The 58,989-nt window shown below is 51.9% G+C and overlaps 8 protein-coding genes across 13 annotated transcripts; 4 read left to right on the forward strand and 4 right to left on the reverse strand.

Annotated features, from left to right (window-relative positions):
- Positions 1 to 939: 939 nt before the first annotated feature.
- TLX2 (T cell leukemia homeobox 2) lies at positions 940 to 2,986 on the reverse strand. The gene is made up of 3 exons (XM_077766236.1): positions 2,587 to 2,986; positions 1,959 to 2,196; positions 940 to 1,809 (listed from the first exon to the last, which is right to left on the reverse strand). Exons 1-3 carry the CDS (start codon positions 2,984 to 2,986, stop codon positions 1,593 to 1,595), a joined length of 855 nt encoding a protein of 284 aa, XP_077622362.1. The 3' UTR covers positions 940 to 1,592.
- Positions 2,987 to 8,762: 5,776 nt separating this feature from the next.
- PCGF1 (polycomb group ring finger 1) lies at positions 8,763 to 11,096 on the forward strand. Its single transcript, XM_077766237.1, has 9 exons — positions 8,763 to 8,913; positions 9,341 to 9,446; positions 9,594 to 9,746; positions 9,918 to 9,989; positions 10,112 to 10,217; positions 10,417 to 10,450; positions 10,542 to 10,628; positions 10,765 to 10,845; positions 10,949 to 11,096. The coding sequence occupies exons 1-9, from the start codon at positions 8,821 to 8,823 to the stop codon at positions 10,994 to 10,996; spliced, it is 780 nt and encodes a 259-aa protein (XP_077622363.1). The 5' UTR covers positions 8,763 to 8,820; the 3' UTR covers positions 10,997 to 11,096.
- A 9,502-nt stretch (positions 11,097 to 20,598) lies between these two features.
- Positions 20,599 to 28,522, reverse strand: TTC31 (tetratricopeptide repeat domain 31). Of its 2 annotated transcripts, none has more exons than XM_077766244.1 (13): positions 28,386 to 28,522; positions 28,135 to 28,223; positions 25,025 to 25,127; positions 24,671 to 24,909; positions 24,415 to 24,498; positions 23,870 to 23,926; positions 23,689 to 23,769; positions 23,381 to 23,575; positions 23,073 to 23,124; positions 22,893 to 22,983; positions 22,661 to 22,802; positions 22,345 to 22,446; positions 20,599 to 22,161 (listed from the first exon to the last, which is right to left on the reverse strand). In XM_077766244.1, exons 1-13 carry the CDS (start codon positions 28,423 to 28,425, stop codon positions 21,865 to 21,867), a joined length of 1,572 nt encoding a protein of 523 aa, XP_077622370.1. In that variant the 5' UTR covers positions 28,426 to 28,522; the 3' UTR covers positions 20,599 to 21,864. The 2 variants fall into 2 exon arrangements, with proteins under 2 accessions (XP_077622370.1, XP_077622369.1); XM_077766243.1 differs by having other exon boundaries at positions 20,599 to 22,164.
- A 154-nt stretch (positions 28,523 to 28,676) lies between these two features.
- On the forward strand, positions 28,677 to 35,842 carry CCDC142 (coiled-coil domain containing 142). Of its 4 annotated transcripts, none has more exons than XM_077766239.1 (9): positions 28,677 to 29,760; positions 30,056 to 30,142; positions 30,220 to 30,369; positions 30,481 to 30,611; positions 30,684 to 30,797; positions 33,827 to 33,941; positions 34,151 to 34,328; positions 34,445 to 34,644; positions 34,801 to 35,842. In XM_077766239.1, exons 1-9 carry the CDS (start codon positions 28,686 to 28,688, stop codon positions 35,055 to 35,057), a joined length of 2,307 nt encoding a protein of 768 aa, XP_077622365.1. In that variant the 5' UTR covers positions 28,677 to 28,685; the 3' UTR covers positions 35,058 to 35,842. The 4 variants fall into 4 exon arrangements, with proteins under 4 accessions (XP_077622365.1, XP_077622368.1, XP_077622366.1 ...); XM_077766242.1 differs by having other exon boundaries at positions 34,452 to 34,644; positions 34,801 to 35,006; XM_077766240.1 differs by lacking the exon at positions 30,056 to 30,142.
- A 141-nt stretch (positions 35,843 to 35,983) lies between these two features.
- Positions 35,984 to 37,400, forward strand: MRPL53 (mitochondrial ribosomal protein L53). The gene is made up of 3 exons (XM_077766245.1): positions 35,984 to 36,161; positions 36,271 to 36,383; positions 36,493 to 37,400. The coding sequence occupies exons 1-3, from the start codon at positions 36,070 to 36,072 to the stop codon at positions 36,624 to 36,626; spliced, it is 339 nt and encodes a 112-aa protein (XP_077622371.1). The 5' UTR covers positions 35,984 to 36,069; the 3' UTR covers positions 36,627 to 37,400.
- A 2,689-nt stretch (positions 37,401 to 40,089) lies between these two features.
- MOGS (mannosyl-oligosaccharide glucosidase) lies at positions 40,090 to 43,840 on the forward strand. Its single transcript, XM_077766246.1, has 4 exons — positions 40,090 to 40,575; positions 40,767 to 40,993; positions 41,456 to 41,652; positions 41,890 to 43,840. Exons 1-4 carry the CDS (start codon positions 40,233 to 40,235, stop codon positions 43,631 to 43,633), a joined length of 2,511 nt encoding a protein of 836 aa, XP_077622372.1. The 5' UTR covers positions 40,090 to 40,232; the 3' UTR covers positions 43,634 to 43,840.
- Positions 43,841 to 44,014: 174 nt separating this feature from the next.
- On the reverse strand, positions 44,015 to 46,841 carry WBP1 (WW domain binding protein 1). Of its 2 annotated transcripts, XM_077766248.1 has the most exons (5): positions 46,217 to 46,841; positions 45,787 to 45,888; positions 45,152 to 45,254; positions 44,851 to 45,027; positions 44,015 to 44,680 (listed from the first exon to the last, which is right to left on the reverse strand). In XM_077766248.1, exons 1-5 carry the CDS (start codon positions 46,283 to 46,285, stop codon positions 44,226 to 44,228), a joined length of 906 nt encoding a protein of 301 aa, XP_077622374.1. In that variant the 5' UTR covers positions 46,286 to 46,841; the 3' UTR covers positions 44,015 to 44,225. The 2 variants fall into 2 exon arrangements, with proteins under 2 accessions (XP_077622374.1, XP_077622376.1); XM_077766250.1 differs by lacking the exon at positions 45,787 to 45,888.
- Positions 46,842 to 46,936: 95 nt separating this feature from the next.
- On the reverse strand, positions 46,937 to 49,818 carry INO80B (INO80 complex subunit B). The gene is made up of 5 exons (XM_077766247.1): positions 49,622 to 49,818; positions 49,198 to 49,390; positions 48,864 to 48,982; positions 48,525 to 48,694; positions 46,937 to 47,557 (listed from the first exon to the last, which is right to left on the reverse strand). Exons 1-5 carry the CDS (start codon positions 49,677 to 49,679, stop codon positions 47,027 to 47,029), a joined length of 1,071 nt encoding a protein of 356 aa, XP_077622373.1. The 5' UTR covers positions 49,680 to 49,818; the 3' UTR covers positions 46,937 to 47,026.
- Positions 49,819 to 58,989: the final 9,171 nt, after the last annotated feature.

The raw sequence follows: 58,989 nt of genomic DNA on the forward strand, positions 1-58,989 counted from the left end.
TCATGCTGTGACTGACCGAGCTGTCACTACCCCAGAACATGAGCAGTTTGACTACAGCTGGTCTCTGACCTTGCCCAAAGCTCATTTCCCTCTGTCTTGTTCCTGCCTCTAGGGGAGGAAGAATGAGAGTGCTATAAGAAATCAAAAATCTTCCTTTTTCCACATACAACATAGATCCTTTTCCTTCTTAAACCTCATGACTATTGCAACCATCCCTAAACCCTCAACTTTCCATCAACAAGCTTTCCAGAAGCCTCTGGGTCACCCACAAACTAAAGTTTTTCTAACAACTTCAGGGACATCATGCTTTCCTTTCTTTCCAGCTGGGTGCCCATTCCCTTTTCTCCCTTTGAACTATTAACTTTGATATTCTCCATCATTTTTCACATTGTAAATGTGTTTGTAGAAATTGGTGGAAAGAAAGATTTAATCCTTACAACTCTGCTTTTCTCCTCAGAGTGTCCCTCCCTTAGAGACTCTATTTGTTCTCATCATTCTGTCTCCACGTCTATGTGGATGTCAACCAACCTCCCCCAAAAGCACTTTTCCAGAATGTATTGTCTTTAGGTCTAGCATTTAGTTCTGCCTAGAGTTATCTGGCTCCAATCTTTCCATTCCCCTTCATTATCCACAACACCATTGATCTGCTGATTCTCTACATTTCCAACCTTGGAATTATCTTTGACTCTTCTCAGATATTCCTACTAATTTGCCAAATTTTGCTCACCCTAACTCCACAGGGCCGGTTAATTTTATCCACTGCTTCTTCCCCCTTTCCCCTCTGTCCCCACAGGACACCAGAGGCAGATTAGTGTTCTTAGATTGTCTCTTTCATGGGGTGTATAAGTATCCCTCTTGCCTGCCACCCAGGCGCGTTGTGAGGCTCAAGGAGAAGGACGGAGTCAGCAGGTTGAACACACACGACAACATGGGGTTCAAAGTCAGGAAGGTATCCTTAGCGATTATTTTACAGTTGAAGAATGAGATGCCCAGTGTGGATAACCCTCTGGTTCCTGTCACAATCAGACTCTCACCCTCCCGCACCTCCTCCGTTATTCCACTGTCATTGGTGTCTTCTTCCCTTCCATCACACCTTTGGTATAGACCCAGGCAGTGCGTGCGAGCTGCCGCGGTCCCATCCCAGCACCACCTTTAGCTTGCTCTTTGGGTCCAAAACCCCAGGACTAACCTACCCTCGGAAGAATCCATAGTCCTACGAAGGGCAGCTCCGGTTGGCCAGCCCGCCCCCCTCCCCTCACCTCATTGGCTCCCATACTGCAGGTCCCGCCTTCTTGGCTCCTCGGGTGCAACCACAGTTGAGTGGGAAATGGCGGGAAAGACCACGTCTAAGCACGGTGCTACCGCGCAACGGTAGCCTGGGAGCCCGCAGTGGTCCGGGAGCCCACAGCGGCCCGGGAGCCCACAGCGGCCCAGGAGCCCTCGACGATAGCCTCAAAGGCGGCCCTTCCTCACAAGCTCCGCTACCACAGAACGACGGCGTGGTCAGCTTTTCGCTCCACGGTCCTGGGGCCGGCGCTCCAAGCGGCGTCTCGGTCCGGAAAAGAGCGCTCGGCGGGTTGGGCAGGCGTCGCTCACACCACCGAGGCGAGCCCGGACACGGAAGCCACCTTGTTATCCTCGGCCCAGGGCTGTAGGTTCTGCAGCGCAAAGAGCGACGAGTTGTGCAGGCAGAGAGGGTCCGGGGGCAGCGGCGGCCGCAGAGGCCGCGGCAGGGCGTCCTGCTGCAGGTGCAGGAGCAGCCGGCCCGCGCGGTGCCGCTCCGCCTCGCGTTCCTCCGCCGTCTGGCGCCTGTGAGAGTCGAGTCGCGGTGTCAGCTAAGCCAGCCCTCGCCCACCCCGCGCCTCATCGTCACCGCGGGGCCCGAGGTCCCTCGCCCGCCCCGCGCCTCGCGGCCACCTTGACGCCAACCGCCAGCCGTCGCGCGCCCCGCGCCTCACCGCCACTTGGTGCGCCGGTTCTGGAACCAAGTCTTGACCTGTGCGTCGGTCATGCGCAGGGCCTTGGCCAGCGCTGCCCTCTCGGCCGAGGCCAAGTACTTCTGGCGCAGGAAGCGCCGCTCCAGCTCCAGCACCTGCGAACGCGAGAAGGACGTGCGCGGCTTCTTCCGCTTCGGAGGGGTCCGGTTTTGGTAGGGGTGGCCTATGCGGCGCGTCCCGGAGAAGGGCGACAGTGCGGCTACAGGGAGGAAGAAAGAGCAAGGCAGGGTTTTCAGGGCCGCCCTTCCAGGTGCCCCAGGCTCGGCCTCTCATCAGCAAAGGCCTCCAGACAAGAAAGGGCCTCGGAAGAAATGGCCCTCCCCCTCTGGTAAGAGACGGCCCCCGGAACTTCATCCTTCCCTCCCCTCGGTGTGGACTGTGGCCTGCGAAGGAGGGCGCGGGCATCGACGGCAGCTCCTTCCCCATCGCCTCTCTAAAGCAGCGCGACCGCGAGACATAAATTGGGGGAGGATCGCCTGGGCTGATCCGGGCAGGGAGCATTCGGGGAACTTGAGTTGGAGCAGAACGCCCAAAGATGAGGAAAGGGGGTCAGTGTGGGGCAAGAGGCTGGAGGGTCGGGCAACCTCACCCGTGAGCCGGTCCTTAGCAAAGCGGCGGCCGCTGTCCATCCAAGGGAAGGTAAGTCCCGCTAGGCCCCCGGCTCCGCCCAAGCCAGAGGGTCCAGGCACCGCAGGGGCACCTCCCGCGGGCGGCGGCACTGGCAGCGGACGATGTGCGGGGACGCGGATCACTCCACCTGGGCCCATGCCGGAGCTGCCAGGTAGCGGGGCCAGCGAACCGGCGGGGCCGTAGCTTGAGGCTCCGTGAAATCCACCCGAGAACGCCGCACTCTCCCCATGGCCCTGGCCCGCGCGACCGGGGCCTAGGCTGCTCCCGGGGGGTTCCGGGCAGCTCAGGATCTGATCGATGCCAAAGCTGATTGGCTCGTGGTGCGGGAGGTTGTGCGGGGCCAGGACCGCCGGCTCCATGGGTCTGGGTCAAGGAGGACCGCAGGAGGTTTTGGCGGTTGGGGAGGGCGCCCCAGGCAACTCTGGGAGCCCAGCTGCGGAGCGCTCGGGGCGACGGCCTCAAGGGCCCGCGGAGCTGGCCGCGGCGGGTCCCCGGGACCCCCGGGACAGCTTCATCGCTGTGCACGGGGAGTAGCCGCGCCCGTGCCGGCCTCTGCCGGGCGTCGGCGCAGGGACTCGCATCCCGGGGGAGCGCGACCGGCGGGGGGGCCAGGAGTGCCCTTGATGTCTCTGAAGCGCAGATGGACGCTAGGCTGCCGGGGCCTCTGCCCGAGTTCAGGGTGGAGAGGGTTGGCCGACTGGGGCTGGGGCAGTGACTGACAGATCAGCACTGGGTGGGCAGTGGGGGCTGGGGGTAGGGCAGGGGCGGGGCCGGACCCGTTAAAGGGAAAGAGACGCCTGTTTGTGTGAAACGCGGGGAAGAGTGGCGAGCGGGTGTGGTGGGGGGAAGGGGGGAGGTGGCAAGGGTGTTAGGGACCAGGCTCAGCACGGGAGGGGCCAGAGCATGGACCACTGCGCGCTGAGTCAGCCGAGATGCGCACAGCAGCTCCATCCTCGCCGGCCTCTGCCTTGGGCTTCCTCGCAGGTGCCTCTTCCCACAGCCCCCACTCTTCGCCTCGCGATGGGTCCTGCCTGCCGACTCTCGGATTCGTTGTGGCCCCCGCCTCAGTGCCCTCGAAGACCCAATCTCGTTGTGGCTTCCTGGCTGCGATGGGAAGCGGTTGGGGAACGGCGCCGACGAGTTGGAGGCCCGGGAAGAGGACAGGTGTGGGCAGGGAGTGGCAGGGCGCGTCTGGTGGGCTAGGGCAGGAAACAACCTCTCTGGGCCAGCTATCCTGGTGCACCTCCCGGCCTCTGCCGTAGGGCCCCTACCTCCTTCCGGGAGCACCAGCAATTGGTGCCCTGTGTTTCTTGAGAGTGTCGATTTTCTGAAATCGATGTAGAGCGGACCATTGAGCCAAGCCCGGCCAACTCCGGCCGATGAGAGCTTGGGGCTGGCGTTCCGCCCCCGGCAGGGGACCACCTATGCGGGACTCTGCCTCTCCACTCTGCGCGGAGAAACTCTCCTCTCACACACTCCCCCCACCCCCAAAGGTAGGAGGACAAAATCGCCACAGGCCACACGCGAGTCCTCACCGAAGCCTTCGGGGGGGATTCAGCCGCCTCATTTCTCACAGACGCTACACCCCACCCAAGCCCCAGAAACTGTGCCTGGAGTGTGTCAGAGAAGGGAGGTGGGGAAAGACTGAAGCCTCTCGGTGACCTTGTGACCTCTGGCTGCGGACCCAGGAGCTGGGAGTGTGTGAACTCTGCGTCCTTCCCGGGATGGGACCCGGCCCGGCGGGCCCCTGCGTCGTAGACCCGCCCCCGCCGCCGCCCGGCCCGGTGCAGGCCGCCATAATCGGGTTAGCTGGGTCGGAATTACATTACCTTCCCCGGCCCGCCCCGGCCCCGGGGGGGCCCTGGCGCCTCCGAGCCGGTGAGACTGGGCGCAGGGAGGGGGATGTTCCTATCATTCCGAGGCGGGTGGGCACTGATGAGCCGCTCGGCCTGTCTTGGACACGTGGTGGCCTAAGGACCCCGCCCTGCTGAGCCAGCCCTAGCCCCTAGACTCCAGCCCGCTTGGATGCTCCGCTCCAGGCTCCAGGCTGCCTGTTACCCGTGTACGCCGAAATGCCTTCTAAGTCTCGTAAATGAGCCTCCCTAAGAGCACAGATCTTCCAGTTGATTCTCCAGAATCTCCCGGTAAAAGACTCTGTCCCTCCTTTTCCCCCAGCAGATGGGCTGCAGCCCGGCGCCTGAGGCAGGATGAGGGGTCTTTTCTCTCCAGGGAACATGGTATTTGGGCATCTGGGCAGGAAGATAAAGAAGAGGAAAAAAAAAGGGAGTGGATTTTCCCCCACTGAAGCCACCAGGCCCTCAGTGTTCTCAGAAGCCTCAGTCGGAAGGGAGTGGACCATGGAGGAGGCCGGCATTAATTATATGTGACATCCTCCCCCAATTTCTTGTCCACTTCCACTATCCAATTTCTCCAGTCCTTTCCCCACCCTGCCAACAGCCCCTTCTGAATGGGGGGGGGGGGGCAGAGAATCCTGCCAATTTGGCAGCTGTGTTATTATCTTGGTGGAAAAGACAACCATTATCACCTCCCCTAGCCCTTCACAGAAGCCGAAGCACCTTTTCTCAGCAGTAGAGAGGTGGGGCCGCGAGGGAGCATGAGACTTCAGCTATCCAGGGAAAACCTCGGAGACAGCTTGGACTGGATCCCCTGAACGAAAACAGAGAGCCTAGGGAGCCAGGGAGCCAGCAACATAAATAAAGACTTTGAAAGGAACTGGCCTGCAGGTTAGGAATCTGCCAGTCCCTTTACCCACTCTAGCGGGTGGGCCTCTGAGTAAAGGGTAGGCACTAGTGTGTCTCCAATCAAGGTGAATAAATCCTTTTTGAATGAATCAATCAGAGAGGAAGAGGTAACGTCGTGCAGACCTGTATACCTGCTGAGTGTTCATCCTGCCTTTTAAGGTCAGCACAGATGGCACTGCCTCCCAGAGATTGCCCAACTGATCCTTGGGCAGGAGAATGGTCTCAAACCCAGTAATCTACACATGTCTTCTGGGGAGTTACAGAAAAAATTACTGCCTCATTTAAAAAACAATGTATTCAATTCTGTCAGTCACAGTCCTAGGAATTTCTTTGCTTGTCTCCACATCTCTGATCCCAATTCTCAGGAAAAAGTGGTTTCTTTGAGTTTATATCTAAGATGGAGGCCCTGAGGTCAGAACCCCCACCTCCCCTACACACTGCTTTGCATCTGTCGTCTCCCCATATCCTACATGCATTCCGGTGGTCCCCAATTCTTTAAGTTGTCAGGCCTTCAAGCTTGTAGCTTCACAGGAAGAGGCACGTTCCCAGCCTGTGCCTTTCCTTCCTTCCTGCTTTTTGTGCAGTGTCTTTCCCAGGAGATGGTCCCCACTCCTGTGTCACGATTTCTGTCATTAGCTTAGGCCTTCCTCCCCCCAGCTGTCTTAGGTCTCTTTTATCTGTACAAGAGAGATTTTTATCTCCAAGAGAGATTCTGTTTTTCTTTTCCCCAGTACCACCTTCCCCCCCCTCACAGCACACACACACACCCACTGCCTCCACTTCCTCATCGTTTCTTTTTATTTAATTTTTAGTTATTTTCAAACTAATCTCTGCACCCAATGTGGCGCTTGAACTTAGAACCCCAATACCAAGAGTCACATATTCTACCACCAACTGACCCAGCCAGGCACCCCCTCATCATTTATTCTTTTATACGACAACCTGGTTTCACTACACTCTTTTTTAAAGAGCTCCAGTGTCCATATTGAGGACTTCTCTGACATGTTTTACTTTCTGGATCACCAGCTATTTCTTGAAATGTCCCTTTTGGTTTATGTAATATTGTCTTAATCTACTTCTTTAGATTTTCATAGTTAATGCTTATGGTTTTTCTCCACTGACTTTGCTTTTTCCACTGAAGACCGACTGAGTATTCTTAGATCTCAGACTTCAGCTTTCCCTCTCTCTACATCTGCTCAGATTTCACTCATTCTAATAGCCCCATCTATTATATCCACCCATAAAACTCCGAAACCGTGTTGGCTCTAACACTTGTTGTGTTTCAGCCTCTCTGTCCTGACCTTCTGGCCAGCTCTGCTTGCCTCTGCTGCAGCCACCTTACAATCCACCAGACTGGAGGACATGCTCCCTTGCAAGCTCCCTGTCCACTCCCTCCTATAATGCTTTCTTTGGAAATGTTTCAGATACGGTCCTTCCTTTCCATTTCCACTGATAATCTAGGCCATCACCACCACCACCTACATTCATTCATTTGTTCATCCAGAAAATTTTGATTGAATACCTACCATGCACCAGGCACTGGATATATAGCTGCAGACATAACAGGAAAAAAAAAAATCCTGCCCCTACAAAGCTCATGTTCTAATGGGGGAGGCAGGTAAAACAACAGACCATATATATTGAATAATAATACATGCTAAGAAGGGAAAAAAAGCACAAAAAAAAAAAAAAAGGAGGGGGAGAAGTGAAAGGGTAGGGGTTGTGATTTCTCTAAGGTGATCACAGAAGGCCTCACAGAGTGAGGATCTGGAAGAAGAAAGGAGCCATTTGAACATCTGAGCATTTCAAGTTGGGGACAATGCAAGTATATTTTGGTGTTATCTGTGCAATGAACAGTGAGGGGTCCAGCATGGCTGGAGAGACTGAGTGATTTGAGAGACCACGCAAAGCCTTGAAGCATTGTAATGACTTGGGCTTTTATGCTGAAAAAGAAAGCTATTGAAATGTTAAGGAAAAGACACCTGATTTTTTTATTTTTAACAGGCTTCTTAGGGTAAAACATACAATAAAGTGTACAAAAGCGTATGTATACATACATGAAACCACCACAGATAATAAACATAGCCAGCAATTCAAAAACTTATATCCTTTTTTATTCATATGGAAACGTTAAAGCAAGGAAAGGCAAGAAGCCACTTCAATCAATCATCCAGAGGACAGACAATGATATCTTGGGCTAGGGAGGTAAGCAGTGGATGTAGTGAGAAGGGGGTGATTTAAAAATCACTAATCTCATTACTTCTTGCTGCTTATCCACTCCAATTTACTAGAAGATAAATGAGCAAAATGTTTCTTTCATAGAGTAATTCCCTCCCTTCAAAAAATGGTCTGCTCACTCCCTACTGCCCTCAGGCTAAAGTCCCAGCTCCATTAGGCCCGCTTGTATCACTACTCTCACATTCACACCTCTGCCTCTTCCCATCCTTCCCTCTGGTCGATCCCCTCGACTCTGCCTTTCTTTTCTATTTCCACCACACGTCTTATTCACCCACTCCATTCCCATTCTCTGAACTGTGACCACCCAAAGTCTCACTTCTTCCAGAAAGCTTTTGGTGGTCTCCTTTGGAGTCTCTCCCTTGAATCTGCCACTGCACTTGATGCTAATACTTCATAGTAAACTTATCCTTGGTTTTTAATCCCTGACCTGGGACTGGAAGCACCTAAGGATGGCAGCGGACACGGTCTAGAGCTCCTGCGTCCTCTCCAAGTTCGGGGCTGGGCCTATGCTACTGCAGGCGCTCGCTGCTTCAGCGTGTCTGTGTGCGGTAGTGTCCTAGTCCTCCTCCCCTCCTCCTTCGGCATCTGCTCTGCATTAGTCTGTCCCAGGCCTCCGCAGGCGCCGATGATTGAATCATCATCATTAACCAGACTCTGCCNCCCTCCCTCCCTGCCACCCTCTCCGAGACTCCGCAAAGCCGCGAGAAACTCCCGCCGTGGAGCCGGAGAAGGCCTGCCATCCGGATGAAGCTCCGTAACGCGGACGCGTCAGCCGACGAGGGCAACTTTACTAGGAGAAGACCCCGGAGGGGCTTCTTTAGCAGGGTCGTGGTCACAGAAGATCGACGACCCTAAGTGGCGGCTGCCAGAGACCGCAGGGCCCTTTGGGGTAGATGGGAGCAGTCTTTTCGGGCTCCAAAAGTTAGTCCCGCGGTCGGGTAGGGTCTATTATGATGATTACTACAAGAGGTCAATGAGATAGGACCCCCTTCCCACGCCCCCCCACTCCCTAATTACGGATTGAGGAGGGGGAGGGGCCAGTGGGGCTCAGGTGAGCACACGGGGAGAAAGGGACATGGGCGGGGCCTTACAGAGGGTCAGCGAATCCGAAAAGACCTAAGCCCTCGTTGCTGGGCGACAAGTCCCGCCCTGCAGGCGGCACCGGAAGTGGCAGGCCGGGATCAGCCTTTAAGATGGCGTCTCCTCAGGGGGGCCAGATTGCGATCGCGATGAGGCTTCGGAACCAGCTCCAGTCAGTGTACAAGATGGACCCGCTACGGAACGAGGTGCAGGGGCGGCGGGGTTACTGCTGTGGTCGGCTAGCGGTGCGAACTGGGGCCGGCTAGGGGACGGGCGGTGGCTGGCCCGGCGCCCAGTGCGCTTGCGCAGAGACTGGGTGCCCAGCGCGCCTGCGCGATTGCGATCGGGTTGCCAAACTTCGAGCTAGGACGCTTGCGCATTGTGCCGCCCACGTCGTGTAGTCTCCCCTGGGAAAGGAAGGTCGGACGAGTCCACGGGAAAGGAGCCCCTGCTGTGCGCGGAGCCCCCTGCTGGGCGGAGGGGGAGTGTCAGCTCCCGGGAGCGAATCCTCTGCGGATCGCGCAGGGTGCGAGGCTTGGCCGTGGGGTGTGATGAAGGAAGCATCTTTGCAGCTGGGAAGGCGTATGATTTGGGGCTGGAGGGTATGGTCGTTGACGGGCAGTGTGTCCGCAGGAGGAGGTCCGAGTAAAGATCAAAGACCTGAATGAGCACATCGTCTGCTGTCTGTGCGCCGGCTACTTCGTGGATGCTACCACCATCACAGAGTGTCTTCATACTTGTGAGTGCCCTGGACTCTGGCTGGTTCTTCAGGCCCTAGTCCCCACCAAGCTGGTTGCCAGACTGTTGGCTGCCTGACCCTACCACCAAGACACCCTATCCGGACCATGAACCCCATTCCCAGAGAGCCTGTTTTTTTCCCCTGCAGTCTGCAAGAGTTGTATTGTGAAATATCTCCAAACCAGTAAGTACTGCCCCATGTGCAACATCAAGATCCACGAGACACAGCCCTTGCTCAACCTCAAACTGGACCGGGTCATGCAGGACATCGTATACAAGCTAGTGCCTGGCTTACAAGACAGTGAGTGACCAACCTCACTTTGAGGGGTCTCTAGAGGACTGATGGTGGGGGGCAGCTTGAGATGACAAAGGTTTTGGTGGGAATCCTGTAGGTAAAGAGGTTGACATCCAGAGAGGGACAAAGTATGACGGAGAGCTAATATTTACTTCGCACACCCTCCCTCCCTTCTAGGTGAAGAGAAACGGATTCGAGAATTCTACCAGTCCCGAGGCTTGGACCGGGTCACCCAGCCCAGTGGGGAAGGTATGTCCCTTGGCAGCAGGAGGGTGAGGTAAAGCCCCCAGAGCATTCCTCCTGCCCAGTTTTGCTCTCTGGGGAAAAAGGAGTATGGAATCTGTGCCACTCTCCTCACTACTCTTTCTTAGAGCCAGCCCTGAGCAACCTCGGCCTCCCTTTCAGCAGCTTCGACCATTCTAAAGCCCACTACTATCGATATGATGAGCAGCTGAGTCTCTGCCTGGAGCGGCTGAGGTAAGTGTCAGGTCATGAATTGTCTGCCGTGACAATGTCAGTGACCCAAAACCTGGGAGGGGCTTGGTGAGAGGGTGAGCAATGAGGGGGAGTCTCACTTCGAGTCTTCGAAGTCTGTTTCCTCGAAGAGAGTATTTCATGGCTCTGGGTGAGGGATGGGAAAGATAGGGCTCCTAACCTGTGTCTGTTTCCCCCCTAGTTCTGGCAAGGACAAGAATAAAAGCATCCTGCAGGTGAGAGGGGCTGAGGGGAGGGCCTCTCTGAGGAGACTCACCTCCCCATGGCCCCTCCCTCACACACCTTGCCTTCTGTCCGTATCCCCAGAACAAATATGTTAGATGTTCTGTTAGAGCTGAAGTTCGTCATCTCCGGAGGGTCCTATGTCACCGCTTAATGTTAAATCCCCAGCACGTGAGTATTCCCACAGTCGGTTTTTTGGAGGAAGGGAGAGGCTCAAAGGGAGTTGGAAGAGTCCGTAGTGGCCCAGGGTAGTTCTTGACCTGCAGGAGAGAGGAGTTCCTAAAACTGCCCCCTATCTCCCTTCTAGGTACAGCTCCTTTTTGACAATGAAGTTCTCCCAGATCACATGACCATGAAGCAGATATGGCTCTCCCGCTGGTTCGGCAAGGTGAGCCAGGGCCAAGGCAGTCCTCAGGGCAGGAATGTGCTGAGGGGTCCTTTTGGGGAAGACTGCTCCCACTGACTGCTGCCTCTGCTTGTTCTCTCCTTAGCCATCCCCTTTGCTTTTACAATACAGTGTGAAAGAGAAGAGGAGGTAGGGGCCAAGCCCCCACCACATCCCTGTCCCCTTCCCTCCCCAGATATTTATGTGAAATTAACTGCGGCTATATTTTTTGAAATAAAAACTTTTAAAAAGCATCTTTTTTCTTCTTTCCACGTATTCATGCTTTGTTCTGTGTCCTGCTTCCCTTAGAAATCCTCTGTTTCATCATGAAAGAGGGTCTCTCTATGTCCGTGGCCCCTCAGTGAATTGCCAAAAGGAGAAGGGTAGAGGACCCTATACATGTAAAACTCAGAAGGTGAGTTAAGTGGAAACAGGCTACCCATACCAGCTTGTGTGTGTGCGCATGTGTGTGTGTGTGTGTGTGCGTGCCCGCGCACGAAGAGGGAAGGGGAAGGCTTCCTGGAGGGGAGCTCTCACCCTACTTGAATGTTGGAGCCTATGCTGTAGGCTTGAGTGGAGGTGTTCTGATTCAAGAGTGGTGAGAGTAGGGCTAGGGTTGGACAGTGGCCACTGAAGGACTGAAAAAGAGTGCTATTTTAAAGAAAAAAAAAATCCAAGAATTGCACTATGGAAGGAATAAGAAAAATTCAGGGTGGGACACAGAACAAGGGTGTTGAGTTGGAGACATGATTGTCCTTCAGGTACCTGGACTAGGTGAAGCAAGGATGAGGTGAGGAAATTAGTGTCCAAGAGCAAAGGCCCCTTCAGGTAACAAAGGGAAGCAGCAAGGCTGTTAACTCCCTTGATTAATTCAGCAAACATTCCTTTTTATATGAGCCCAGCCATGAGCCTTGGGCTCTGGAAATAAACTAAGCTAGTCTTCCTTTTCTGTGGCCTCTCAGGAAGGTAGTCAGAAACTTGCCTGACTGGGACTATAACAGATGGAGGAGGAAGCAAGTTCCTGAAGGAAGCTAACAGGCTGTGGCTGAATCTGGGACAGGTGGGATGGAACAGGCAGCATAAGTGTGGCCAGAACTCAAGTTTATTTTATTTTTTAAAATGTTTTATTTATTTTTGAGAGAGAGAATAGAGACAGCATGAGCAGGGAAGGGTCAGAGAGAGAGGGAGACACAGAATCTGAAGCAGATTCCAGGCTCGGAGCAGTCAGCACAGAGCCCGATGCGGGGTTCGAACCCACGAAGCGTGAGATCATGACCTGAGCCGAAGTCGGGCACTTAACCAGCTGAGCCACCCAGGCGCCCTCAGAACTCAAGTTTAAAGTCTAAATCTTACACTGGCCAAGTCTGACTCTCATGAATTCAAAGGGGTCATTGTGCCTCGCTGGTGAGGACTGAAGGCACAGAGCTTCCAGTGTTCGAGATGGGGTGGCAGAAGACCTGGAGGAGGCGTACAGTGAAGGAGGTCCAAACTGGCTGAGAGCCGGAGACTGGGGCCGGGGTTAAAGGGACTGAGCATAGCAACCAGTGCACAGCGGACCTGGGCTTCCCTCCACACAGATGAAGCTTTTAGACCATGAACAAGCACAATGTGGGAGGCTGCAGAAAGCAAGAGCCCACAGCTGTGAGAGGCAGACAACAAGCACCGGGGTGGGGGGCATTGCAGAACCACCACCCTGACAGAGTCTCCAGGATTCCCCAAGCCTCCCATGTTTCGAGCCTCATGGCTGGAATGCCTGTCCCCCACACCTATACTCCACTGTCTTTTCAAGGTCCAAGTGTCCCTTCCTCCAGAAAACTCACTCGCTGCCAGGACCAGGGCTTTTTCCACTCCTTTGCGCCTACCTCTACACCAACATATATCTAGAGGTTTGGGATGAATTATATCTATCTCAGGGCTCCCCCCACTCCCATCTCTTCTGGGGACTCCATGCCCACTCAAGCATGCCACACTGAGGCTGTTCTCAAGGAGTTTGTCCGTGAAAGGGCATTTTCTTTTCTTTTTTTTTTTTGTTTATTTATTTTGAGAGAGAAAGAAAGAGCATTTACAAAACTTGAGGAGGGGCGGAGAGAGAGGTGAAGAGAATCCCAAGCAGGCGCTGTAGCTGACAGTGAGGAGACCCAAGTAAAGAGCACCAACACCTGAGCCGAAATCAAGAGTCGGAGGCTTAACCAACTGAGCTACCCAGGGCCCCTCCCCTTTAAGGGCCTTTTCAAGGAGTGACTCACCAGGGAGAGGTTTGAACTGGGGGGAAGGAGACAGAAACATTCCTGGGGACTTTTCAGGTCCTAAGTGCCTGCAGGAGTTGGGAGTAGTCTGACTGGGGTTTGGCGGGAGCTTGGTGTCAAGAAGGCCCAGTCAGTAAATAAGGTTGACCTACGGATGAAGCCTCAGGATGAGGCATTTGACAAGGCAAGGTTTGAGGCCAAGGAGCAGTAGAAGGTGCTCAGGCCAGGATCTGGGATGCAGTGGCGGCCTCGCCCAGGGCCCAGCAGAACCTTCTTTTTGTCTGTCAGCGGTGGTGGCAGAGGCAGCTGTGGTGCATTTCCTGAGGGCTGATGCAGGCCAGCTGTGGGGTCTGCATGGCACAGACCCAGACCCCCTCAGGTCATGATCTGCACCGCCTGGGGGTGAGGGGTGAGGGTAGGGTTCTTTTGGGCTGTGTGACCCAGAACGTGCTCGTTGGCATACAAAGAGGCTGCCACGGGGTAGTCCCAGCATGCAGCCGGCCCCCTCCTGGGTGCCCTTGACCTCGCTGTGCTTCCAGGGGGAAGCATCAGTCCTCACCTGCAGGGCGTAGCCAGCTCAGCCCCTGATGCTTCCATTTCCACATCCACACTCACCTGGAGGAAGGGAGCACCGAGATTTGCCCCTGTCCTTGGCACAGGAGACAACAGGTCCCTCTTAGCTGGGCCAGTCTGTCCCAGAGCCGGGAGTAGGTGGAAAAAGAGGGAAAAGGGACTTCACTGATAGTGGAGCAAGTCTTGATGTGTGTGTTTGTGTCAGAGATATGTGTGTGTCAAGGATAGGCTTCTGCGTATCCCAGCACTCCCCCAGCCCAGCTTGCACACCCTCAGAGCTCTTTGTGAGCCAGCAGAAAGGGCCAGAAAGGGCTCACGGATCGAGCGAGGCCCTAGAAGAAATGAAACTAAAATGGAAGTGTCTGAGTTGATTCAATTCACTCAACAACGATTTCGGAAAGAAAAAACAACCCTTGAAGTGTGCAAGACGGCTGCTGCCCCGCCCCTTGCCCCTAGGCCCCGAGTTTCCTCCCTTAAGGCCCACCCTCCTCTCATTGACTAACGGACTTCCCTAAGGGTGGGAAGGGATGGGCAGGCATCTCTCTGGGACTGGCCCTCATCCCTGAGGGGGTTATTCGTTTTTCGGAGGATCTCCAATCACAGAATTCAAAGGAATGCGTGGGGAGACTAAAGGTGTTTATTGAACAGATCTCTGTGCCAAGAGAGGAATCATTCTGGGGGTGGAGGGCTGGGTAAAAGAACCGCTAGAGAGGAGGCTGATATGGGCAAGGTGGGTGAGAGGTGCAGTGTCCAGGAATGAGAGATAAGGTGGGGACAATGAGGAAAGTGAAATCTGAAAGGAGTTGATGAGTAGAGGTGTGAAAGCATCCTTAAAGGGAATGGAGGCCCCTTCCTGAGGGAGTGGAAGTCCCTCCGAATGTGGGGATCTCTACAAGGAGAAGGAGCAGAGGACTCTAAATGTCTGAAAGGACAATGAAGGGAATCTAAGGAAGTAGGAGACATGAGGGGCTGCTAGAGAATGCTGAAAGAGGAAAACCATCAGAATGGGGGAGGGGGGGCGGGGGGAGGTGCCTGTCTGTGGATCACTCTGTGAAGGCCCAGGATAGGAAGGGTTGGACCTTGCCGGTGAAAGGTATGAGTAGGTGAAGCCTATAAGACAATGGAGTGCAGCACCCCCCTCCCATCCAGCCCAGAACCCAGATTTAATCTCTTAATCTCCCTCATTAATCATTCACTCTCCTCCTACCCCCCAACGGGGATCTGGTTTCTCCCCAGCTCAGGTTCCAGAGGCTGGGAGAAGTCCCCTCCTGTGGCCCCATCGTTGTCTGGACTAGGCCCTGGCTGCTGGGACGGCCTTAGCAGGCTCTGCTGTCAGCGGCCTCCTCCCTTTACTCGTCTCTCCTTCCCTTTCATCCCCCAAATGGGGATTACCCAACCTCCATTGTCAAACCCCATTATCTGACCCTGGTTGCAGTTTGCAGGGGGGTGGGTGGGGGGAGATAGGCGGAAAGGATGGAAAGGGAGAGAGGATGGCAAAGGCCCTTCGGGAGAGAGGGCACTCCCCACAAACACGCTAGTAATTGAAAGCAGAGGAAGAGATGAAAAAAGCTACATAAAGGAAGGTTGTAGCATCTGGTGACAGGCCTCGGACATGAGCTAGGCAGTTCCTGCAGCTTCCTGGGACCCTCTTTAAAAGATTAAGTCGGGGCGCCTGGGTGGCTTAGTCGGTTAAGTGTCTGACTTTCGCTTAGGTCATGATCTCGCGGTACGCGGGTTTGAGCCCCGCGTCGGGCTCTGTGCTGACTGCCAGCTCAGAGCCTGGAGCCTATTTCAGAGTCTGTATCTCCCTCTCTCTCTGACCCTCCCCTGCTCACGCTGTCTCTCTCTCTCCTAGAAATAAAAATATTTTAAAAATAAATAAATAAATAAAAGAAGCAGATTGAGTCGAACCACCAGAATGGTTCAGAGGACTCTGGCTTCCAGCCAGGAGGATCTCTCTTGGCCCTCCCTCCTCTTCCTACCATTAATAACCAATTAACAAGATCCTGAGGCATCTCAGTGTTCTGCTGTGGCCTCCTGGCTCTGTTCTCAGACACAGCAGTGGCCCATTGGGCAGAGTGTGTTGCTCAGGCTGCCATGAGGGTACTATGCAAGTACCTGTGTGTGTTTGGGGGATGGGAGGGGTCACTGGAGGGAACTCATTACCGAGAAGACCCTGTGTTTCTCCATCTTTCGGAGGCCAGGTTAGTGCCTCCCGCCAGGTGAGGTTTCCTCACCCCCAATATCTCTGGCCCCAGTGCCTTAGATCTCCCAAGCTCTGTTTAGGGGACCTCAATTGCGGGCTCCGCTTGCCCCAGGGAATAGGCACAGAGGATCATTGCACAGATGGTGGGAGGTGCAGAGGTCTACAGAAAAGGTGACATAATGGACAGTCCAGGAAGGACTTCTTGGCACTGTTGGAAAAAAAGCTAGAAGCATCCCTTAGAAGCAAGTTCCTTAGGAATGGTGAGCTCCTCGGGAGAGGTGGGGCTTCTCTGCCTCTGGGCTGTGAATCCCCTAGCTACTTGGGGTGTTTATGTGAACAAAACTCTTGTGTGGCTGGTCCTCCGCTGGTGGAGCAGCACTGTCCCAGAGCTCCCTTCTTCCTACAAAGGACAGCTGTAGGGTGCTCACTCAGGTGTGAGCCCAGGACTGGAATAGGTGTGGGAGGAAAGAGAGGAAGATAGGACACAAAATAGGAATGAATATCCCAGACCTTAGGATTTGTCTCTGAGTTGGCAGGGGTTTCTGTCCCAGGATCTGGTTAGGTCTATGAAGTCTGACCTGCAAGTCACTTTTCTGTGGGGAGTGCTGCTCCTACAGGGTGGTTTCTGGGCTTTAGAGGCTGGGGAACCCTCATTTGAACTACAGGAGCTTAATGTGGAGGCAAAGACACAGATCGACTGATAGGCCTCGGTGGAGGCCAGTCTTCCCTGGCCAAAACCCCTCCCAGGAGAGTAGCGCTAGCTCGGGATTTGCTGTGTCTTCTCTCCTGAGCCCTGGTCTCTTCCACTTTGTGTTTTAATTTTCTCAGGGTCTCTAAGCCTGGGTCCAGCGGGAGAGCTGGCGGAATCCACTCACCTGCTTTTGCTTACACATCGCATCCCCACTACTCCGGGTTGTGGACAATCTGCCAGGCCAGGTCCTTCCAAGTCTCGAGTTCCCCAGCCCCTCACGCCACTCTAATAACTTCCAGCCGCCAACCTCTTCAAGAGCGTCCGCAGGGGGTGGGGCGGGACGAGGGGACTAGGTCAGGAGACTAAGGTCCTTCTGAGGAGGGATCAGAGATCCTAGAACGGTCAGCTCTGATCTCCCTCCTTGGAATTTTGCAAATCCCCATCAGCTGGGGCCAGGGGAAGCAATTTTATTGCCGACTAGTTTATGAGCCAGAGCAGCAGCTAGGCGGGGAGTCGGTGACACAGAGAATCTGCGGGCCGTCTAGGAAGGGTCCGTCCAGGAAGGGTCCGTCCAGAGCGTGCAGCGGGCCATGCCCTGCAGCGCAGAGCAGCTCGGCGGCTCGGTATAGCAGGTTGTTCCGGGTCTTCCCTCTGCGCCTCCCCACCTTGTAGAAATACAGCTTCGGGGACATCTCCCAGCTCCAGACCCACCGCGGCCCCGGGTTGGGGGTTGGGGGCGCAGGAGGAGGGGCACACGGGGCTTGGGCCCAGCGCGGGGGGCGGGTCCGAAGCTGGGGGCCTAGATCGGGAGCCGCGCTCTGGGGCCCAGGCAGCTGCGGAGCCGAGCGCAGCCAGCGGCAGGACCGCCACACCCCGGCCGGCCATGAGCTCGGGACCAGAGCCCCGGACACCCCGGACATCATTCAGCATCGCAGACATCTTAGGCCCGCGCATGATCCCTCGGGGACCCTCTACGTCCCAGCTTCCAGAGTCGAGTCCTGGTCCCACGTCGCCTCTGTGCGCGCTGGAGGAGCTGACTAGTAAAACTTTCCGCGGATTTGACTGGCACGCTCCGGAGCCCTCTGAAGGTATAGCGCAGGCGAGGTGGCGCACTTTGACTTGGCCTTCTCCCCATCTCTCCCCTCCAGGTCCCGGTTTCGACCCTGCGTTCACAATGGCCCCCACCCTAATCTGCCCTCTGTCCTCAGCCCGCGCGCTGGGACTTTCATCTCCCAACCCTCACCTGCCCTCCGTGAGTTCCCAGGCTCCGCGGCCGCTCCTGGAGCCCGCCAGCGCCGCGGGGAAGGGCCGGTCTGTCGAGAACTGAGTGACCCGTTGGTCCGTTCGCTGTAGGCGGGGCAATCGCGACACCGAAAGACCGGTGAGAAGGAGACAAAAGGCCTGAGCCAGAGGCTGTAAACGAGTGAGCTAGGGCAAGGGCGCTGCAGAACGTGCTGGGAGGCGACGCTCCGTCTCTCCGGGTGATCTAGCTCCGCGCCGTGGGGGGACTACGGACTTCGCCTCTCCTTACACTTTGAATCCCCACTACCTCCTTTCGGGCTCGAGGAGGAGGTTCCCTGTCATTAAAAACTCTCAAACCGAGAGTGCCCATCATGACTCGAGAGTCTTTTGAAGGGCATGCTCCGCGTCCTATTCCGCTCATCACACCGGGCTGCCCGGGCTCTCCCTATTTTGACCATGGCCGGGCCAGACTCGGGTGCCGGCCGCAACCTACAAGCCCACTTATCCTGGGGGTCCGGAAGACCTCAAAGATCCCGCCCCAGATGGCCTGACACAGTGCCAGGTCTCCTTTGGCCAGTCCCTCCCTCCTCCCACTCCCTCGCCTCCTCAAGATACCCTCAGCCTGCTGCCTCCCATAGCCAAGTGGTCCGTTCCACTTTATGCTCCCCACTCCCAATTCGGCCCGAACCCCAGTTCAGTAAGGGACCACATCTCTGGCTCCCGTCCGCCTTCTCGCTCCGCTTCCCCCGACCCCCCCCCCCCCCCACTCCCCTCNCTCCAGGCTCTGAGCTGTCAGCACAGAGGCTCAAGCTCACGAGCCACAAGATCATGACCTGAGCTGAAGTCAGATGCTTAACCAGCTGAGCCACCCAGGTGCCCCAGATTTTAATTTCACTTTAAGTGTAAGGAGACTGAATCACAGAAGCCCAAGAAGATGTGGTAATGTCATGAAGCTTGTGAGTCGTGGGGCTGACACTAACCTGCTTGTTTGTCTGACTCAGGGGCTCATGCTTTTGGCCACTACTGTTCTGTCCCTGTAACTGTGACTGGGCCTAATTGAAAGAACAAAATGGTTTACAAAGAAAGCAGGGGAGAAAGGGCCAAAGGTAGGAATTTAGGCATTGTACTGTAGATAGAACATGGTCCTTGGAAGTTTCAGAGGAGAGACATGACAGCAGTGGTAGAGCAGGCTAATCTGGCTGCAAGTGTAGGGTGGACCAGTAACTGGGAGGAACCTGAGAAAGGAGCGTATCTCTGGCCACTGCAGAAGGTAAGAGTCGGGAGACTTCAGGGCCAGATTTGGTGGGAGTGAGGGGGAGCTGTAATGAAAAAGGAATCTGTTTCATTAACCCAGTGACCAAAGATTGCATGAATCCGTGACAACCTCACAAGCCTGGGCAACTGAAAGAAAAACAGCATCATGGGCAGAAATAATGACTACTGGTGTGGAGCTAAGAATCTGTCCGCCATTATGTACAAAAAGGGTCCTTTGCACCTGTGTTGCCCTTTCAGTACACATGTACCCCCCCCCCCTCCACACACACACACATAACTTCCCTGGTTCCTGTTCAGGGCTTCATCCTCTTCCTAAGGCTGCCTCTCTGGAACCTTTAGAGAGACCAACTTATTCCTGTTTGCCCAGGACTTTCCCAGTTTCTGCACTTAAAGTCCCACACTCCAGGAAATCGTTCAGTCCCTGGAAAACCAGGATGCTTGGTCACTGTGCTTTCCAACCCTAGGGACTCAGAACTCAGACCGCTGGGTTGAAACCCTACCAGTGAGCAGTGTGTGGGGGGCAAAATGGGACAAGGTGTCAGGAGTCCTGTGGCTCTTAGATAAGATTCAAGTCTAGGATAGGTCAAGAGATACTGGGGAGGGGACTTTTCTTTTTTCTTTTTTAAATTTTTTTTAATGTTTTATTTATTTCTAGGAGAGAGAGACAGTATGAGCAGGGGAGGGTCAGAGAGAGAGGGAGTCACAGACTGAAACAGGCTCCAGGCTCCGAGCTGGCAGTCAGCACAGAGCCCGACGCGGGGCTTGAACCCACGAACCGCGAGATCATGACCTAAGCGAAAGTCGGACGCTTAACCGACTAAGCCACCCAGGCGCCCCGGGACTTTTCTTTAAGAGGCTGGAAGAGCAAGGAGCCAACTCAGCCTGAAAGCAGATACCACACAGTAATGCTGGGTGTCCATTCTTTGAGGAACCCTAGTGAAATCTCCAAAGCAGAGAAGTGGCCCCCTGCTGCCCTAAACAAGGCCAGGTGAGCAGGCCTCTTTTGAAGTAACCATAATAGAATCCCCTTTCAAGCAAATACAACCACCTCTCCCCAACTAGGCACGAGCGAAGAACTCCTGGCGCAAATAATTGTTAGGAAGGTATGATTAAGTTAATTGGCTCTGAGCCGTAATCCCCCTCCACCTGAGGCCTCCTAAATTCTAGCCCAGTGCTTCCACCTCTCATAATCAAGGCTTGGATGAACGAAACTGAAATCTCTCCCACCAAAATGGCCTCTGGGTGGTATCTCCTCTGCTAGGTCCTAGAATAGTGCTTGTGTATTAGGATAAATCACCTGGAGGCCTTAATGAAATACAAATCACTGAGCCTGCTGTTGCACTTTCTGAATTAGAAGGTATAGAGTGGGGCCTGCGAATGTATATTTGCAACAAGTTCCTAGGTTGCTGCTAGTCCAGGGACTACACTTGGGAGAACCACAGTGCCAGAACTCTGTATTTTGCAAAATAAGCAGCAATGTATTCATCTCTTCCCACCATGGGAATATTGAATATGCAGGACGGTTGCAGATAAAAATCAGTTTATTTAACACCCTTTATGTACCAGGCACTTTTTAGGTATTTTCTCACACTTTTGACTTTCACTCCTCACAAAAGCCCTGTGAGGCAGAGACTGCCCCATTTTACAGATGAGGGAACTGAGGCACAGATGAACCAAGGTGATCCAGCTAGTAATGGCAGACTTCATTCTGCTATATTCAAGGAGCCTGCTCAATAAACAAAATGAATTTGGGAAAGCCCTATATAAAGGTGTGTCTCAACACCTCCTATACAGGTGTGCATGGTGTTGAGCAAGACCATAGGGCAGCAAGAATTTATCCTGACGAGGCCAGGCATTCTGGAAGGCTTAAAAGTCCTCTGCAGATCCACATTTCAGTGAGCTGAGAGTCCCAGGCTGGGGAGGAAGGCTAGGGAGGAAGCAGCCAGGGGCGGCTGCCGGGATCTTAGAGAACCAAAAGACCTTCATTCTTACACAGGAAGTAGGGAATTATGGCTTCTTTCAGGGCAGTAACCCTTGGTGGGAAAACTGCGTAAATTCACATGGGGAAAGGCTCATTACAGTGCTGGAGCCGAAAAAGAGCACAGCCAAGGTAGCAGTTCCCTGGGGGCCTGGTGAGGCCACAGCAGCAGAACAGCCGGCAGTGAGGACACGAGATGTTATGAACTTTGCGAGCTCCAGGCAGGAGCCGGTGAGGCACTTCCCAAATGCAAACTCCAGTGAATCTTTTAGCAGTTGGAGGAATTGAGATTATTGGGCAAAGGACAGGTCAGAATGTGCACTGTATGACAGAAAAGAAGGCATGAGTGGCTGGGGCTAGAAGAAACAGGGCGAGAGCTGGGCTTAGGAAGACGCAAGCATCTATCAAGGTAAAGGGTCGGACTCAGGCCTCATTCATCACTGTGGCCCTGTTCCTGAGCATAAAGCTCTGGTTGGTGAATGAGTCCCTCCGGGCCATGAAGCAGAGCAAAGGTCATATGCTCCCTGCGGGGTCTGTTATGGTCTGAAAACCTGAACTTTTGTATAGTTCCCGCCTTAGCTTTGGTGGGTTTTATTTTTCCTTACTGCCCCCCGAGGAAACCATCTGCTTTAAAACCAAAGAAAGGTTGTTGCAGTAGTCATGGGGCTCCTTTCTGTCATCGGGTCTCTGTGGCGAGAGGAATGACCACCAGGGGTGTCTTTACTTATGGTTTTAGAGTACAAGGTCTCAAAATATGCAGTGAACCGTGGGATGCACACATGGCCTTGTCCTATGAGGGACAGGTCCTCTGTCATCTGGTCTGAGGTAGATGCTGGGGCTCAAGTCCCAGCACACTCGAGCCCTTTGAGGGGCCCCGGAGATGGAGAGGGTGGGGTCTTCTACTCTGAGTCTGGGGAAGAGTCCAGTTGGAGTGGCTCAGCTGACACGGGGGGAAAGGCAAGGGTAGAGACAGAAGGCCAGGGGCTCTTGGAGCGGTGCTTGGAGGGCACCTGACAGATGGGAGGCTTGTGGCGCCTGGCCCAGCACGGGAAAATGGCTGTGGGAACCCAGTTGTCAGATGTGGTGCCCGGATTCCTCCTCGCTGATCCTGCTGAGAAGGGAAAGGGAAGGACGCCTGTAGATACTCCTTTTCAGTGGCACAGCCCATGATCCCTCATCCTGCCCTTTCCTGCCCCTGCGACCCATCTGAGGAAGAAGGGAGCAGGGCCCGTTGAAATCCCAGCCATTCCTCCTGCTGCCCCTCAGCGTGACAGTGGGCTGGTGCTCTTACCAGAGCAAGGTTCAGAAGGCAAGTGTGGAGCTCCCGGGCTGCGTCAGGCTGGGAGCCACCTCTCAGAGTCTCCTGGAACACAGCAGCTGCCTCTTCAAAACGCTTTGGTCCCAGAGGGAGTAGAAAGAGCAAAGCTTAGGTATTAAGGAGGTGAAGGAAATTAAAACTGCCCCTTCCCCAAACTCACCTCGGCCTCTAGTACCACAAACACCATGATGCTGTGGCACTAGAAGCTTTCCTAGAAAACGCAATGTAGACCCAATCCCCACCCATCCCACCCAAATTCCTCCTTTGGTTCCAATCTCAGACCCATTACCTGAAGTCCCATCAAGGCCTTGCCCAGGCGGAAGAGGCCTCGGGGCCAGCCTGGTTGCAGAGTCAGGGCCACCTGGGCATCAGCCAGGGCCCATATTGGCTGACCCAGCCGCTCATGGCAGAAAGAGCGGTTTCCAAATAACCTGACAAAGACAAAGTGGCCAAAAGTCTGGATCCTCAGCACTTTGCCTTGCCCTGACCACCCCATACACAGGCTAAGCCCCAACACTCACCGATGATCCCGGGGGTTTAGCTTCAAGGCCTCGGTGAAGAGAACCACAGCCTTGTGGTAGAAACCATTTTGGGCAAGGCTGGTACCCAACACTGAGGAGGAGAGAAGGTGGGAAGGTTCAGATGGGGCTATCCCAGGGAGGGCAGGGTGAGGAGGATGAGAGAGAGAGAGAGAATCTCACTTGCCAGCTCCTGGCTCTGCTGTAAGGCAGCTGCCGGCAGTCCTGGAGATGCCTAGGGATGGGGAGCAAAGTCAAGCGGGACTCGAGGCCTCAGCCTCCCCGAATCTTTCTCCTTTGTTTAAACAATGAATATTGCGGTCAGCATCACCCAATTTATGTAATTTTTATGACAGTTCTGCAATATGGTATCAGGCCTACCTTCCTGCAGAGGAAACTACCCATACCCAAGGTCAGGGTGTCTGTGATAGAGCTGGACCCCAGGTCTCTTCATTCTAGAGCCAGAGAAGTCTTTCTACTGGTCACCTCACCTCTGCCTTAGGGCTCTGCCTGGGGCTTTCTTCTTTTGGAGACCTTCCTTCCTCCTGACCCATCTTCTCTTGGGGACCCAGACTTTTGCCTCGGGGCTCTTGGCTCAGTCCCTTCTCTCTGCGGGCACTGGGGGGCCAATCCCCAACTTTGCGCAAAGCCAGAGACACGAAAGTGCTAGATAGATCCAGTAAGTCCTGTGAGCAGAAAGGAGAGTTAGGAGGGGACGGCAATGAAGTATGTCCTAAAGTAGGTGGAGGGATAGGTGGGAGTGGGCAGAGACCAAGAAGGGAAGGAAGAGGGCTCTCACCTCTTCCTCACCACACTGTCCCTGGGCAGGGTTCCCAGGGCTAGATGGGGGGCTCCCGTCTCCATCTGGGGTGGCCTTGACCTAAAGGGAAGGCAGACAGGGATCACCCTGAGCCGCCTGCCTTCTCAGCTCCCACCCTCCTGGCACTGAGTGCTCCTCAGACCTGCCTGCAGACACTCACCTTGGGGTCCCCACCCTCCTGCTCCAAGCGCTCCTGTCGCCTGCGATCCTTTTGACGCTGCAATGATAATGATGATGTGATGACGCTGATGGTGTATTATTTGAACGTTCTATGTCAATACACACACACACACACACACACTTTGTATCTTGAAACCAATTCTTCACGTGTACAATATAGATTATATGATGTGTACCCGGTTAAGAGCTTTGCATACACTATCTCATCTAATCCCTGCAACTCCAATGAGGTAGGTTTTGTGTCATCCTCATTTTACAGGTGAACAAGCAGACAGGAGAGTCACCAGGCAGAGGTCTTACAGTAATAAAGAGGCAGATTCCAACCCAGGCAGTATAGTGTGACTCCAGGACCACCACACCGTAGGGCTTCCACAAGACCTTCCACCTCTGGGCTCTGAGGCCCCGGAGCCCCCCACTGGCAAGAGGGTCCACTACAGACCTCCTTGAGTTCTTCCCTGTTCTCACAAAACTTCCCTCCTTCCCTCTCTGAAATCCCTCCAGGTTCCCACTCCTGCCTCCAGCCACCTTCTTCTTGAGTCGTTTCTTCTCTGCTTTCTGTTTCATGCGCTCCTCCTCAGCCACCAGCTCCTCAGCCAGGTGGTTGGCTTCCTGGAGAAGGAAAGGCAGGTGACAGGAAAAGAGAGAGAGAACCAGAAAGCCAAAGGGAGGCCAGCAGTATGGAAGGGCCTTGAAAGGTCCAAATTAGGGGAGAATGCAGATATGGGAATAAGGCAGTTGGAGGAGCCCTGGGGGAGGTGAAGCCCCTTGTTGATAGTCTCACCTCTTCAGTCAGCAGGAGCTTCTGGGGCATGGCCACCTCAAGCAGGCTGTCTGAGCCACCAGAGGCAGACGCAGAGGCAGAGGGGCTATGAGGGCAGGGCTCACAGGGCTCAGACCCTTGGGGAGGATACAGGAAGGACTTTCGGAGACCACAGTAGGTGCCCAGCCCCTCGGCCCCTTTGTCTCTGTCACTCTGTCCAGGCGTTTTAGCCTCATCACAGAAATGGTCCAGGAGGTAATCTGTCAGGAGAGATAAGAAGGGAAAGATAGAGGAATGTGAGAGAGAGGAGTATCTGAGGGCCAGCCCTCCCCAGGGTACCAGCCTCGATCCCTGGGCCCGGCCCCTGCACGCTACCATGGTGCCACAGCTGCAGCCGCCCGCTGCTCCCATCCACATGGATCCGGTGCAGGCCCTGGGGATCACTCTCCACAAGCCTTCGAAGAAAATCCACTATGTCCTGGGAGGGGAAGGGAGGGGAGGCTGGTGTTGGAGGGAGCTCTGGGAGAGAACCACAAACCAGCCACCCAGCCTGGAGAACCTTACTGGCTGGCCTCTCCCCACTCAGCACCTTAAGACACACTGCTCTGGTTTTCCTGGTGAATCACCTCCTTCGCTACTCTCCTGCTTCCCAAGGGTTCCGAGCAGCCTTTCTGTCCGACCTTCTCCATCATACAAGATCTCCTCCCCTTGACCTACCACTAGGTCAGCCGCACTGAAGCCTCAGAAACAGAGCCCTCCTCTGTTTACCTGCTCTTCCAACTATGTTCCTTGTCATATCCCTGAAAATGAGCAACCCCATATAACCTACTCAGGAGCTACCACATTCCTAAATGAGAGCAGCAGTTCCTGGCTGGCCTCTCCCCTGCACTTCAGCTGTTTCCTCCCAAACCAAGCTCTCAGCAGTAACTTCCCTACTTAGCAACCAACTTCCAGTAATCTCCCACTGCCAAGGCCATAGGTGGGACTGAGTCTAGCTCCTCAGCCTGAGATTTGGAGCTTTCCAAAACACTCCGTGGCTGACCTTCCCAAACTTCCTTTGTAATTCTCTGCTTGGCTGCTTTCATCCCTCTGCTGTCAGGTCCCTTCCAGGATCTTCCCCCCTTCCCCCACAACTGTCCCCTAATCCTGGCTCTGAGCTTCTCATCACATCTTGTCTCACCTTCAAGGTCCAGTTCAAATTCCATCTTCCCTCAGATCCTTTCCAGACCTCTTCATCTCCAATAACCTCTGCCCTCAATGAAGCTGTACTCACATGCTCTGTGTTACACAATTTAGAGCCATATTATTCGCTGCTTTTTATCGCTCTCTCAATTGGCAAGAAGCATGGAACTGGAAAGACTACTGTTGTGAAATGAAGCTGTTTGATCTTAATTCTGGCTCTGCCATTGCCTGGCTGTTTCATTTTGGACAAATTGTTTAACCTCTCTGAACCTTGGCTTCATCATTCACAAGAAGAGACAAGACTCTTCAAGACCTAGCCCGTTACGTTCTGTGGTTCTTATGAGAATCATTTCCCCAATTAGTGTCAGCTTTAGAGGAGGACAGGAGTCATCTTGTTCCTGTGTGGCCTAATCAGGCCTAAACAGAGCACATCCCTGACTAGGTGGTGGCCCACTAACTGAGAAACTTAGACGCCACATGAAACTCCAAAGTGCTAAACTGATGCATCGGAAGGACTTCAGATCACTGAGGTAGAGTCAACTTTTTAAGCAGTTTTAGAGCCAGGGTTTCCATCAGGATATCGTCCTGACCCAACAGCATCTTCATTTACACAGCTGTGCACTTTTATAAAGACTTATTCTCAAATTCAGTATCCTGGTGGGCTTCTTTCAACTTCCTAGCTGGCCCAGTCTAGCCTTTTTTAAAAACAAAAAAGGATTACCTTGACCTCCTACCTCTCCCCAAAGCACAGTCTACACTACTCTCGTAATTCACCACATTGCTGAACATGGTCTAGCTCCTCGGTCCTCCATAAATCATCTCCCTACCCTCTTGTCCTACCTCTACCTACAGTAGTTAGTGGTATCCTCTGAAGTTCCTACGACACAACAAGTGTGCTTTCATCTCAGTAGTTTACTTGTTACTTCCTCTCCCTGGAATCCTCTTTCCCCAGTGAATGCTCACCCCTTCAGATCTCTTCTTAAACCTTCTCCAGGAGGCCTTCTCTGACCACTTCTTTTAAGAAGAGAAGTTCTCAAGTCCACTCAGCACTCCCTGTCCTTCCTGCTTTACTTTTCTTTGCATTTTTCATATTTGGCAAACTATATTGTTTGTTTGTTGATTGGTTGCCTCCACTTGATGCCTCCACTAGATGCCTCCACAGACAAAAAACAACAACAACAACAACAACAACAACAAAAAAGATTTTTGTCTGTTTGGCTTACTGCTGTCTTCCCAGTGCCTAAAACAGTGCCTGGTATATAGCTGGTGTTTAATATGTGTGCTGAATAAGCAAAAGCAGAGAGACTGGTGAGGAGACCATTCTAATAAAGATGTAGTCAGGAACTGGGTCTGAAGAACCCTGTGTGAGTCAGTGAGGTTGTACTTCCTCTTGTCAGTGAGGGGAGTGGAGCGCTCAAGTGGAACAGCACTGGGGAAGACGAGTCTAGGGGTAGAATGTTTAATTAGCAGGCCATTATGACTGTTCAGGCCAGAGAGAATGAGTTCTTGAACTAAGGCCATGGCAGTGGAAGCAGGAATGGAAACGATGGGCTTGAGTCAAGAGACACTTCTGAAGTGTTATTTTAGCGATTAAATGTATGAGGTAAAGGAAAGGGAGGATTATGTACAATGATTCTCAGATTTCTGCTTTAAGCAACCGGAAGTCAGTTTGTGTTGCTAACCAAAACTAAGATTAGAGGAAAAGCAACCAATTTGCAAAGATGATGAGTTAACTTCTGGACTTGTTGAGTTTGAGGTTTTGGAGATCCCCAGGAAGCAGTAGGAAACACAGCTTCTCAGGGCTCTAAATCCGATCCTGCCCTTCCCTCAATAACCCTATCACCTACTTGAGAACATGCAAGCCCCTGTGCCAGACAAAGCCTTTCAAGCCTCTCACTTCCTTCTTTGCCACTTCGTTTCTTACGGATCCAACCCAATTACTCAAGTCTCACTTCGGTTAAGTTCCCTAAACTTTACCCTGCCTTGGCGTCTTTGCTCACACTGTTCCCTCTGCTCAGAATACCTTATCCTAAGGAACTGTCACTCACTTCCCAATCCTCAACTCAGAAACCATCGTCAACTCAATCCCGCCCACTTCCAGCATTTATCTGGGCAGCGCGGACCCCGGGGCCCCACGCCCTCCATTTGCCACGCGCTGCTTCAGGCCCGGGCCGGAGACTACGCCTCGACGGAGCCACCGGAGGCCAGGGCGGCGCCCGGCAGCGGCGGGGCTCAGCTCAGCTGGCTGGAAAGAGGCGTGACCAAGATAAACCGGACGAAGGGGAGCGAGGAGTCCCTTTTACCTCTGCGCCGTAGTCCTCAGGACCGAATTCCTTGCAGAGTTTGGGGACAGCAGCGACCTCCAGCGGGCAGCCAGGCCGCAGAGGACAGTCTATAGTAAAGGAAGGCCAACGGCGCGTCACAGTGCTCCGGTTGGACGGGTCGAAGCTCCCCTCCGCCCACCGCGTGAAGCACAAGACCCGACTGAAAACAGACCCAAGTGGGGCTGTCTCTACCCTCCTGGACCCTCTCGTCTCTTGTCACACCTGCTTACCTAGCTTTATCCGCCCCACAGTCTTCGGAATCGGCGCCATCTCCCGACAACAGTAACACGAAAGTGAAAGATGATCTGGTACTTGATACCCGCCGAAGGGCGGAGTAGGACAGAGTAAGCTGCCATCTTTGTTAGGGGCAGAAGCCTCCGATTACGGAGCGCGAGAGAGTCCAAGACGGGCCAGGAGGTTCCCGGGCTAGAAATGACGGCTCCAGGGACTGGGTGGAGTCCCGGCGGCAGCGGGCGCTGGGCGGTGCGAGCAAGTGGGAATCGTTAGATTCGCTCCGGACTCGGCGTCCCATGGCCCAGGCGTCTCGCTCTGGTGGCCTTCTGCCTCCGCTCGCTACCGTGCCGCCGTTTGGGGCACAACCCGAAGGCTCTGTGGAGGAGCAGTGGGAGAGAAGGCAGGCGCGCGCTCTCCGCGGGGACTTTCGTGGCTGGCCGCGGCTGCCGGTTGCCGGGAGCGTTCCCTGCCTGGACCCACCGCCCGGCGGAGCTCGGGGAGCGCAGCCGTGGTGGGCTGCGCCGGCGCCTGCAGACGCTGGAGAGCACCAGGAGGCCGGGGCCGCTTACTGGTGGGGGGAGTCGGCAGCCGGCCGCCCCATCCCTCCCGCCCTGCAGCGTCTCCGGGCCGTGTTGCTGCGGCTGCATCGCGAGCGGGAGCAGCTCCTTCAAGCCCGGGACTGCGCCTGCAACCTACAGACGGCCGTGCGCCTCCTGAGGACCCTGCGTCCCGGCGCGCCGGCCCCTAGCTCCGGCACCTTGCCTCAGCTGTGCCGCGACCTGCTGCTGCACCCTTCGCGTGGGGCTGTCCTGCGAATCGGCCTACGCGAGACTCCCGAGCCGCTACTCCTGGCGCGCCCGGTTGGGCTGGCCGCTCAGCGCCTGGATGCTGCCATCGAGATGCAGCTTCGGGCTCTGGGTCGGGAGCCTGCCAGCCCGGGCCTGTCGTCCCAACTTGCTGACGTGCTCTTGGCACTCCCCGCCTACCACCAGCTGCTGGGAAAAGCCTTGAGCCAAATCCCGGGGGCAGCGCGCTCTTTCCCACCCCTCCGTGTCCTCCACCTCCTAACGGGGGAGCGGGGTTGCCTGATGGCTGGTCAGCTAGATGAGGCCCTCAGGGGGTCGGGCTTGCTGGACCACCTCCGAAGTCGGTGCCAGGAGGAGCGGGAGCTGCTGCCCAGGCTGCTGGGGCTGCTGGGAGGCGCGACTGATTCAGCCGGCAGTGGACCGGGGCTTGGAGGGGCTGGAGCCCTGTGGAGCCAGTACTGGACCCTACTGTGGGCAGCTTGTGCTCAGAGTCTGAACCTAAGTCTAGGACCCTGGAGGGACCGCAGGGCAGCTGCACAACAGCTGAGTCAGGCACTAGGTCAGGGTGAGTGATGGGCCTGGGTGGGCATTTAGAAGACAGGGGTCTCTTTCTTCTCCCTAGCCACCCCACTCCCCTGCCAACTAGACTGCAAAAGCAGGCCCTTTAGAATGAACACTCCCACCCCACCCCCTCCTCCCCACCAATCAGCCAAGAGCATCTGGGCTTTCAGGGTAAAATCTGCTTTCCACTCAAGTCTTGAGTCTCAGTGGAAGCCTCCCCTTTTCCCCATCACTGAATGGGCAGTGGTTCTGGAAAAGGGAGGCCTTCTTTTCAGGCTCCAAGTCATTTCTCCCACTAGCATCCCTGCCTCAGGAGTGTGAGAAGGAGCTGGCTTCTTTGTGTTGCAACCTATTTCATCAGTCTCTTATCTGGAACTGGGACCAAGGTGAGAAGGAAGGGGCATTGGGAGTGACACAGCCCCAGATTGCCCCTTCCTCATCAGACCATACCCCTCATCCGCAGGCTTCTGCCAGGCCTTGGGATCTGCTGGCCAAGATCAGAGCAGCCGTCCCTCATCCTCTCATACCTCTGAACTTTTGCAACAGCTCTTCCCTCCTCTCTTGGATGCCCTTGGGCAACCCAGGTCAGGTCTGCTCCTCTGTCAGCCTCCAGGTGAGACAAGGTGCTGGGGATGGAGGAGCAGAACAGTTGAAGATACCCCCTTTATTCCTTCACTCGGTTCTGAAGCCCGCCTCCTCAGATGCTCCATCCTCCTCTCCCCAGATCCTGCACCCCTTGCTCTAGGGCTCTGTACCCTGCAGACCACCTTGCTCTGGTTTTTGGGTAGAACTCAGCAGCATCTGGCAGCGTGGGCCCCAGATTCTTTCCTGCTCCTGATCCAGAAGGACTTACCTGTAAGTAGCTGGGGAGTGGGCAGGAGAGCAGCCTTGGCTGGGTTAAAATCTCACTTCCCGTTTCTGGCAAAGCCTCTACTGCACGAGGCAGCAGCTCTGTCTAGACTGGCCTCAGAAGAAAGCTTGTCCCTGGAGGTGGAGCAGCAGCTGGGCCTGGAGATCCAGAAGCTAGCCACACAGATCCAGGTGAGAAAAGCAGGGGCCCTGGCAGTGGCAGTTTAAGAGTCTGTTGTTCTGTGCCCAGCTTTGGGGGTTAGGATGATGGGGGTGGTAACTGCGGTAGAACATCCCAGGGACTTGGGAATCCCCATGGAGTCTCTGCTGGATTTATCTTTTCCTGCTCTGTTCATTTTTTGTTCTTCTTTCCTTACCTTGTTATTATGGAAAACTTCAAACATATACACAAATAGAAGTGTATAATGGATCTCCATATTCCTACCACTGAGGCTTTAACGGTTATCACCTCTTGGTCAATTCTGTTACCTCTGTATGTGAGGCTCTCATTTTGGGACATTAACAGCCACTAATGATTACTGCCTAGATCCATTTTTTCCTTAAAGGGTGCAAAGTAGTGATATTCCAAGTCTATCATTTCTTCTTCATTTATTCATTGAATTATTCCTATAAAGTGAAATTTGCCTTCGTTAATCACTTGGTTACTCTGAAGTATATTTTATAGAGAAAAAGCAAGATAAATGATTGAATCTTTCCTTTTAGTCACTAGCTTTGATATGATGTTCCTCGTTTCTAAATGTATAGCTTATATTTTTAAGAAATAATACATGTCCATAGTTTAAAAAGTGAAATAGAATAGTGGCACCTGGGTGGCTAAGTTGGTGGAGCATCTGACCCTTGACTTCGGATCAGGGCATGATCTCAAGAGTGTGGAGCCTGCTTGAGATTCTCTCACTCCCTTTGCCCCTCTCCCCACCTTGCGCTCACACTCTGTCTCTCTCAAAATTAAAAGAAATTTAAAAACTAAAGGTGAAATAGAATATTATTTTAGAATAATATAGCGCTTTAACTGCCCCCTACCTCACCTCTGATCCCTGTTCCACGGTGGTAACCTTTAACCACACTTGTCTATCTTCTAGTATTTTATTTTCTTCTAAACTTATGCATAAAATTATTATACTTCTATTTTAATTTTTCCCCACTTTTCCCAGTATCTGTTCCTACTATGGAAGATGTTTCTCTGTCTTTTTGTTTTCTCTTCCCGCCCAAGTTTCCCCTCTGCTCTAAATTACTCTGCCCTAAATAGGGGCGTGGCTACAGAGTTCAGGCTTTGTCCCTCTGCTCCTCTGCTCCTTTCCTCTCTGCGTTCCTTTTTTTTTTTTTTTTTTAATTCTTTTAAAAGTTTATTTTTGGGAGAGGGAGTGAGACAGAGCATGAGCAGGGGAGGGGCAGAAAGAGAGGGAGACACAGAATCCAAAGCAGGCTCCAGGCTCTAAGCTGTCAGCACAGAGCCCTTATACAGGGCTCAAACTCATAAGCTGTGAGATTATGACCTGAGCTGAAGTCGGATGCTTAACTGACTGAGCCACCCAGACACCCCTCTCTCTGCATTCCTGCTTACCACATGCCTTGAACCTGTGTACCGCTTCCCCAGGGGAAGGGCTGCTGGAGGTGGGGGTGGGCAGTCCATAGTTCCTTGGGGGAGTAGTGGGGAGATGGCCTGACCAAAGCAGAAGCTTCCTTTGTGTGTGTATATGTGTGTGTGCATGCGTGTGTGTGCACATGTGTGCATGCATGCATTCAGGCACACACACACTTTTGTCCAGAGGTGCATGAGAAGACATAAAAAAAGGAGTTCAGCTCTTGGTAGTTGTGAGAACAGGGACAGTGTGCTTACTGTGTGAACTAACCATTGTGCAAAGGACTCTGCATGCCTTGTCCCTGTGCCTGGTGATGGCACTGTTGGGTGTCTGCTCTGGGCATTCCACTGCGTATGGCACTGGGATGGAAAAGAAGAATCAGACATTGTGAGTTTTCTCCCCACCCAGACTCTACTGTCCCAGACAGAAAGACTATTTCATAGTGTGACCTTGTGTTTCCTCAGAGTGTTGAGTGCAGAAAGATTCCTAACAAATGTCAGTTGACAATAGGTTAGTTTCCTTGGTATGAATAAGGAAGAAGGGGTTTTGGTTTTCAGAAGAGAGCAAGAATTTGGATTTAGGATAGGCTTTTGTCAGGATATGTACTAGAAGCCACATGGGCTCTACTTCCCCCAAGTCTAGTCCCCAGGCCCCTTCCTCTCTTCAGCCTTACAAGCACCCAGTTACCTTTTCTTTATAGAGCCACATACCCTATTTCCCCTATTTCTTGGAGTTCCTCTCCTCCAAAATGGGCTGTAGAAACCACCTTTTTTTTTTTTTTTTTTTTAGTTTATTTTCTTTGAGAAAGACAGAGCAAGTGGGGGAGGGGCAGAGACAGAGAGAGAATCCCATGCTGTCAGCACGGAGCCTGACTGGAGGCTCGAACTCAAGAACAGTGAGATCGTGACCTGAGCTGAAACAAAGAGTCAGACATTTAACCGACTGAGCCACCCAGGCACCCCAAGACCCTTCTTTCTTGCTGCCCTCTCCCATTCCAAAAACATAACCTGTCAAGGTACAGAAATCAAACCAGCACATGGGCCGTTTTTGCTTTATGGGTTACACTACTCTGAAGAAATGGAAGTAGGGTATAAAAAATATTCAGTTTAAGGACATTCCAAAATGTCCTGAATCTCAGAAAGTTACAGTGCTTGCTCCTGATCTGCATATAGTTCCTGACTTCCTTTCATAGATGGTGGAATATCATACAGTTCCCCCTTTCTTTCTTCATGCCTCTGCCTGTCTGTAGATCACACAGACCCGTCTCTAACATTTGCTTTTAAACATTGGTAGTGGTGAGGGTATCTCCCCCTTTTTTCCTATTAATTTTCCTGTAGAGTAGAATTAACCTGGAGGATTTCCAGACTCTGAACCACGCTGAGAAGAGCAGGGTAACCCTATGGCAATTGTCTATCATCTTTCCTGGGTCCAGGCCTTTAGGAAACCCCAATAAAGTTAGGGCATCTCTCCTCATAATTGCCCAAGCCCATAGAATTATGCATACAATTCTGTTCTGGGCCTTTATGGAAGCCAGGTTAAACACCTCAGGTTTAGAAGAGCATCGTAATTTGGCAATCCCCCAACAGAGAACCCCCTTTTACTTTCTCCATATCTCCACAGCTCCTGCCTGAGGAGTCACTAAGGCTCTTTTTTCAAGAATGTCATAAACAAGCCACACAGGGCTTTGAACTCTACATGCCACGGGGCCGGTACTGGAGGCATCGTCTCTCTCCTGGTAACTCCTCTTCCCAGCATCCCCTTCCAGAGTTCCCAGGGGGTAATAGTGGCCTGACTCCTCCAGATCCTGGCTCCACTTCTCTGTCTCCATCCTTGTCCTCGCCTTCTGTGTCCCACAAATCCTACCATCTTCCCCTGAACATTCCCTTAAGAGCTCAACAGATCTACATAGTCTCATATCCTGTACTTTCTCTTCTTCCACTCCAGAACTGCCCAGCATTCCCAGTGAGTATGCTAAGTTGGTGGTTCACACTGTACTGGAGCCTGTGCTGCAAGGATTGCAGGGATTGCCGCCCCAAGCCCAGGACCCTGTCCTTGGTCAGGCACTGACAGCCATCCTGGGTGCCTGGCTTGACCACATCCTCATGCACAAGATCCGGTTCAGGTGGGGAGAAAAGGAGGCAGTGGCAGAGGGCTGGATGGAACTGGAAAAAGGGAGGGGGTATAGGTGGGGCAGAGCAGTTAGAGAGGCAGGTGGCCACATTGTACTTTGGCCTTCAGCCTGCAGGGGGCGCTGCAGCTCAGACAAGACTTTGGAGTGGTTCGGGAGTTGCTGGAGGAGGAGCAGTGGGGCTTGTCCCCGGAACTTCGTCAGACTCTGCTCACACTCAACATCTTCCAGAAACTGGATGGGGCCCTGCTGTGTCTATTCCAGCAGCCTCTGCCCAAGCCTGAAGTCCACAGGAGGCCTCTCTGTTGCTGTGAGTCTCTCTTAACCAACTCCAGGCTCTCTTTGACCTGGCCTTGCCACTTTATGTGCCCCATCCCCCATCCTCATCACTGACCTCATATAGTTGTCAAGGGTAGTCATACGTCTCCTCCTCCCCACTGCCTGTCTTCCATTCCTGCCTTACTAGGTACATGCAGTGAGGTCCAGACCATGGAATTGCCCAGCAGCAGCCTCAACAGCCTGGAGAGCTTGGAGCCCCCTATTCGGCCTGGAGCACCCCCAGCCCAGACAGCTCAGCTGCTAAGCACACTATGGGGAGGGGGACCTAGCCCGGAGGCTTACCTGGTGGGAAATCAGCAGGCCTGGCTTGCCCTGAGGCAGCACCAGCGTCCCCGTTGGCACTTGCCTTTTCTTTCCTGCCTGGGGACCAGTCCTGAATCCTGAGAAGCCTGGGACCAGGAGCCACAAAGTCAGAGGTCCCCATCTCTGGCTGGGAAAGCCCAGGTATTTCTGTGTATATTAAAGAAGCCTACAGTTGGGAGCTTGGAAGAAAGGATACCTGAGAAACACAAGCTCCAGAGAGCCTGGACTTAAAAGCTAAGAATCCAAGACACTCCAATGCCTGGAATCCAGAGTAAAGGGCCAAACACCACAGCCTGGAACCTGGAGGTTAGCATCCTTGGGAGGCTTGGGCCTAGTTCCCCAACGGTGAAGACATCTCAGGGCTAGGCCCTAGAAAAAGGGCTATGGAGCTGGATCCCTGGGGAAAGGGAAAGGGAAAAAATGATAGAAAGCAGAGAGCCTAGATGCTACTTCCTCTTAAGTCCCAGGAGCCACGCTAAACACACAGTTCATCAGGAACCACAGAGGTGGAATAGGCATTTCTACATTTGGATCAGTCCCAAGAGGTGTATTACCCTATGCTCCCTGTCTCGTTACTGTTTGAAGTCACTTAAGAATATTAGGCTAAAGGACCTTCACGTTTAAACTTTGGTTACTCAGAGTTCAACGTGTTTGATCTTCAGTTACCTGAGTAGGGTTTACCCCCCTGGTAGCTGTATAATCCCTGCCATGGCAGTATCCTCACCGAAGGGGCCAGCGCTTGAGATGGCACAGCAACGTAAGGAAAGGGAAAGGCCACAGAAGATGGACGTATTATCAGAGCCAAGTGCAAGGCTTTTGCGCTATTTATTTATTGTCTTCACCGTAGTACAAGAGGACTATTAATGATAGGTATTTACTGAACGCTTACTTTGGGGACCTCCAGACCCTGGGTCGAAACCACCTCCCTACCCGGGGGCCTTCTTCCTCCACTCGGGGTGGGGAGCCCAGGGAACGCTAGCTCAGGAACTGTAGAATCGGAGTACCGCACCCTCAAGAGGCCGGGAGCAGGGAGGGGAGCGCAGCGGTAACGGACACTTCCGCCCGCACGAGGCCTTCCGGTGCGAAGGTCACCATGGCGGCCTCCTTGGCTCGGCTCGGGCTCCGGTCTGTGAAGCAGGTTCGGGTTCAATTCTGCCCCTTCGAGAAGAATGTAGAGTCGACGAGGTACGAGGCAGAAGGAAATGGGGACGGGAAGGGGCGCGCCTTCCTCGCGCTGGGGGTCTAGGGGGTCTAGCCCTCTCGGCCGGGCGTTCAAGCTGTTTTCCGACCGCAGGACCTTCCTCCAGGCGGTGAGCAGCGAGAAGGTCCGTTCCACCAACCTCAACTGCTCGGTGATTGTGGACGTGAGGCACGACGGCTCCGAGCCCTGCGTGGACGTGCTGTTCGGTGGGCTGGGGTGGGGAGGCGGGCGGAAGGGGCTCCAGGCAGCCCGCGCGCCCTCAGTCCGGGCCCCCCCGCCGTCGCCGTGTCTGACTCTTTTTTTTTCCTTCCCCAGGAGACGGGCATCGCCTGATTATGCGCGGCACCCACCTCACCGCCCAGGAAATGCTCACAACCTTTGCCTCCCACATCCAGACTAGGGCTGCGGCGAGCAGCGGGGAGAAGCCAGGCGCTGGTACCGGGCGCTGACAGTGCAGAAGAGATCAACAAGCCGATTTTAGCTTGGGATTGCTAGGACGCTTACCTAAGAGTTTGAGAGACTTCATCACTCGAATCACAGTCTGGAGGGCCACGGAGCGCCGGAAAGAAAAAAAGAGCGAGCCCTGGGACTACTGATCCAACCAGCGTTTCTGAAAAGAGACACGATGAGAGAGGGGTCTGCACAAACTTGAATTGATTTCATTTTCTTACCATCACTCCCTGCTTAACCCTTTTGAATTTGGCTTTTCCCACCACTCACTCAAGGTGCCTCTTGCTCTTATTAGCCAAATCCAGTGCTGTTTTTCTCGGTCCTCATATTTCCATCTCAGTAGGATCTGCCGCTTTTAATTTGCTCCCTTGTGGAAGTTCCCTTCCTCGTGGGTCTTTTTTTCTTTTAACCATAAAACTGTGCTTCTCTCATCCTTCATTTTTGTGTCTATTTCTGAGCATTTCATCCTGTCATAACTTGAACTCTGGGGTTAAATCCTACATTTCTGTTTGGCTCTAATCTCAACTACTGTGCTATTGTCAGGTTCCTTACTAGCAGTTTCCTCCAAACCCCACAACACTCCTTTGTCCAAAATAGCATTGATAATCTTACATACACATATACTTGCCTCTTCCCCTGACTTCCCCATTCCTTCATCTGCTTCATCTCCTCAGCAACCTGGGCTGGAAACCACAGCATTGCCTCTGCTTCTGCCCTCTCTCTTTCCCTGCATATCTAGTCAATAAATTCAGAATATTCTTTTTTAAACAAAAGCTTCTGAAATGTTTTCTCCGTTCCCATTCACTTTCCTGTATCATTGTATTATCCCACCCAATCTCCATTTTTTCTGACCATTTTGCTGCTGCTTAATTTTGTCTTTCAAAGCTGGTCGCTGTTTTTATGTCTTCCTGCTACTTGTTTCACACTGTGCCTGATGTGTTTTTCATACTGGGTTACCAACTCGTTAGTATGGATCGTGAAATCAATTTAGAGGGTTAAATCAGCATTTCAGAAACAAAGTAAAATAGAATAAAAAATATCAGAGTGCATGGCACAGAAAGGGAAGCACTCTTTTAAGAAATTTAAGCTTTCAGCATAATCATGAATGTATACATATAAAACATGAAGTATGTTGATGTGTGCATATCTGCAGGTACTTGGTTGCAGAATAGAACTGTTTCTTACCACGGGTTGTAGGAAAAAATGGTTGATGGTACTGGTTTAGAGAACTTGAGAATGCTTAGACAATCAAGGATCTCTAGACACTGGCTGCCGTGTACTTTGCCAAATACTTTGCTATAGCATTACTACACTGCTTCTCTGCTTAAAAGGGTACTATCTTCAAGAGCTGTTATTCCCCTCCCCCCTTAAAAAAGAAACTACTGAAAAACAAACCAGAAACCTACCGGGAGGCAGTATGGGGTAGTAAAGAGCCAGGATTCCTGGGGTTGAAATCTTAGCTTTGCCCTTAAGTAGTTCTGTGATTGTGGAAAAATTAGTCTCTCAGTGCCTGTTTCCTCATTTGTAAAATTGGGGTAATGGTACATATATTCTAGGACTGTTGAGAAGATTAAATGAGTTGCTATTTTTAAGTGCCTAGAACATTACCAGGAGTGTGAGTGTTACCTAAGAGGCCTTATGCTATAGCCAAAAGTATACTGAGAGCCTAGATTTGAGTTCCCCCAACTTGACGGCTAGCTGGCTTTTCTCTCTGGCTAGACTTTACTGCTCTCCTCATCTGTAAAAATGGGGGTGTTTCAGATATTGCTGTAAACATAGATTGAATGCTGGCACTGTGAACCTGAGGTTGGGGCTGTTTTCTCTGTGTCCCCAGCACTTTGCATAGTGCCTGATACACAGTGTGCAATTAACATTTGTCACATTTACAAATATTTACCATCTACCTTGTGCCTGTAACTGTGATTAATACTGGGATACAAAGATGAATAATGAAATCCAGGTATGTAATAAGTGCTACAATAGACATGTGAATTAGATGTAATGGTAGCAAAGAAGATAAAGACAGGAGTGACCATTGGGTTTGGTCAGAAGGTGATTTTTGTAAGAGTAAAAAGTCTACCAGTGGAGGGTAGGGTCAGATATCAGATTATAGCAAAAGAGAAAATAGATATAGCATAAAGTATTAGCTTTATACAATGAATTTGGATGGGAGGTGTGATACTAGTTAAAGTGGCATAATGATGTTGAGTAAGGTTTTTTAAAGGATGATAGGGACTTGTACTTTATGAAAATACCTTTTTAAAAAATGTTTTAATGTTTATTTTTGAGAGAGAGAGAATGAGCAGGGGAGGAACAGAGAGAGAGACATAGAGGAGACCTAGGATTGGAAGGAGACTCCCAAGCTCTGAGCTGTCAGCATAGAGCATGACGCGCGGCTCTAAGCCAGGAACCCTGAGATATGACCTGAGCTGATGTCAGGAGCTTAACCAACTGAGCTACCCAGGTGCCCCTATTGAAAACACCTTTTAAGCTGAGCTGTTGGTGAGACACAAGTTAACTGTGAATCTAAGTTGCTTTTCTGAGCCACCAATTGTAATGTTAACTCTTCTAGGCCACCTAGAAATGTTGCCTCCTTCCTACAGCCTTTCCTGACCTGAATATAAGCTATCCTTCCCCTAAGACCCTTCACTTCCTGGTTTGTAGAAAACGAGGGGAAATGCATTCTTGAAGTGCATACACCACCATTTTGGTCCTTTTAGAGTTCATCTAGATAAGGAATCCTGGACTGAGTGGATATCTGGATATATTTGTCTAAAGTTACAGGTTGCTTAAAGACTGCTGGAACAGATTTCAGGCTTCCTTTTGGGTCCACTCTGGCACACTCCATTTAAATTGGAAAGAAGGCATGGGCAAAATGATACAGTCTTTATGTATTTATTTTTTTTAACATTTATTCATTTTTGAGAGATGGAGAGAGACAGAGCATGAGTAGGGGAGGCGCAGAGAGAGAGAGAGAGGGAGACACTGAATCTAAAGCAGGCTCCAGGCTCTGAAAGATCAGCACAGAGCCCGATGGGGGTTCTAACCCACGAATCAGGAGATCATCACCTAAGCCAAAGTTGGATACTTAACCGACTGTGCCACCCAGGCGCCCCGATCCAGTCTATTATAGATACAGTTCGGCTCCAAGCTAGCCATTTCCTGGCTCTGTGGCCGAGGCCAATTTACTTGAATTTTCTAGGCCAGTTTTCAGCCACCTGACTGGGGCGGCTAAATGTCAAACACTCGGGAAGGCGTCCCAGGTTCTTAATAATCATTTGGAAAGCAAAACCAAAAAAGCCAACGTGAGATTACTTGTATCTACTAGCCCGTGAAATCCAAGCGCCAAAGAAACGTTAACCCAGGATATAGCTAGCCCTAAACAACTGCCGGTGACAGCGGTTCCGGACTTTGAGACTTAATCTGACGTGGCGGGGCGGGACTTCCGGCGGGAGGCGGAAGCGGAGCGGGAGGCGCGGACCTGCAGGGGCCGGTGACAGATCTGTGGTCTCCCGGGCGCGGCGCGCAAGCCGGGGAGGCAAGGCAGGACTCGGGTTCCGTTGCCACCTGCCCGAGCACTCCGCGACGCCGACCTCAGTGCCAGGATGGCTCGGGGAGAGCGGCGGCGCCGTGGAGCCCCGGCAGAAGGAGCGCGGATAGCTGAAAGGGTGGCTCGGGGCGGCCCTGCACGACGGGGCGGCGGAGCCCGTGGCTCTGTCTGGAGAGCGGCTCTGGGCGTCGTGGTCCTGTCTCTGGCCCTGGGCCTGTCAGGATGCTGGCTGCTGGCGTGGCACCGTGTGCGGCGGGCGGTCACACTGCACTCCGCGCCCCCGGCACTGCCTCCCGACTCTTCCAGCCCCGCCGTGGCCCCGGACCTCTTCTGGGGCACCTACCGCCCTCACGTCTACTTCGGCATGAAGACTCGCAGCCCGAAACCCCTCCTCACCGGTAACTGGGCCTCGGAGCGGGCGGGCATGCAGGCGGACTCTTAATCCGGGCGCCCCAGCTTCACGCCAGAGCAAGAGTGGGGAGGGGTGGTTCAGAAGAGTTATGAGGAGGGATTATCGTGAAGTTCTCGAAAACCCAGAGGGACAGGTCCCCTGATCTCTCTTTGACTTACGTGGCCATTCTACCCCCAGGACTGATGTGGGCGCAGCAAGGCGCCACCCCAGGGACCCCTAAGCTCAGGCACACGTGTGAGCAGGGGGACGGCGTGGGTCCCTATGGCTGGGAGTTCCACGACGGTCTCTCCTTCGGGCGGCAGCACATCCAGGATGGGGCCCTAAGACTCACGACTGAGTTCGTCAAGAGGCCTGGGGGTCAGCACGGAGGGGACTGGAGCTGGAGAGTGACTGTAGAGCCTCAGGTCAGGGCCTCAGGACACCCTTCCCCCAGCCCATACTCCCTCCACCCTTTCTTTGCTGCCAGCAAACTCAGTATGTTGTGAAGGTTGATAGCAGGGGCTCTGAATCTGGCTGCCTGCCTTAAACACTTGCCTGTATGACCATCTCTATTTACTCCATAAGCCATGGTTTCCGTGTCTGCAAAATGGAGATACAAATGGCACTTTACTCAGAGGATTGTAGGAATAAAAGAAAATGATGTGTAGAGTTCTTAGTACACGACACAAAAACACTCTGTTTCCCAGAGAACTCTGTGCAAATCTCTATACCTCATCTCACTGGGTCACTGACCCTCGTTGACCCTCAACACTGCGGATGTATGTTTACCATGTTGCTCCTGCATGGGGTTCCTTTGAGTAAGGCTGGATTTTCAGGAGAGAATACTAATCTAATTCTGTGTTTTTCTGTCCTCCTTGGTCACCCAGGCCTCAGGTACCTCTGCCCTGCCTTTGGTGTCCCTGTTCTTCTATGTGGTGACAGATGGCAATGAAGTCCTAGTGCCAGAGGTTGGGGCCAAAGGGCAGTTGAAGTTCATCAGTGGGCACTCCAGTGAACTTGGTGACTTCCGCTTTACACTTATGCCACCAACCCATCCAGGGGATACTGCCCCCAAGTATAGCAGGTAACAGGGGAGAGAGTGTGGGGCGATGGTAGGGGTGGTATGGATGCTGAATTAGCCTGATTTCTATCTCCCCGACTCTACCCTCTTTCCACCAGTTCTTTTGCTTCTCACCAGGCTCCAATTCCCCTGCATTGCCAAGACCCTGCCATCTTGACTCGTGATCACCTCTTATTTCTCTTTACAATCCCCATCTTTTTCTCCTGAGTAATATTTCCTATTTATCTTCTTCCCTTCAAGCTACAATGTCTTCTGGTCCTCCAACCCAGGACTTCCCTTGCTAACAGAGATGGTGAAGAGTCGTCTAAGTAGCTGGTTTCAGCATCGGCCCCCAGGGGCTTCCCCTGAACGCTACCTCGGCTTGCCAGGATCTCTGAAGTGGGAGGACAGAGGCCCAAGTGGGCAAGGACAGGGACAGGGGCAATTCTTGATACAACAGGTGACACTGAAAGTCCCCTTTTCTGTGGAGTTGGTGTTTGAATCGGGCAGTGCCCGGGCAGGAGGAAGCCAAGCCCTGGCACGGCTGGCAGGCAGCCTGCTGACCCAAGCCCTGGAGAGCCATGCTGAAGCCTTTAGAGAGCGCTTTGAGAAGACCTTTCAGCTGAAGAAGAAGGGCCTGAGCCCTGAGGAGCAGGCTTTGGGTCAGGCTGCCCTCAGTGGCCTCCTTGGTGGGATTGGCTACTTCTATGGACAGGGTCTGGTGTTGGCAGACATGGGGGTTGAGGGATCTGAGCAGAAGGTGGACCCAGCCCTCTTTCCACCTGTCCCTCTTTTCACAGCAGTGCCCTCCCGGTCATTCTTCCCACGAGGTTTCCTCTGGGACGAGGGCTTTCACCAGCTGCTGGTACAGCGGTGGGATCCCCGCCTTACCCGGGAGGCCCTAGGCCACTGGCTGGGGCTGCTCAATGCTGATGGCTGGATTGGAAGGGAGCAGGTACTGGGAGATGAGGCCCGAGCCCGGGTGCCCCCAGAATTCCTGGTGCAACGGGCAGCCCATGCCAACCCCCCAACCCTGCTTTTGCCTGTAGCCCACATGCTAGAGGGTGGCGACCCTGCTGACTTTGCCTTCCTCCGCAGGGCCTTCCCCCGTCTGCATGCCTGGTTCTCCTGGCTCTATAAGAGCCAGGCAGGGCCAGTGCCACTATCTTACCGCTGGCGGGGCCGGGATCCCGCCTTGCCAACCCTGTTGAACCCTAAGACATTGCCTTCAGGGCTGGATGACTATCCCCGAGCTTCACACCCTTCAGCCAGTGAGCGGCACCTTGACCTGCGGTGCTGGGTGGCACTGGGTGCCCGTGTGCTGGCGCGGCTGGCAGAACAGCTGGGAGAGACTGAGGCAGTTGCGGAGCTGGGTCCACTGGCTGCCTCACTGGAGGCAGAGGAGAGCCTGGATGAGCTGCACTGGGCCCCAGAGCTAGGAGTCTTTGCAGACTTTGGGAACCACACAAAAGCAGTGCAGCTGAAGCCTCGGCCCCCCCAGGGGCTGGTGCGGGTAGTGGGCCGGCCCCACCCTCGGTTACAGTATGTGGATGCCCTGGGCTATGTCAGTCTTTTTCCCATGCTGCTGCGGCTGCTGGACCCCAACTCATCCCGCCTCGGGCCCCTGCTAGATGTTCTAGCTGACAGCCGCCATCTCTGGAGCCCCTTTGGTTTGCGCTCCCTCACAGCCTCCAGCCCCTTTTATGGCCAGCGCAATTCAGAGCATGATCCTCCCTACTGGCGGGGTGCTGTGTGGCTCAATGTTAACTACCTAGCCTTAGGGGCTCTCTACCACTATGGTCATCTAGAGGGTCTTCATCAGGCCCGGGCTGCCAAGCTCTACAGTGAGCTCCGTGCCAATGTGGTAGGCAATGTGTGGCGGCAGTACCAGGCCACAGGTTTCCTTTGGGAGCAGTACAGTGACCGGGATGGGCGGGGTATGGGCTGCCGCCCTTTCCAAGGCTGGACCAGCCTTGTCCTACTGGCCATGGCTGAAGACTACTGAACGGAGAGGATGAGGGGGAGCCAGGCCCCCACTCTGGACTAGAGACCAGGTCCCTAGCTTCTGCCCCCAGCCCTCAGATGCTAGTGCTTCAAACTTTTCCTCAGCTCATCTCAGGTGTCTCCTTCTTGTCATCCCACATAGCCCTGGGGTGAATGTGAATTCAGAGTCTATTTTTCTAAATAAATTGGAAAACCATGCCAGACTCTATTGCTTTTGCCAGTTTTGCCTCACCAAGAAGTCTTAGCTCAGTCCAGACCTTAGAGCTGCCTGCTTTTCTTCAGAGAAGTTGGGAAAAGTGGTCATTTCTTATCCCCTTAAATCCAGTCAGGTCAAGTGCGATGCAGCAATTTCAGCACTAGTCCACCCAAATTCACAAGCAGCTGGTTCACATCTCTTTAATGAGATCAAAGGCTCCTGTGTATGTTTTAGGGGGGTAGAGCTAGCACAGTCCCCCAAATGCTGCCACTCTCCTCAGGACTCCACCCCTTTTAGGCAGATTAGAGGAGGCAGGGGGAGGCCAAGGAGAACTCAAGGAGTTGGGCCCAGGGCTGTTTCTGGTGGGCAAGTAATCCACCCACCCTCCCAAAACTGATTATGGGACGTCCCCTTCACTGGAAGCGAGCCCCACAGGAGAGACCTGGGGCACAGGATCAAGGGGCAGCATACAAGGGTCCTCCAAATCTGGTGGGGTGGCACTAGCCCTAGCCTCCTTGACTGGCTCGCCCTCACTGGAGTCAGGACAAGGGCAGAGCTCAATACCTGAGTCACCAGTCAGGCGGCGATAACGGCAGGAAGGGGGAGTGGGGGCAGGGCTCGCCCCTGCCCCAGGCTCATCGTCTTGATGAGGGGGGCCACTCTGGTGGGAGGAAACACCTTCCACATTTGTTCCCTCGCAGTGGGCAGGACAGCTAGAAGCAGAGGAGCAGCAGGTACGTTCACTGGAAGCAGTCAAGGGGCAGCCTGAGGCTGCAGTGTAAGGAGGCGGCGGTGTGCCAGGGCGGTGAACCACATCCTCATAGGCTGGGGGTTTGAAGGCGCTGAGAAGGCCTGCAGGAAAGAATGGCATGGTTGGTGGGGCAACCAGCAGTGGGGTAGTAGTATTTTTGCTATTAGGAAAAGTGTGCTTTGAAATGTCTATACAGGGAATGTGGGGATGATTTGGGGTTCTGGGTTGGGAGGGGCCACCAGTAGTGAGTCCAGAGCCTCAAGTCACTCACGAAGGTCAAGTAGTGAACCGGAAGGGACAGGGCCAGCCCCATGGCATGCCCCATGGTAGGCCAACAAGTTGATCTCACGCTGCCGCTGCTGTTGCTGCAGCCGGAGTTTAGCTCGTCGATGACGGAAGGCGCAACAGCAGCTAAAGAGGATGAGGACAGTCCAGAGCAGCCAGAACCCTGCAAGGGGTGAGGGTGGGTCTTAGATACCTCCCACGCAGAGAAAGGTCCATGAAGACTGGAATTTTGAGGCCCAAGGGCAGGTGGGCAGAAGGACCCGAGAATAGCCCCCTTGGAGACTCACACCAGAGCTCATAGTAGTAGGTGCAGCAGCCTGTCTCCCCGCAGCAGTGACCACTCTCACAGAGGTAGGGCTGGTTGTTCACTCCTGGGCACAGCTCTCGAAGCTGGGAGCAAGGAGGTACTTAGAACCAAGGGAGATTCCAGCCCCAGGCAGTGTCCACCCCCACCCCGCTGCATGCACGGACACAGTCCCACCCTGTGAACCAAGCTGAGCTCAGAGAGACCTGTGGGGAGGGGAAGAGTGATGGAGAGAGGAGTGTTCAAATGTCAGAAGGGCTGTCGACATGAAGGGATTTGGAACAGCAAGAATCTGTCTAGAGAACTAAATGTACAGTGTGGACATACAAAGAGGCAGATTTCAGTTCTGCGTATAGAAGACTTCTCTCACACTCAGGCTGGCTCCCCAGGGTCTTTTCTGTTAACAGAGTATCTGGGCAGCAGCCAGAGGGCAGTCTGAGCCATCTCAAAGTCTCAGACAATGGGTAAGGGGTTTAAGGTAATTTCCAATGTTAAGATGCTTTCATTATCCTCCCCTGGCCTGCCTCCCCACCCCCAAGCTGGATCTCTCCACCCTTGGGTTTCAGGCTTCCTAGGGTAGAGGAAGGGCCATATGAGACCCAGAGCAGTGCTCCCAACCAGATGGGATTGCTGTGGATGATAAAGGATGGCATCCAAGGCGCGAGTCTGGGTTCCAGCTCTTCTCCAAATTGCTCCCTCAAGAGAAGACGCTGCCGGACTCTGTTGTGACAACAGGCACACAGAAAAACATCACAAATAACTGTTGCAAGACAGAGGGAGCTTCCCTGAGCCTCACTATGCCTTTGGTCACTGGAGAGCCACTGCAAGCTTCCACTGCAGCCGTGGGATGGGGTCTAAGAAGCTGCAGGCAAAGTCAACTGCATCTACGTTACAAAGTTTAGACAAAGAGTAGAAGGGACATATTTAGGAACTTCACAGTACCTTTGGCTACGTGAGTTCCTCCCCAACCCCGCAAAAGGAAGGGACAAGGAAAGGGGAAAGAGAAATAAATGGCTGTCGTGATAGGCTTTTGGAGCAGTTGGGATACCTGCTGTTGCCGCACCCGAAGTGCCCCCCAGGCCTCCTCGCTGCCGTTCCTGCTGCTGGCCTGAGCCATGCCTCCACCTACAGCCCCCTGTAGACCACAGCCTCCTCTATCGCCAGGCGCCCCGCCCCTGCCACCTCTGCCATGGTCCCTGCCCGGCCCATCTTCGCTGCCGCCACCATCACTCCGCGGCCGGAGCTTCCATCCGGAGAGAGCGCTGCCAACTAGGACCCAGATTGCTCGGTCCTACCAATCAGCAACGCCCGCCGGCGGACAGGCCAATAAGAACGGACCAGAGGTTTCTCCCAGTGACCAATGTACAGCGGCGCCTCCGCCACTCTCCCAGACGACAAGAGCTTACACAGACAAAGAGTGGGGTAAGGTTCGACCCATGGCCCTGACTGACAGCGACAATAGCCAATATGGACAACAGAACGGGCTCCGCGCTATCAACCAATGAACGGCCGTCCAGAGAAGCAAAGTTCCTGCTGATTGGCTTGAGCGCTATTTTCGGGATGACGCCAAAGCCTCAACCAAGCCAGGTAATTCCGATAGAAAGGGCGGGGGGAGAGGACCAAAAGTCCGCCCAAGTTTAGGGGCAGAGCGGTCAGCCTTCTTTTGGCCCAGTGGTCGTTTCCTGGGGCTCGATGCAAGCTCTCGAGAGGGCAACGTGTGTGGGGGGAATTGACCGGCCCATACCCCATTCCCCCAATTCTGTACAAGTTGAGGCACCGGATGAAATTTAATAGGGTGGAGAAAATAATGAAAACGGGGGCAGGGGAGAGGGCGCAGAGTCCGGGTTAAGTATGGATCTTAAGTAGCCAAAAGCGGGGATCCGGGACCCTCGGGCCCTCCAAGCCGCATCTGCAGGTTGATGCGGTAGCACTGAAGGCTGCAGAGTGCCTGGCCGGTGCGGGAGCAGGCGTAGCGGCGCGGGTGGGGGCAGCCCGGGACAGAGCATCGAGGAGGAGGGCCAGATGGGGATGGCCGTTGAGACAGTGGCGCGGGGACGGGAACGCCGGCGGGGAAGGAGAGGGTGGAACCCTGTGCCCCGCTGCTGTAGCGCACCATGGGCGCCGGGGCCACTGCCCGCCCGCCCCGCCGCTCGCCCCGAGCTGCCCCTCGGCCTCCCCGCCCGCTGGGCGCCGCAGTCTTAGTGAGACGCTCGATAGTCTGATTCTTGTGCTCCTCCGCCCGCCGAGCAGCCTGCAGCCGTCTCTTCCTCGCCCTCTCCTCGCGCTTCAGCAGCATCTCCTCGGTGAGGGCCGGAGCAGGGCAGCCCCCAGCCACAGGTAGTGGCAGCATCGGGGAAGGCTGACTCCGCGCCTTCTGGAGCAGAGCTCGCTGGGGAGAAACAGACCGAGGGGGTGTCAGAGAGAGGGGTTCTGAACGAACGAGGGAAGGCGAAAGCAGGGTCTTGAGGAGAGCTGGACTTGAGAGAAGAGGTGGAATGGGCACCTCTCCAGGTGCCTTTTAGTACAGCCTCCTCCGAGATCCCCAGACTTTCGTCTCTAGATCCTTGACTCTCAAGAAGAAAAGCATTAATAATATTTCCTGCCTTCCCCCAAACTCTGTTTACCACCTCTCCAGGGTTTTTTGTTTTGTTTTTTGCTGTTTTAAATCTTTTCATCTCAGGGGAGACCATCAACTGGATAACTGCTCAAGCCCAAAACTCAAGGTTTCCCTTGACTCCTCTTCTCTACCCCTCCCTGACTCCTAACAGGCATCTATTTCCAAAATATATCCAGAATCCATCTGATTTCCTCCTCCACAATTTCACCTTGGTTCAAGCCACTCCCCAACATCTTCCTGGTAGATCTTCCTTTTTTACTCTTTACCTCCACTAAGAAGCCAAAGTAATCTACCAAAATAGAACTCAAATGTATCACTTTCCTGCAAACAATCCTCTCATGGCTTAGTCACACTTATTTTCCTCCTTGACCAGTACTAGGCATGTTCCACTCTCAGGGTCTTTGCACCTGCTGGTCTCTGCCTGAAAAGCACCTCTGGTATTGGAAATGTAATCTCTTCAGAGGGGTCTTCCCTGACTACACTATCTAACATCTCTTTTCCACGACTTTCTATTTCATTGCCCTAGTTTTGCTATAAATCATGCTCTTCAAAATTATTTATTTACTTACCCCTCTCCCCCAAACACACACAGACACAGAAGAATACCAGCTCCATGAGAACAGAAACCTTTTCTGTCTTTTTTTTCACCACTGATATCTCCACTGTCTAGCAACATTCTTGGGACATGGAAAATTCTCAATACATATTTAGCAAGTGAATAAAGAATGAACCGACTTACCTGTCGAGCAGTGAGCAGCCGTTCATTGATCTCCTTCTTGAGATCTCCATTGTCATCCAGCTCTCCCTTCTCCAGGGCATCCAGCCACCTCTGTTCCTCCTCTTCCTCTTGACCCCCTAAGCCCCCTGACAGGTCCCGAAGTGGGGAGGGTGATAGATTACTGTCTTCATCTGGAAAGCAAAGTTGGAGAGCTAAAAGTAAAATTGTTCAGATGGGGAACCCTAATTTGGCCAAGTTAAATGGGGACACTCAAAATTCTCACCATCCTCAAAACCAGCCCTCTTCCTTTTACCAGGTATAGTGAAAAACCCAGTTTCCCCACCTCCAGATCCTTCTCACCCAGCCAGGCACGGTACTGCTCAAGGGGGACTCCTTCCATAGGTTCCTCTTCATTGTCAACAACCATAAGGGGAGAGGGTGATCGTGGACCTTCAGGTATCACAGTAAAGGTAGGAACACTGTAGAAAAGCACCACTGTGTAAGCTGAGCAGTTGTCTCCTCTTGCTTGGTGGTTATACCCAGCCCTCCCCTGCACACTCTTGGGTTCCTGCTACCTTAACGTCGGCCCCGAAATCAGAGTCCATTCTCTTCTACTGGAAAGCCCAGAGAGCTGCTTCTTTCTCTGCCTACTCCTAAAATTCCCCAAGTAAAACCTTGGCTTTCTTGGCCTCACCTCTTGGTGCCCAGGACCTGCCCACCCAGCTTGATTTTGAGTTTAAGCTGGGGCTTGGCAGGTGACGGCTGCGTCGGCCCAGCCTCCTCTTCCTGATGGTGTTTCTTCTTGTGTTTTTTCTTGTGCTTCTTGTGCTTTTTCTTGTGCACTCCATGGCCGTGGGCACCCGCCAGACTCAATTCCAGCGCTTCCCCTGCGTAAGGAGAGCCTGTCAACGGCGGACCACAACGGCGGGACAGAGAAAGCCTTGAAGAACCCGATACCCCCGAAGGGCCACACTCTTCCCGCGGTACACGCTGTTACCATAACAACAGCTCCGCCTTTCTCCTTCCCACCTGTGGCTAAGTACCCCGGACGCTTGGAAGAGCAAAAAAGGGACTCCTTTTCTGAGGACGGCTAACTTGCTTTACCGACCCGCGCCTACCTGGTTCAGGGGCTTCCATAGCCCCAGAGGTGCTCCCGCGCCGCCACAGCTTACTCATAGGCTCCTGCAAGGAAAGGGGACTGGAAATGATAGGAACACATGCTTAATTGCCTTTTCCGCCCCGCGGAAGAACTGACTCTCTCAAAATAACAGGCTACTTCCGGTACGGAAAAACCATGCTTGTGCGGGGCACGCTCGGTGGCTAAAAATCCTCCCTGAGAAACAATGAAACGTCTAACAAAAGTTCCGGGCCCTCTGAGGCCGGGACAGCTTAAAGGGGCACGGCCTTGCCCTCGCTTCGCCTCCCCACACTCCATTCCGGCACTCAGCGCGGGCGATTCAATTGTTATTGTACCTAAACGTAGTGAGCGTGTACTCTGGACCAAACATGGGACTATGAGGATACAAAGATGAACATGAACACTTTCCCCTGCTTTGGAGGAGCTCAAAGCGCACCGGAGGAGTACGTAAGAAACTATGTTGCCGGCAAATGGCAGAAGTCCTTAATAGGACAGGTGCCCTAGGAGCAGAGCAAACTGTATTTAAGCCTAAATTCTCATCAGTAGAGAAATGGATGAATGAATTATGGTGCACCTATACAATCTGGAACACTTTATTGCTAACAAAAATTAAGAGGGATAAGTAATTGATAAGATTGACATGGAATTTAGATCCTAATGGGTAATAGCATTGGAGACCATCTCAGTGTCCCTCTAATGAAACACCAAAATAATTAGGTGCATGGATTGGGTACATCCATACAATGGACAGCTATGCTACTATTCAAAGGAATGAGGCCTCTGAATGCTCCCAAGAAACTAGTGACATTAATTCTGATGGTGACTGAGGAACAAGGGTGAAGAGAGTCTTATTTTTCATAATATACATTTTTTTGTGCGTTTTGAACTTTGTAAAAAATATGTGTCTATTTTACCTAATTAATAAAAGAGAGGGCGCCTGGGTGGCTCAGTTAAGCGTCTGACTTCTGCTCAGGTCATGATCTCACCGCTTATAAGTTCCAGCCCCCCTGTTGGGTTCTGTGCTGACAGCTGAGAGCCTGGAGCCTACTTCAGATTCTGTGTCTCACCTTCTTTCTGCCCCTCCCATGCTCATGCTCTTTCTCTGTCTCTCAATAATAAATAAAAACGTTAAAAAAAATTTTTTTTTAATATTTTTATTTATNGGACTTCAGCTAAGGTCATGACCTCATGGCTTGTGAGTTTGAGCCCCATATCAGGCTCTCTGCTGTCCGTGCAGAGCTCACTTCGGATCCTGTCTCCTTCTCTCTCNCAAAGTATTTCTTATATGAAATAATAAAGGTGAGTTTCAATAGGATGTGATACCATTTCAAAAGTGTAATATGTTTCTATATATGTAGGGAAAAAATGAGGAATGCATACTACACCTTAATTGTGGTTATCTTTAGAAGTTGGGGTTGAGGAACTTCTACTAGTTAGATCTGTGATGAATTTTCTTACAGCCAGTATATATCATATTTATAATTAGAAAAATGTACCACCTATATGAGTATGTTTAAGTACGTACAAGATGTGTGTCTGAACAAGGTAGCATCAGGGAACAAAGAAAAAACTGATTCAAGAGACATTTCAGTGACAAAATTAAAAGGAATCAATGAAATTATATGTGAGAATTCAGGAAGAAGTCAATGTTGTATAATGATTAAGATTAACAGAATGGACTTTGGAGTCAGACAATCCTATTATAAAAACCCAGTTCCACTATTTATTAGCTGTATAACCTTGAACTAAAAAGTTATTTAAGCTCTCTGAACCCTAGATTTGTTTTGTAAGAAGGAATGAAGTAGGATCTACTTTAGAGGGCTCTTTCAAGGAATAAAAGCAAATCAAGAATGCAAAGTACCTGGAAAATAGTAGGTGTTCAATAAGCAAATAACAACAACAATAATTGAGGCCTGCATTTCTGGCCCAAGTATTTAGAGGGAACGTGGTGTTTTAAATAAGAAAGCGAGCATAGAAAGTGAAGCAAGTATGAGAATCAGTGTTGTCAAAGGTGAATTTGAAGTGCCTGAGTGAATGCCCAGATAGAGATGAAATGCTGACAGGAGAAGCCAGTGCAAAAGGTGTGAGTAGGGGTGTCATCAGCATAGAAACAGAGGTGCCCCCCAAAGTATGGGAATAGACAGACATTCCAGAATGAACAAGCAGATGAAGAGGAAAAGACCAGGAACAGATCTGAGTGAGCACCTGTCCTGGACAGGCAGGCAGAGAGTGGCCAGGCAGAGTTGAGGAGAAGAGGTCAAAAGAAGGCAAGAAAGGGACACTTCAGCAGATGAAGGCTTTGATCAGTTATGTGTAGTCCTGCAGAGGGCAGGCTGAACTCCTAGAAGGGGATGCATTCTAGCAGATGTGAAGGCAATAGTCCTGTATCACAAGGAGTTAAAGTGAGGGATCACCTACACTTAGTATTTGTCAAGCACAGTATAGTTTATAACCTGCTTTCACATCCCTTCTCTCCCTTGATCTCCACAGCAGCTCTGTAAGAGGTACTACTGTTCCCTCATGAAGATACTGAGGCTCAGAGAGGTTAAATGATTTGGCCAAAGTCACATAGTTAGGGAGTGTTAAGCCAACCTCCAACAGCGGCTTCCTGACACCAGGCCGAGTGGTGTTTCCTCAACATCCTGATGCCCAGCAGGGAGCAAATGGCAACAGCAGGTAGCCAATAGCTTCATTATTTTGTTTTGGTTCGGTTTTGCTTTGTTTAGAAGAGATTTAAGCATCTTTGTAAGCTAAAAGGAAGAACTTTGTTCTTCTGAAAGAGTTCTTAGCCTTATTTTTAAAATATTTTTTTATTTTGAAATAATAGCAAACATACAGAAAAGTTGCAGGAAGAGAGCAAAAAGGACTCTCTCAGTTCCTGAAATCAGATTCTGCAATTATTAACATTCATCATTACCCCTCCCCCTCATTATCGTTACTTATTTTTCTGATCTGAGACAAAGTTGCAGACATGTTGCCATTTCACCCTTAAAATATTTCCTCAAAATAAGTACTCTGTTCTTATAACCTTTGTGCAACCCTCCCAATCAGGAAATTAACGTTGATAGAACATGACCATCCAATCCACAGAGGGCATTCAAGTTTGACCGCTGCCCAATGTCTTCCTTTCCTTTCTAGCCCAGGATCCAAATCCAGAATCATGCATTACATTCTCTTATCATATCTCTTTGATTTACTTTAATCTGGAACATTTCTACACTTGTTCCCTATCTTTCATGATCTTGACAACTTTAAATAAAGAGTACAAATCTGTGACACCTGGTGGCTCAGCCGATTAAGCGTCCAACTTTGGCTCAGGTCATGATCTCAGGGTTCGTGGGTCCAAGCCCTGCTTCGGGCTCTGTGCTGATAGCTCAGAGCTTGGAGCCTGATATGGATTCTGTGTCTCCCTCTGCCTCTGCCTCTCCCCAGCTCACCCTCTGTCTCTCTCAAAAATAAATAAACATTTAAAAAAAGAGTACAGACCTTTGGGGGCTCTTGACTGGCTCAGGCCCATTTGGTAGAGCATGTGACTCGACCTCAGAGTTGTAAATTCGAGCCCCACATTGGGTGTAGAGATTACTTAAAAACATAAAAAATTGTAAATGCTTGTTTACTTATTTTAAGAGAGAGAGTGTGCATGAGCAGGAGAGGAGCAGAGAGAGAAAATCCCAACCATGCTCTATGCTGTTAGCATGGAGACCACCGCGGGGCTCAAACTCATGAACTGCAAGATCATGACCTGAGCTGAAATCAAGAGCTGGTTGCTTAACCAACTGAGCCACCAGGTGCCCCAAGTGTAATTATTTTTGAGAGAAAGAGCATGCGTGCACAAGTGAGGGAAGGGCAGACAGAGTGGGGGAGAAGGGAGAAAGAGAATCCCAAGCAGGCTCCAGCATTGTCAGTATAGAGCCTGATGCAGGGCTCGAACCCACAAACCATGAGATCATGACCTGAACCAAAACTAAGAGTCAGATGCTTAACCAACTGAGTCAACAGGCACCCTCAAAATGCAATCTTTAAAAAACAGAGTACAGGCCTTTGATTCCTGATGTCCCTCAACCTGGATCCATCTGGTGTTTCCTCATGTCTTGATTCATAATTGTTGGCAGGAATACTATACAAAAAAGACTGCACTGTGTTCTTCTCAGTGTATCACATCAGGAGGCACATGATGTCAGCCTGCCTCACTACCGATGATGCTAACCTTGATCACCTGCTCAAGGTGGTGTCAGTGTTCTCCACTGTAAAGTTGCCATTTTTCACTTTTATAATTAATGAGTTATTTTCTGGGGAAATACTTTGAAACTACTCTGATAATCCTGTTCCCCACCAAACCTCCACCCACCAGGCTTAGTATCCATTGACAAATACTCTATGAGTCAGCAGTACTATAATAATTGCCAGTGTAATCTTTCTACTTCCATTATTGCATCTACATGTATTATTAGTGGGCAGGCTACTGTGAAGAGGTGCTTTCTCTTCTTACATTCCTTTACATATGTATTATTTACATCATTTTCTATTTCAGTCAATGGGTTATAATCCATTACTACCGTTATTTATTTTGAATTTTTTTAATGTTTTTATTTATTTCTAGGAGAGAGAGAGAGACAGCGTGAGCAGGGGAGGGTCAGAGAGAGAGGGAGTCACAGACTGAAACAGGCTCCAGGCTCTGAGCTGGCAGTCAGCACAGAGCCCCACGCGGGGCTCGAACCCACGAACCGCGAGATCATGACCTAAGCGAAAGTCGGACGCTTAACCGACTAAGCCACCCAGGCGCCCCTATCGTTATTTATTTTGATGCTGAAATATGTCCCAGCTTTGCTCAGTGGACATTTTTTTAGGATGATTTCTGTGTCCTTTTGACATGTTTCCATCATTCTTTGAGCACTTTTTTTACTTTCTTACACTACAAAATGTTTTGGGCTTGTCTTGTACTTTCCTTTGAAAGGGGTGGGAACCAAGAAATGCCAGGAAGTAGAAACATGTGGCTGACGTGACACTGAGCTACACCAGTCACACCACTGGAACCTACTGATGAGGATTTCCCTGTTAGCACAGCCACCTGCCCCCCCACCCCCCATGGGCTGCAGGTGCAATGATTATATCATGAACTCTCCCTGGGTCTTGTTTTCACTTGTTCAAGATTCAAAGTCCAGTTGGGAGCCTTCCAGTTGGTTGACTTAGGCCAAGTACTTACCCCTGAGCTGTGAAGAAGTGTGAGAGAGGATGAATAACCTTCTCCAGATGCCATAACGAGGGTAGAGCCTCAGTCTACCAGTATTGCCCACAGTAGGGGACCATGCAGAAATAGGAAGATGATTTAAAAACCAGGTGGCTGACAATCCCTTCTCCCAATAGCTACTTTGTACTTGGAGACATAGAGACACAGGCATAAGTAAAAGAAAAAGTTGGAAAGATAATGCACCAAACCAGTAGAATGCTGGTAAATTTTTAACAAAAGCTCCCTGAGAGAAAAGAAAAAAACAAACAAACAAAAAAAACCCAGCCCTGATTTATGATGCTCACCTGTTTTGTTGTGTAACTACTCTCACCATGCCAGATGTGATGTGATAGGACACAGGAATTTAGGAAGAGACATAGCATTTCCATATATATATATATATATTTATATATACATACATAAATATATATATATAAAATCAATGTGAATAACCTTAAAAGACAATAGGAAAATGCAGTGAAATAATGAGGAAGTGATGAATTTTGAGTATTTGTCACTTTTGCTTTAATAGAATTTATTTGTGAGTTTTAGATTTAATTAAAAATTTTTTTTAATGTTTTATTTATTTTTGAGAGAGAGAGACAGCATGAGCAGGGGAGGGTCAGAGAGAGAGGGAGACACAGAATCCGAAACAGGCTCCAGGCTCTGTGCTAGCTGTCAGCACAGAGCCCAATGCAGGGCTCGAACCCATGAACTGTGAGATCATGACCTGAGCCGAAGTCGGACGCTTAACTGACTGAGCCACCCAGGCACCCCTAGATTTAATTTTTAATCAAAGCTGTGTTTCACACCTGGAATGCACAATTCCAGACAACTTAGCAGATGTCTCTTATGAACCAGTGTGAGGCGTCAGCACCCCATAGCACTAAATGTCTCAGTGTTTTTCTCTGATGCTGGGGAAGGCATGCTTTTATTCATTTATTTTGTACTTTATATTATTTTTATTTTATTTTATTTTTAAGTAGGCTTCACACCCAGTGTGGAGCCCAATGCAGGGCTTCAACACATGGCTATGAGATGAAGACCTGGGCTGAGACCAAGAGTCAGACACAACTGACTGGGACATCCAGGTGCCCTATACTTTATATTATGTTTAAATGATAAATTAGGAGTGCATTAGCTTTTTTCTTTTTAACTGTATGTGTTTTCAAATAGGAATTTAATTAAAAAAATAAACAAATCCACAAAACCATTGGCCCTTGTTTCTCTACTCCTATTCATTCACAGTCAACTGGCTTCCCTGACCTCAGTCAGAACCTCCTCCAACTGACTTATGCAAAAGGCTGCCAGATTATGATTTCTAAAATACAACTCTAGCTGTCCCACTCTTTGCAAAATCTTCAGTCACATGGAGTCCAGATTCTCAGGCAGGGTTTGAGCTCTACTTCCTTTCCAAACCTCTTCCATTCCTCCACCTCTTGCAGGGGCTTTCAAACCCTTCTGGAGAGGGAGAGCCCATGGGCCACGAGGTGGGGGGTGGGGCAGCCGAGGGCCTGTGGAGAGGACAGCGCTTGAGGCTCCAGCCCTGCTTCCATCACAGCAGCTGTTGCTTCTATTTCACATATTCCAGGTAAGATTTCATTTTGGGGGAAAAGCGCACTCTGTTGCTAAAAAAAAACAGTGTTTACAATGAACCCTTTTAGTCCCACAGCATGCCTCATCCCAGTCAGGTACTCTCAAATCTGCATGTTTTCTTGAGGCATTTCCTGTGTTCATTTACTTCACTGACAGTTGACTGAGTATTTCCTATGTGCTGGACACAGGGCATAAAGCAGTGGCCAGACAGACTGTCCCTCCCTGGAGAGCTTACAGTTAAGAAGAATTACAATAAAGGGGCACCTGGGTGGCTCAGTCTAAGCATCCTACTTCAGCTCAGGTCATGATCTCATGGTTTGTGAGTTCAAGTCCCACATTGGGCTCACTGCTATCAGCGCAGAGCCTGCTTCAATCCTCTATCTCCCTCTCTCTCTGCCCATCCCCCCACCCTGCACTCTTCCTCAAAAACAAATAAACATTAAAAAAAATTTTTTTAAAGGAATGACAATAGATATTTGAAGAAATAAAAAACAGTTCCGAGGTGCCTGGCTGGTTCAGTAAGTAGAGCATATGATGGTGACTCTTGATCATGAGGTCGTGAGTTTAAGCACCACATTGGGGGTAGAGTTTATTTAAAAAAAAAAAAAGCAAAACAACGACACACACACAAAAAACGCCTTTCCCTTCCCTCTCCTCACCCATCCTTTGACGTTTATCTTGGAGGCCATGAATTTTATAAAATCTTTTGATCGGACTTTCCTACTGACGAGAATAATTCCCGTCTCCATGTAACTGTATGTCAAGGCTGTTTGCTGTTTTCCTGTCCAGCATCCATTCCTTGAGCTTCTGGTGGTAGTACTGGAACAGTCTTTGGTAAACCACCTCTCCATTCCCTCCTCTCCTAGCTCAATAGGTTCCAGTTGGTCTCTGGTAGTGGGCAAGTGACCCAGGCCAGATTGATTGGCATGTGAAAGTCCCCCCTTCCCCCCATAGCCACAATGATTGGTTCAGGTTGGGTGACCCCTCTGGCTACAGAGGTTAGATAAATGATCCCAGATGACCCATAGGGAATCCAAGACATGGGTAGGATGTTCAGGAAACAGATGCTGTCTTTTTCCCTGAACTTAAGCCTGAAAAATTATAGACCCAGAATTTTTGACAACAATCTTATGCTGTGGACGGTGAAGCCAACATGGAGTAAGTAGAGCTAGATGATGGGAAGAGACAGGGTCTTTGTGACACTGAATGCCTGTGTCAAGCCACATCTAAACCCTAACCTCTGTTTTTTGTTTTTTTTTTTGTTTTTTTTTAATGTTTTATTTATTTCTGAGAGAGAGAGAGACAGTGTGAGCAGGGGAGGATCAGAGAGAGAGGGAGATACAGAATCTGAAGCAGGCTCCAGGCTCTGAGCTAGCTGTCAGCACAGAGCCCGACATGGGGCTTGAACCCAAGAACCATGAGATCATGACCTGAGCCGAAGTTGGATGCTTAACCGACTGAGCCACCCAGGCGCCCCATAAAGCCTGAGCTCTGGATATTTTAGTTCCTCAATAAATTTCCCCTTTTGCTCAAGTATTCTTAAGTGAGGTTTTCTAGAACATTGAGTAATTAGCAATAGCAGAGCAACTGTATCCTCTCTAAAGGTAAAGGCAAGTATTTCTCTGACTCCAGCCCATCTGCTATGAAGGAGCTTTGCTCTCAAGATTTATTTATTTATTTAATTATATTAATTAATTTCTCAAGTTCTCTCCAGTAAGTTCTAGAGTCCCCAGAAGACTCATCCGTGTGGTCAGCAAGCTAATACTCTGCCATGTCCTTCTCTCTCACTAGGCTCCGTGAGGTGAGGAAGGCCCCTTCTTCTGCACAGACTGAGAGTGTTAATCCTGTCTTGGCCATCCAGCAAAGCAGCTGAAAAATAGTCAATATTGTGGTCAATGATCAACTCACCTTCTTAAGGCACTTATGTTTTGGGTCCAGAGAGTCGAGGTCACCTATGCCCCATTCAAGGGCACAAGACTGCTGCACCTGCACCTTTGTCTTCATAGCTCCATTTATGGGGCACTTGTTTTATATCAGGCACTATGCTGGGCATCTTACACCCATTCTCATATGGGATCCTCATAGCAACCTGAGGAATGGAGGTAATTACTATATCCCCATTGAACACAAGAGAAAACTGAAGCTCAGTTCAAGACTGAGTCAAGACTCCGCAGTTAGTAATTGACAGAACAGGAATCCAAAACATACTTAACCATTGCCACGGATTGGGTGGATGGGCAGGTAGTGAGCTAATGGAGGACCTAAAGCGGGACGAAGAAACATTTGGGACTGTAGGAAATTGAAACCATGACTTCAGAAGCTGCTTGGTGTGAAATTGGGGACGGTCCCGGGGCCCAGCTAGAACCGCTGGGTGCCACGCGGTGACCCAGGTGGCCACGGGATTTTCCGCGCGCAGGGAGTGGGGCTTGCCAGGTGGGGGAGGCTGGCGGGGCGGGGCTTCCCTGGCCCCGCCCCTTCCCCAGGTGAGGCGCCAAGAGACCTGGGCGCGACCGGATGATGCGCCC

This window comes from Crocuta crocuta, unplaced genomic scaffold (assembly GCF_008692635.1).
Source record: "Crocuta crocuta isolate KB4526 unplaced genomic scaffold, BGI_CrCroc_1.0 scaffold113, whole genome shotgun sequence".
Lineage (NCBI taxonomy): Eukaryota > Metazoa > Chordata > Mammalia > Carnivora > Hyaenidae > Crocuta > Crocuta crocuta.

Bases quoted from the DNA above. Each gene is read 5' to 3' on its own strand.
- TLX2 (XM_077766236.1), bottom strand. From the start codon at position 2,986: ATGGAGCCGGCGGTCCTGGCCCCGCACAACCTCCCGCACCACGAGCCA. The intron at 2,197-2,586 runs GTGAGGTTGCCC...TCCTCCCTGTAG, and splicing joins TGCTAAGGACCGGCTCACGG to CCGCACTGTCGCCCTTCTCC. The intron at 1,810-1,958 runs GTGAGGCGCGGG...CGACTCTCACAG, and splicing joins AACCGGCGCACCAAGTGGCG to GCGCCAGACGGCGGAGGAAC.
- PCGF1 (XM_077766237.1), top strand. From the start codon at position 8,821: ATGGCGTCTCCTCAGGGGGGCCAGATTGCGATCGCGATGAGGCTTCGG. The intron at 8,914-9,340 runs GTGCAGGGGCGG...GTGTGTCCGCAG, and splicing joins TGGACCCGCTACGGAACGAG to GAGGAGGTCCGAGTAAAGAT. The intron at 9,990-10,111 runs GTATGTCCCTTG...ACTCTTTCTTAG, and splicing joins CACCCAGCCCAGTGGGGAAG to AGCCAGCCCTGAGCAACCTC.
- TTC31 (XM_077766243.1), bottom strand. From the start codon at position 28,425: ATGGCGCCGATTCCGAAGACTGTGGGGCGGATAAAGCTAG. The intron at 24,910-25,024 runs GTAGCGTGCAGG...CTCTCCTGACAG, and splicing joins GCTGCAGCTGTGGCACCATG to ATTACCTCCTGGACCATTTC. The intron at 22,447-22,660 runs GTAATGGGTCTG...CTGGGACCAAAG, and splicing joins AGGCCTTGATGGGACTTCAG to CGTTTTGAAGAGGCAGCTGC.
- CCDC142 (XM_077766238.1), top strand. From the start codon at position 28,686: ATGGCCCAGGCGTCTCGCTCTGGTGGCCTTCTGCCTCCGCTCGCTACC. The intron at 29,761-30,055 runs GTGAGTGATGGG...TTCTCCCACTAG, and splicing joins GAGTCAGGCACTAGGTCAGG to CATCCCTGCCTCAGGAGTGT. The intron at 33,942-34,150 runs GTAACTCCTCTT...CTTCCACTCCAG, and splicing joins GAGGCATCGTCTCTCTCCTG to AACTGCCCAGCATTCCCAGT.
- MRPL53 (XM_077766245.1), top strand. From the start codon at position 36,070: ATGGCGGCCTCCTTGGCTCGGCTCGGGCTCCGGTCTGTGAAGCAGGTT. The intron at 36,162-36,270 runs GTACGAGGCAGA...TTCCGACCGCAG, and splicing joins AAGAATGTAGAGTCGACGAG to GACCTTCCTCCAGGCGGTGA. The intron at 36,384-36,492 runs GTGGGCTGGGGT...TTCCTTCCCCAG, and splicing joins CTGCGTGGACGTGCTGTTCG to GAGACGGGCATCGCCTGATT.
- MOGS (XM_077766246.1), top strand. From the start codon at position 40,233: ATGGCTCGGGGAGAGCGGCGGCGCCGTGGAGCCCCGGCAGAAGGAGCG. The intron at 40,576-40,766 runs GTAACTGGGCCT...TTCTACCCCCAG, and splicing joins CCCGAAACCCCTCCTCACCG to GACTGATGTGGGCGCAGCAA. The intron at 41,653-41,889 runs GTAACAGGGGAG...CTTCCCTTCAAG, and splicing joins ACTGCCCCCAAGTATAGCAG to CTACAATGTCTTCTGGTCCT.
- WBP1 (XM_077766248.1), bottom strand. From the start codon at position 46,285: ATGGCTCAGGCCAGCAGCAGGAACGGCAGCGAGGAGGCCTGGGGGGCA. The intron at 45,889-46,216 runs GTATCCCAACTG...TTGTCACAACAG, and splicing joins TTCGGGTGCGGCAACAGCAG to AGTCCGGCAGCGTCTTCTCT. The intron at 45,255-45,786 runs GTTGGGAGCACT...CCTTGCTCCCAG, and splicing joins ATCCACAGCAATCCCATCTG to CTTCGAGAGCTGTGCCCAGG.
- INO80B (XM_077766247.1), bottom strand. From the start codon at position 49,679: ATGAGTAAGCTGTGGCGGCGCGGGAGCACCTCTGGGGCTATGGAAGCC. The intron at 49,391-49,621 runs GTAGGCGCGGGT...CTCCTTACGCAG, and splicing joins TATGGAAGCCCCTGAACCAG to GGGAAGCGCTGGAATTGAGT. The intron at 48,695-48,863 runs GTGAGAAGGATC...TTTGCTTTCCAG, and splicing joins GCAGTACCGTGCCTGGCTGG to ATGAAGACAGTAATCTATCA.